Source organism: Mya arenaria, chromosome 17 (assembly GCF_026914265.1).
Source record: "Mya arenaria isolate MELC-2E11 chromosome 17, ASM2691426v1".
NCBI classification, from domain to species: Eukaryota; Metazoa; Mollusca; class Bivalvia; order Myida; family Myidae; genus Mya; species Mya arenaria.
In genome coordinates, this window is record NC_069138.1 from 11981171 (window position 1) to 12053259 (window position 72089).

At 34.3% G+C, this 72089-nt stretch overlaps 1 protein-coding gene across 12 annotated transcripts; it reads left to right on the forward strand.

Moving 5' to 3' along the window:
• Positions 1–10152: 10152 nt before the first annotated feature.
• On the forward strand, positions 10153–39576 carry LOC128224218 (argininosuccinate synthase-like). Of its 12 annotated transcripts, none has more exons than XM_052933996.1 (15): positions 10153–11036; positions 18252–18510; positions 22369–22437; positions 23840–23964; positions 24671–24791; positions 26408–26482; positions 27020–27090; positions 27996–28117; positions 28551–28635; positions 29870–29934; positions 30782–30855; positions 32664–32721; positions 33170–33326; positions 33754–33819; positions 35149–39576. In XM_052933996.1, exons 2-15 carry the CDS (start codon positions 18409–18411, stop codon positions 35201–35203), a joined length of 1245 nt encoding a protein of 414 aa, XP_052789956.1. In that variant the 5' UTR covers positions 10153–11036; positions 18252–18408; the 3' UTR covers positions 35204–39576. The 12 variants fall into 12 exon arrangements, with proteins under 12 accessions (XP_052789956.1, XP_052789954.1, XP_052789961.1 ...); XM_052933994.1 differs by having other exon boundaries at positions 18276–18510; XM_052934001.1 differs by having other exon boundaries at positions 18301–18510.
• Positions 39577–72089: the final 32513 nt, after the last annotated feature.

The window sequence follows — 72089 nt, forward strand, 5'->3', positions numbered from 1 at the left end:
TGAACTATTTTGGATCATCCGACACAAAGATATATAAAATATTAATCATCCCTGTCTTCAATGCCAAGTTGGTTGTGTCAAGTTACAGTGTATCTGTGCTTCACTGTTTACATATCTGATTCCTGTTTAGGGCTTATCAAAAAGATGAAGAGGCCTATTAATCATTCCTGTCTTTAATGCTTATGGATTTGTATGACATAAAATAGGTGAAAAAGGACAGGCACATCACCTCTCAACTAGAAAGTTTTTAATGATAAACAGGTTATACATTAACGCTCTGGGTTTTACATGAAAAAATAAGTTTTATGTTGTCCTTTTTTCAAACATGATTTAACTATTTAAACTTATGAAATCTTCTTCTTTTTGGTTAGAAAATCAGTATTAATTGTGTATACTTTATTTCCAGGTCTTTCGAATATGGTTTCGACTCAGTAACTAGAATTAACAGATAGTTATGACATTTTGTGTGAAGGTAGCTTATGTAAATACGAAGCTTTGTATGGCCTTAAGGTCAAAAGGGTCTAGGTCAATGTTATCTTAATTGAAACACTAAAGACAATTTATTAAAAATGATTAACCTTTGTGTTGGTAGATATTATGATGACAAAAATTGAGTTTTATTTGGGGTCGATCAGATCAAGGTCATGGACACTGATATTAAAAGTAGAAAAATAGTTTTGACTGAATTACTTTTGTCAGAATCAACGTAATAGAGCAGTAATGAAAATTGTTGTGAAGGAAGCTTATATTAAGAGGTAGCCTGGGAGTCTTCTCGGGCTAATGGCTTTATGGTCAAGATCGCTGTTACTAAATATCGATTCATAAAATTAGTAAGGAATGAATTTGGAACTTGAGTCGGCGTGTAAAGGCTGTTTTTGTGAATTATAGTTTGTGTTTGTGGTTGATTTGGTCAAGGTTATGTTGCTGTTACTAAATATAGAAATAATGTACTATTACATTTCTTTTTGGGTCAGTGAAGTCAAGATCATTGATTATAAAAAAAAAAACAATATTGAAATTACTCAATAACTGAGTTAAGAAAAGCATGTGATGATGGAACTTAGCAGTAAAAAGTGGTTAATGTGAACAGGTATCTAAGTTCTGGATATATGATCAATTTAACGGAAACTTGAAAAGCAATTTTAGCTCACATTTTAAGAACAATATGCGGTGATTGCACTTAGGATATTATAATCAAGATCTTGAAGGAATAAGGTGAGGTCACTGCTTGCATTTTATTGATGCACAGACATAAAGGGGCCATATTTCATGTTTGCACAAATTATTTCCTGGTTTTAGTATTTTAGTTTTGCGTTTTTTGTAGTCTCTTTAAATACTTATATGAACAACTGCTAAAAGCTCAGTAGCCGAAAGTTTAAACATACTGGCACAAGGTAAATGCCAAAGATATAGAACACAAAAACAAACAATAACTGAATGGCATTAAACCGACTGCTTTATTCAATGTTTTCGATAAAGGTTAAATATCATTCAGCTAATGTAAAAGGCCTTGTGGCCTAGTGGTAAAACTATTTCTTCTTGACTGTACCTCTATGGGTTTAATCCCCACTATAACCAGAATATGTTTTTAAAATGAATTGTTTTTTTTTTTTTTTCAATTTCTGTATCAAAGAGTAAAAATATAATAAAGAGTATGTTCGATGCATTTCCATGAAATCTAGGTTATGGTCCCAAAACACAGTTCAAGATTGGCGCTTCAGACAGGCAATTCATCGGATTTAAATTTTCCGTTTTCTAATCAGCTATGTTTTATCATTCAATTGAACATTTTGCTTGCAAAACCAATTTGATTGGTTACTAAGTATTAACTATTAGTATCAAAAAAATGAAACAGGCATAACAGGCAATACTAATGTTATACAAATGTAAAATCATTATGACACATCTATGTTCATTTCACAAATATATGTTGAGTACAGTTTTTCCAAAGGAAAGTATCTTAATAAAGCCTGAATATTCTAATCAGAAAAGAAGCAGTGTAAAACAATTTACCTTTTGAAATAAGGTTTCCCATTCACATACTAAAGAATAGTCAACTGAATAAATGTTAAAATAAACAGATTTGAAGAGGTCTTAATATTCAAATATGTAAATTTATTTCAGTTTGAAGTTCCATGAAGGTCTGTGCACCATTTATAAGTACTTGGACTTTATTTTATTGCCGAGTTGTGGGATCATGGTTCATTTTCACATTGATTTAATATTTACCTGATAATTGATAATAAAGATATGCCTAACGATACAGGTCAGTCTATGTGATAGCCCAATTTTTTTTATTTACTAAAAGGGTATAATCACGTATTGACAAGTTATGTAATCGTTTCAATATTTACATAGCCTAAATCGGACCCTTGATTAAGGTGTATCAAGAAGAAAAAAACCCATGACATTGTCACCGTGTGTCATTTTCCCTGTGATAATAAATAATTTGAGATATGCATGTATGACGAAGATAGGTGAATACGGGCAAACTTTGCCCTGATTGTGAAAAGATAATTACAATGAGGCTGGTTTAAGTTCACAAATGATAACCATGTCAAACATCGATTTGTCTCTAGGTTGTACTTAACAGTGAAACATTATTTCATGTATTACTGATTATGATTTCGACACATTTAAAAAAAATATGTTGATATTGCTTTGCACAATATAACATTATCCAAACATTTTTGAACAAATTTAATATGCTGCACAACTTTACTTTTTATTTTACTTTTTTATTGTACTTATTTTTGTAAGAACATCAGTTCTTTTTATTAGGTTTTTGAAGACAGGTGGTTTCCGCCTTATAACCTATATATGATTCAGGGATGAAACTTGAGGTGAAGGAAGCTTATGTTAGGACGTCGCTTAGGATGGCTTTGGGGCTAGTAGGGTTCAGATCAGACTTAATTATTTAATAAAATCCATATAAATTAAAAAAAATGAAACTTTGTAAAGGAGGGTCATGTGATGACATAGCTTTGGACTGCATTTGGGGTCAATGGAATCATTGTCAATGTCTCTGTAACTAAAAAGAAAAAAAATGATTCAGCTAACTCATGTTTGTAAGAATCGAAGATCTTGTAAAGGAAGCTTTTGTTGAAACGTAGTTTGTATTTTTCTCGGATTGACGGGGTCGCAGTCAATATCGCTGTTACTTAATACAGAAAAATGATTAAAATAAAGAGAGTAATGAATGTATTAAGTAGTTGCGATTATGTAAAGGTAGCTTATGTGAGGCATAGTTGTGATTGCCTTGGGGTTGGTGGATTCAATGTTAAAGTTTTTGTTTCTAGAAAAAGAAATAAAACAATGATCTATGGGATTGCATTTGGGGTCAGTTAGGATATTTTCATAACTTATAAAATCAGAAAAATGTTTAACTGAATAACTTAAATATCATGTGGTGATGAAAAGTATAAAGAAGGTTTAATGAAACTTTACACAGGATTGATTTAGGATTCATGTTGCAATAAATCGAAAACACTTTTAAATACACCTTTGTCATATGTCAGTTTCTCAATAATTATTTCGGCTTTCTTCCAAACAGGCCTTTGTTAGAAGTCAGTTTTCAATATTTTTGTCAGCTGCGTTCCATAAAGGCGTTTGTCAGAAGTCGGTTTCTCAATGTTTGAGTCCGCTACCTTCAACAAAGGCGATTATTGGAAATCAGATTATTAATTCTGTCCACTTCCGTTCTAAAATCATTGTCAGACGTCAGTCTCAATATTTATTTCAGCTACCTTCCAAATAAGCCTTTGTCCGAAGTCAGTTTCTCAATATTTCTGACCGCCTCCTTCCAATTAGGCCTAAAGGTTGTCAGGTTAGGTCAGTAATTATCGCACTCGCTTTTCATCTAGGCGACTCAAGTTCCGTTCCCGGCTTTGGCGCATGTGAGTTTGGTTTGTGGTCAGCAAACCGAACAAGTGGGTTTCCTCAGGGTACACCGGCTTTCAAAACAACACAAGACTTCACTCTCGCGTTACACTGCGCTAACAAGAGTGATTAATATAATGTTGTAATAACTTGTTTCACAATCGTTGTAAAATAGATAAGTTTAATCTAAGGCCTTTGTCAGAGGTCAGTTTTTTTTATATTTATGTCAGCTACCTTTCAATTAAGCGTTTGTCAGAAGTCAGATTCTCAATATTTGTGTCCGCTTCCTTCAAAATCGGCCTTTGACAGAAGTCAGTTTCTCACTGTTTTTGTCCGCTTCCTTCAATATCGGCCTTTGTCAGAAGCCAGTTTCTCAATATTTCTGTCATCTACCTTACAATTACGCCATTGCAATAATTAAGTTTTTACGCATTTCTGTATGTAACCATCCAAATAGTATTTGGTCTTAGCAAAAAGTCAGTTTCTCAATATCAATATTTCAACATTTGTGAATGTGTTATAAGTGAACCATTCCTCTGTTCACTCAACACCAGTTTTTCAGAAATAATACGTGGATGTACTAATGCAGGTACTTTGCAGGTATTGAAAACTTATTAAACATCAACCTTATAATTCCAGAATCTGAAGACTGTTTCTCTGGTCTTTATTGCGCCTTACAAACAGTCCAGGTGGATCAATGTATGCCTATTACAATAAATTAACTTCACTTTATACCTATTAGCATATTTGTTATTATTTTGCATGGACTTTATTCCACAGTTTTATGGTTTGGGCTTACTTCGCAAATTTGCAACACAAATTAAATGGTAATGTTTAATATTTTGTTTAGGTTTTTAGTTTTCGACCTAAAAATTCATGAAAATTAAGTCCTCGCGTAATGAAATCTATTAACGAATGTTAAGTCGGTGGTCACGAAGCCTGACATGTTAGTTGTCTGATGAATGTAATATTAGTACAGCACAAAATCCAGTTTGGTGACCACAAACAAAGCTCAAATGCGCGCAGGCTGTGAATCAAAAAATTGTTGTGTAAGAAGTTTGTGCCATGACCACTACCCCAACTAGAATGTTATAATTTGAGCTTGTCTGTTTTTTAAACAAAAAGGTCCAGGTATTGTCAAGCAATTCTCAAAAATTTAAACATTGGTCTTGTCTACAAAAAACATTCAAGATGTTCAAATGAACCTTGATGTACATGTTTCCGGAGATAATATTCACAAGTATACTAAAATTAATATTTAAAAAAAACCGTTCTAGATATTCAAATCACACTTGGTACACTCGTTGCCAGAGACATAACACTCATCTACAGAAAGACCCATTACCCTATCTTTAATGTTATGCCACATGTTTGACTGAATTAAAGAAAAGATTGACATTTACTCCGTGGGGTACTTGTTTTCCATACTGAACTATGTAGTCTTTGATTATAGATATTCCTTCCATTCCCATACAGGTTAGTATTTGCAGTTTGTGTAAAAGTGCCAGCCAGAGTATGGAATCACAGAGCCGGTTTCTTCAGATCCATAGCGACGTCTATGCAAATCTTGGGGTACCATTCAGGTGTTTTTTTTTCGATACTATATTGAAGTTGCAACTGGTTATAAAATATGGTTATCAGTACAGCGTTATGATTCAAACCGTTGTACTGGACTCGATCGGATTTTTGAAGAATCAAATTCTACGAGGCGAAATCTAAAGAAGTCCATAATATTACTATTCGTCTTTCCGGATCATAACGCATTACTACAATTTTTAATATTATACAGTACTGGTTAAAATACTGCTTAATCACAACCTGTGTATTCATAGCGCCTTAAAATGCAGCTGAAATATCCATACTGATGAAATGCAGCCAGAGTTTTCATACTGCTCGAAAGCAGCTGAAGTATTCATACTGCTTATTTGCCGCCGAAGTATTCATACTGCTTAAATGCAGTTGTATCATTCATACTGATTTTATTCGATCCGCATATTCATTATCCTTAATGTAGCAAAAATGTAACACTTTTTGGTTGCATGTTTACTTAATAAAGTGTGATTAACAGCTGCAATTAATTTAATTGACATCATCTAGATATATTAAACATTTCATGCAATATAGTTTTTGATTAAAGGGAAACAATTCAACCTAACCTATTGTTTATCATATTTTTAGTTGTATCATTACTACAACAATAAACAGTGTTTTCGTTTTTACTTTATTCGGGAGTGTTAGGATAAAAGTGAGGTTGTGCCCACAAACTGGTTTGAACCCCCAGTAAATTTACATTTTACTGACCGTTCCAAGCCGGTAACTAAATCCTTTTTTACAGAAAATATATACTGTGTTGTTTATGGAACTTTGTACTGTTGTTCCATGTTTCGTGGTTGCGATAGTGTTTTTTTTGTGTTCTATGTCTTTGGCGTTTACCCTGTGCCATTAAACGGGGTTAATGTTTAAACTTTTGGCTACTGAACTTGTTTCTGTAGTTTTTCATTTAAATATATATGTATTTTTGTTTCATTACAGGATAATTAATATGCCAGTGTCAAGCCTTAAGGTAAACGAACAAAACAGGCTGGAATTTCAGATGTGGGCTCCAACACTTCACAAATATTTAAAGGTTATTAATTCAATCTTAAGCTGGTCCGTTTTCTAAGAAGATAATTGTGGCTACAGCGCAGTTATTGTGGCCATCATTAAACTTGATAAAGGTGTTAAGACTAGGACTAAGCGTATTTTTTGACATTTCAAAACTGTTGAAGATTTCACATTAGACTAAGTACATACCTAAAGAAAAACAGTGTTCGAATCTCTTATGCTATGTTACGTCCTGTAGCCATTACTAAGAATCTTATTATAATGAGATTGCCTTGTATGTATGTATTTCTTTAGACCTTGCGGTCAAGGATAACCCGTGAAAGTGCAAGCACTTATTTCCAACGAGGTCCTATGTTTTGCTGAAGGGACAGCACCCTGAAGAAACAGTGGTGGGATACAAGGAAGTCCGGGTGCGATACCCTAGCTCTTTTTCGAAGAGACACCTTGGTTCTTTTACGTGCTCAGTGTAAAGCACCGATACACGGGGTACAACTTTCCTGGGTTAAACCAGTACTGAGTACACCACTTTTCCAAGCACTACCCTTTAAATGCCGAGCGCCAGGCAAGGGAGCAACTTGTACCAACCTTTAACGTCTTTTGGTATGACACGGCCAGGGATCGAACCCACGACCTCCCGCTCCGTAGGCGGACGCTTAACCACTGGGCCACGGAGACGGTCTTCATACAGAAATGTTTGTATTTATTCGAGAGAATGACAATGTTCAACATTTAATTATTCTGATTTTTTCACATGTTGGTTCCGTCTCTATTCATGGTGATTATTGTTCCAGTCGTCTCATAATCAGATGTTCACAGAAAGATCTGAAAGACTCGCAGCCAGTGCATATGGTACGTTTTGTGTTCGAAGACCCTGTTGAGCTTAATTCTTGCATATTCGTAAACGGCAATCTATTAGCCAGTTTTAAATTGCATGTCTTTGTACACATGGTAAATAAGCTTAACTGGAGATAATTTGTATATGATGATATGTAATGGGTTAACACAAAATTTCCTACCACCATTTTTGCATTGGCAGACACACTTACCCTCTCACCCGCCTCCGTAGCCAACATCCCGCGTCAATAGGCAGGCAAAATACCCACTATAAACATTTACAATAACACAGTGCATGAAAAATGATGTTTAATGTAATCCGACTATTTTCATCCTTAGACACCATGCCAAATTCAGAATCTGGTACATTTAGGAATAAATATGTTCGTCACTATGTAATTGTATGCCTGCCTACCACAGTCTTTAAGCTAAACACAGTTTTACCATTTTGACAACTTCTTTTAGTTTTTGTCTTGGAAAGAGCACATTTTTGCGTAAATATCTGCAAACCATATCAGTTTGCTGACAAAAATCAGATCGTAGATTTTCATATTTGCATTCAAAAATTAATGTTTTATGGCTTAAACCGTTACTAACGGTTGAAGAAAAATGCATAAAACATCAATTTTTGAACTTAAATATAAAAATCTGCGATCTAATGTTTTGTCAGCAGTCTTATATTTAAAAAATAAGTAAAATAAAGGGTTGTCAAAACGTTCAATCTGTGAGAGTGCAGCTTTAAACGTCGTAAGCGTGCTGTTTGTTTCACGACCTCTTTAAATAGACTCACACTATAATAAGCCTAAATCCGGTGTTTCATTTCTAAACATTTTTAACCATTTACTTTCAGGTTAGGGACATATCTTCGGGTCCTATAAACAGTCCCTGTAATTTTGCAATAACTGCCAAGACAAGTGACATCAAACATGTGTTGTCTTCTTCTTCCTCCAATTAAGTGCATCACCTAGTACTAGCCTAAGGTATCATCGCAATGATAACAGTCTTGGAGGCAAATTAAGCTGTGTATGCAAAATAATTCAAAATTCAAAATAAAAACGCGTTCCGTCGTAGCATTGTAAGAAGACTGGCGCCTGACATGTCAGTTCACATAATAGCATTCCGCCGCATTCTTATCAAACCATTATTTGGAACTATGGTCCAAATTCAATGTTTTCAAAACAGAATGATCTGCATTTCGTTTTGATATAACAACAAACCTGATATTTTTTGTCATGATAGTTGCATGAATTATTAGAGCATTTGGTCGTACGCTCCTTACGAATTCCATGGTGCCGGTAATATGCAACGTTTTTATAACAATACTATCTGCATTATGTTCGGATATAAGGAACGTTGTAGCGCTTGCTTTTATTTGCAAAATATGCTACACTAGCATGCAAACAATGAAAAAACAAAACAAAACACATCAATAAACATTAACAGACCATTGTTAGATGTCTGCTGCCTGGCATTACAGTTTAAATTCCAACATTCCAACGCTGCTTTTATTAAAATTGACTTGGAACAACGGAACAAAATGCAGATAGTTCTGTTTTGAACGCATTTTCTGGATGCATTAGCAATAAAATCCGGTATGAAAAAGATAGGGTTGGTGTGACCTTCCGCAGTGCTTCATGGTTGGAATCGGGGCTCATCGTCAATTATGTGCTTAAAGTTTTTACGGATTACCCACAATTCTTTAGAATAGAACTCTGGGTGCATTAGCAATGTTATCAGGAATAAAATTAAATGAGGGCCGGGTGACCTTCCGCCGTACATCAGGGTTAAAATCAGGTCTCATTGTTGATCAGGGTCAGTGATGCTCGAAAATACTCAGGGCAATAATATATAAATATCGGCATTGTTTCAGAATGCAACCATGGGTGCATTTGCAATGTAATCCGGAATAATTATTTTGGGGGTGGGGGTAGCTACACCACACGTGAAATATAATAATGGTGCTCACTCGGTGGAATATATTACGATCTTACACTTAAACAAACACTTATCCTCCATTTATTGATACTAAAAGTTTTTAATACTGATATTTCAATGCTTGTGTGATATCTCTAGATCTAAAGCAGGGTTAATATATCGAGGGGTGAAAGCGAAAAGGTTCTATCTTTTTCTTTATTTAATGTCACTTAAAACGTTTCGCATTCACCCCTCGCAGAGTATGTATTAAGAAGAGAGAAAGAGGGGGGAGGGGGGGAGAGAAAGGAGGGAGAAGATGTTGTGCTTTAAATAAAAATATAAAAATATGGGAAAAAATTGCCGGTGACCCAAACATATTTTCAACATTTACTGTAAGAAATATGCGTCGATGCGTATGGATGCACAACATTATTTCATATATGCTTAGACGCTTCAAACAGGAACAGTTTGTTCTTTATTTGACCCCAGTTTTCACTATTATGAAAGTTATAAAAGTACTTTTCGCGTTTTAAAAGAAGTGTGTGCTCTTTAACGGTAATAATATATGCGCTTTTGTAAGCAATAATAGCAATGACACCGCATATAATGGTGCAAGGGTGGTTCTAATTACTTTGAATGTGATTATATATATATAAAATACCGTTGATTAACCGTTGATTTATTTCTTTTACTGACATCAGATTGGTCGTGACACCGCATATGATGATGCAAGAGTTTCGCTGATTACAGTAAATGTGTGTATATCATTTATTATTGTTGTACTTAAGTACTCCTGCACCATTTACAATAATGAACGTGGCATCGCATACTATGATGTAATAGTTGAACTTATTACATCATTCACTCATGTACAAATTGCATCATCGTATTCGGTGTCAAGACTATTGCTGATTACAGTGATTGTGGGTTAAAGCTGATGACAGTGAATGTGAAAAAGGCTGATTACTGTGAATGTGAGTAAAACCTGATTACAGTGAATGTGAGTAAAACCTGATTACAGTAAATGTGAGTAAAACCTGATAACAGTGAATGTCAATAAAGGCTGATTACAGTAAATGTGAGTAAAACCTGATAACAGTGAATGTCAATAAAGGCTGATTACAGTAAATGTGAGTAAAACCTGATAACAGTGAATGTCAATAAAGGCTGATTACAGTAAATGTGAGTAAAAGCTGATTACAGTATAGTGAGTAAAAGCTGATAACAATAAATGTGACTAAAAGCTGATAACAGTAAATGTGACTAAAAGCTGATTATAGTAATTGTGAGTAAAAGCTGATAATAGTGATTGTGAGTAAAAGGTGATTATAGTTAGTGTGACTAAAAGCTGATTATAGTAATTGTGAGTAAAAGCTGATAATAGTGATTGTGACTAAAAGCTGATTATAGTAAGTGTGAGTAAAAGCTGATTATTATAATTGTGATTAAAAACTGATTATTGTAATTGTGGGTTAAAGCTGATGACAGTGAATGTGAAAAAAGCTGATAACAGTGATTGTGAGTAAAAACTGATTACACTGAATGTGAGTAAAAGCTGATTACACTGAATATAAGTAATAGCTGATTACACTGAATGCGAGTAAAAGCTGATTACACTGAATATGAGTAATAGCCGATTACACTGAATGTGAGTAAACGCTGATTACAGCGAATAAGAGTAAAGGCTGATTACACTGAATGTGAGTAAAAGCTGATTACAGCGAATGAGAGTAAAGGCTGATTACAGTAAATGTTAGTAAAAGCTGATAACAGTAAAAGTGAGTAAAAAGCTGATTACACTAAATGTGAGTATAAAATGTATTATCGGATGTGCGTGTGTGAGTTATTAGATGTGTATGGAAATACGTCACATATTAAAGTTGATTTGCACTCGTATTGCATGGAGCTCTATGTACCAGGACGCCACGTGTATACCTCTAGGGAAGTTGAATGCCTCAGAGGCGTAGTTATAATAGAATGAATGTATCAGAGGCGTAGTTATAATAGAATGAATGTATCAGAGGCGTAATTATAATAGAATGAATGTATCAGATGCGTAGTTATAATAGAATGAATGTATCAGATGCGTAGTTATAATGGAATGAATGTATCAGAGGCGTAGTTATAATAGTTTGAATGTATCAGAGGCGTAGTTATAATGGAATGAATGTATCAGATGCGTAGTTATAATAGAATGAATGTATCAGAGGCGTAGTTATAATAGAATGAATGTATCAGTTGCGTAGTAATAATAGAATGAAAGCCTCAGATGCGTAGTTATAATAGAATGAATGTATCAGAGGCGTAATTATAATAGAATGAATGTATCAAAGGCGTAGTTATAATAGAATGAATGTACCATAGGCGTAGTTATAATGGAATGAATGTATCAGAGGCGTAGTTATAATAGTTTGAACGTATCAGAGGCGTAATTATAATGGAATGAATGTATCAGAGGCGTAGTTATAATAGAATGAATGTATCAGAGGCGTAGTTATAATAGAATGAATGTATCAGAGGCGTAATTATAATAGAATGAATGTATCAGATGCGTAGTTATAATAGAATGAATGTATCAGAGGCGTATTTATAATGGAATGAATGTATCTGAGGCGTAGTTATAATAGTTTGAATGTATCAGAGGCGTAGTTATAATGGAATGAATGTATCAGAGGCGTAGTTATAATAGAATGAATGTATCAGAGGCGTAATTATAATAGAATGAATGTATCAGAGGCGTAGTTATAATAGAATGAATGTATCAGAGGCTTAATTATAATAGAGTGAATGTATCAGAGGCGTAGTTATAATAGAATGAATGTATCAGAGGCGTAGTTATAATAGAATGAATGTATCAGATGCGTAGTTATAATAGAATGAATGTATCAGATGCGTAGTTATAATAGAATGAATGTATCAGAGGCGTAGTTATAATAGAATGAATGTATCAGAGGCGTAGTTATAATGGAATGAATGTATCAGAGGCGTAGTTATAATGGAATGAATGTATCAGAGGCGTAGTTATAATAGTTTGAATGTATCAGAGGCGTAGTTATAATGGAATGAATGTATCAGATGCGTAGTTATAATGGAATGAATGTATCAGAGGCGTAGTTATAATAGAATGAATGTATCAGATGCGTAGTTATAATGGAATGAATGTATAAGAGGCGTAGTTATAATAGTTTGAATGTATCAGAGGCGTAGTTATAATGGAATGAATGTATCAGATGCGTAGTTATAATAGTTTGAATGTATCAGAGGCATAGTTATAATGGAATGAATGTATCAGAGGCGTAGTTATAATGGAATGAATGTATCAGAGGCGTAGTTATTATGGAATGAATGTATCAGAGGCGTAATTATAATGGAATGAATGTATCAGAGGCGTAATTATGATAGAATGAATGTATCAGAGGCGTAGTTATAATAGAATGAATGTAAGAGTGTTTTTATCATAACAGTATGTTTTTTGTTGTTATTATGCACCAGTCAATTATAACCACGCCCTCCTCCCCAGGTCCGCGCAATAGCGGGGACTTTGACTTTCGGTCCAGCCAACCCAGGGTAAAATCCCCGTCCTGCGGGGACGAACATATGGTAAAATCCCCACCAAATGCCTCCGCACCCCAGGGACCCTCGGTTAGGCCCAATCCCAGCTGTATTTTTGCGAAGACAAAACCACCGCATTCAACCGGCACTGCGAGGCCACCTGGAAGGTATTAACACGGCCCATTTACCCGGCTATCCCCGGTATACGCCCGGACCTTGAGGAGGGGGGCGTGGTTACAGTTGACTGGTGTATTAAAGGCAATGGAAATACCGTATTTCGAATAACAATAAAGGGACTAGGCACCAGATGGTCGACAAATCGGCAAATGCAGTATTTTCTCAAAACAAGCCTATAATTGTCAATGCGTGCTCAGTAAGCAATCACAATCTCTTATTCAAAATCAATACAAACACATGTATGATAAACATCAATTTTGAGTGATAAACCTTTAACTACTTACTAAATAATGCATTTATTGAAAATAACTGATAACAAGATTGTAACCGTGTATTCAATAGCAGAAGGCGCAAAACTATTAAATGATTGGAGAATGCTTAAAAGTTTAATGTGGTCTATTATAGTCTCATAAGGTAGAAATACCGTGTTTTATGCTCGTTTCTTTCAAATTAAACTCGGTATCCTTCATGAGAACCATTGTTTTCGACATTTATTTATGTTTTTTAGAATGTTAAATCAAAATTATTAATTGTGGTAAATCTTATCTGGGAGTAAGAGTGCATCTTTAAAATAATGAACTCTTTTCAGTCTGGTTAAACAATTAACGTTTTCTCCATCAGAATTCATTTTAAAGAGTCAGACTTTAGGCATTTTAAGAAGATTCGGATCTATAATGCAGATAAATGTTCTTAATGTAGCGCCTGTGACCGCATTTTTGTAACGTGATGTAAACGATAATAGAGTGGCATTGTCAGTAATTGCGAGGTCTTCTTTTTGTCATTCCAAACGCGTTTTCCTCATAAACTGTATGAAAAACAGTTTCTCTCATAAACTGTATGAAAAACAGTTTCTCTCATAAACTGTATGAAAAACAGTTTCTCTCATAAACTGTATGAAAAACAGTTTCATTCATAAACTGTCTGTATGGAAAACAGTTTCTCTCATAAACTGTATGAAAAACAGTTCCTCTAAATACACAAGCAGGTTTTCTCTTATTTTAAAATTGATTGCATCATGGTCTATGTAAAGGTGAGTGTACTAACGATAAATTAAAAATCAAACATTTATAGTCGTGAGCATTGTACCATACGGCGCACCTTACAAATGATCATAATAAAGCTTCTGACTGAGCAAGCAAGTGTGTTATGCATCAACGCTTGTAAATATCAAACACATGTCTTCACCTGCTATTTAAACCGCAAAATGATGCAATTCGCTTAGCTAGTGGGCACATTCGGTTTAATTTCCCGAGTAAAAATCGAGTTATATATAGAATCTCAAGAAAGTTAAATACATCCACGGATTAGGGCCAACTCAAGGAGAAACAAGTATCGATAAAGATATTTAACATTCAGGGGCGGCTCCAGGTATTAACGTTAAAGCGGGCGACTTCAGAACCGAAAGTATATGGCATGAACTGTTTGCATGGGGATTTGTGGTGACTCCCTCAAGATCTTTTTTAACCATTTGCAGTCGGAAATGGTGCATTATGAGCGTATGTTATGACATTTTTTTTTCTCCCATATTGATGAATACAGTAAACTTGGATGATTTAAGGGGGTACACGCGCCGGGTGCGCCCTCTCTAAATCCTAGTGGTATATACTCCTCATAAATCCAAATGCACTCGCAGAATACGGCAGTTCGTTTCCCACTCCAGTGAAATACGGCCGTATGCCACTCTGCTGACGTCATATCATAACAAAGTATCATTGCGCGTTTTTAAAATGACGTCATTTAACAAAATAGTGCCTCATTTGAGTGGCATGTATTTTGATAAAATATGTATTTTTCGTGTTTTTTTAAACCAGTATTAATGTACATAATAAAATGGTTGTTGGTCCAGCGCTTTGTCCCCGATGTCGTATTAGACTGTCATGGATTTTTGCAGACCTTGACTTCATCGCGTCTAGCGCCTTGTCAGTCGGAACTCCTCGGCCATTTTTATCAATAACAATCTCGTATACATGCAGGTACATCTGTTGAAGAAGTTCGTAAAATTTTGAATTTTATCCTAAATTAAAGGTAGTGATTAAGCTTGTTTTTGTTGATATAAGTTTAAAGTCATTGCCAGTGAAGTGTTTTATTGCAAATATAATTAAGATTCCCAAGAGTTAAGTCATAACGTCTATCTGCTAAATTATAATTACTACGCGATCTACTTGCAGCGGACTTAAACATACCGATTTCTGAGTATGTAAACCGTCCATATACATCCGGGGTTGTTTTCGATAAAAATGGCCGAGGAGCTCCGAATGGCGCCTTGTAAATACCGAATCAGAAAGAATCCTCTCGAGTCGAATACAACCTCATGACCTCATGGATCAAAACTCAATAGTGATAACCCTATTTAATTTGCACAGTAATACAACAAAATATATATAACCATCATCTTCCTCACACTTGCACCAAACCGCATTTGCCCCCCCCCCCAAAAAAAAAAACAACAAAAAAAACACCGACCCCTCCATTCCCCCCCCCCCCCCAAGAAAAAGATAAAATAAAATAAAAAAGTTTGAAAAAATATTCATATCTATAATATAATATAACATTTTGAAATATTGCTGTTTTAATAAAAAATAAATATATTAATTGTTCTAACATAATAAAAACAATAACAATTATTTGAATTTACTACTCTGGTGCTAATATGCACTTTTTGCAGAAATGTTGGTGCCCGACAAACCATGCGGTTGAAACACGGCTCGTTGTCTGCCCGAATAATACTCATACATCCAAGTAAACCCGGACTGAGCAATCGAACACACTGACATTTCACTCCCTCATATAGCAAAAGTACTATCGTTATTAAGACAAATGATCGCTGGCGACCGTATTGTCAGACTTTCTCTCAGCTAGCAAATTAGGAGCTGATTTAATTTGTTTTACTTTGGAGTTTAATTGATTTGTTTGGCCATCTGTTTTCGTCCGAAAAGAAACCTATATGGGTTTCTATAACTGTATTTATTTCACCAAAGCCAGACGTAAGAATCGGATTTATCTTGTATTTTTAAACATATTTATGGAATGAATGTACATTTACCTGAAATGCGACCGAGATAAATGAATGTAGATTTACCTGAAAGGCGACCGAGATAAATGAATGTAGATTTACCTGAAAGGCGACCGAGATAAATGAATGTAGATTTACCTGAAAGGCGACCGAGATATGGAATAGCAGAATGTTTGGTTTCAATTTCATTTAAATTTCAATTCATTTAAATGTTGTTTTTTATAACTTAGACTTTTATTCAAAACATTTAAAAAAAATCAGACATCCTTTTAACATCAGCTTATGCCGTTTGTGGTTTGAAGTTTGGTTTTAATTTCATTGATAATAATTCACCTAAAGGATTTAATATTAAGACTTTTATTAAAATATTAAACATATTTAAAGAAATTCTGACATTTGTGTTTAAGACGTAAACTAAGGGAGCTACTACGGTGAAAGAGATAAACTTTAATTTCAAAATAGGGAAAACAGTTTTGTTTAAAGGGACTAAACACCAGATGGATTAAAAAGGATTTGATATTAAGACTTTTATCAAAATATTAAACGTTTATAGAAATTCTGACAGCTGTGTTTAAGACGTAAACTATGGTAAAAGAGATAAACTTTAATTTCAAAATAGGGAAAACAGTTTTGCTTAAAGGGACTAAACACCAGATGGATTAAAAGGGATTTAATATTGAGAATTTTATCAAAATATTATACGTTTATAGAAATTCTGACAGCTGTGTTTAAGACGTTAACTAAGGGGGTAAATACGGTGAAAGAGATAAACTTTAATTTCAAAATAGGGAAAACAGTTCTGTTTAAAGGGACTAAACACCAGATGGATTAAAAAGGATTTGATATTAAGACTTTTATCAAAATATTAAACGTTTATAGAAATTCTGACAGCTGTGTTTAAGACGTAAACTAAGGGAGTTTCTACGGTGAAAGAGATAAACTTTAATTTCGAAACAGTGAAAACAGGTTTTTTTAAAGGGACTTAACACCGGATGATATACATGTAATTTGAAAAAAGGAAAATTGTCAAAATCTTACAAACAATTGATATCGTTGTGTACATCGCATTGAATCTTACTTATGTATCACATCGCTTCCGACATATGTTTCTTTAAAAGCAGTTTTTTCGTATTTATCCTATTCGAAATTTGCTGGGCCATTTTACTCGTGGTGGTGTTAGTAGTTTATACTCCGGGTCCCGGCGTGAGCACATTGAAGGGTCCCAGACTGACAGTTCAACCACCGCACACCTATCCTGGGCAGAACCAGTACTAGGTTCCTTCACCTCTGCAAGGAACTGACAACTTGGTCAATGATCGTATAAAGGATTTCATGACCAATCAAAACAGAAGTGTCCTCCCGGGAATCGAACCCGGGTTGCCTACCGATTGAGCTAACCGGGCGGACTAACCTTTTTTACTCGTAAATAACAATAAATTTAAAAAAAGGCGTCGGTATATCACGTGACTTTTACATGCTAAAATGCACTCTATAAACTTGAAAACCACTATACGCTATTATTGTAAACGGGTTATCTCAGCTAAGACAGCGACACAATATTATTTTAATCATATAAATTGATGTATTATCTCAAATATACTAGCTCCTATTACCAATGCTATGCTTGTTTTGAGGACATACGGTATTTGCCGATTTTAGGACCATCTTGTGTTTTGTCCCTTGAAGCCAAATATTACACAAATCTTTAAATAATTTAAGATTTATTTATAAGAGGATTTAAGTCTAAGGAAAGGTTTCAAAACAAAATCATTTAAAAGTCAAGAAACCACGTGCACTGCACGGATTAACATTTATTTATTTTGATAGACCTTCATGAGGATTTCATGGATTTCGATATAGTTCTGATCAGGCCAGAAAAAAATCTTTGTTTCCATTTACATCTCAAAAACGGAAAAATAAAAAAAATGGGCAGGTAGCTAGTCATAACTATTTCCTATGCCTTTTTTTCTTTTGAAAACCAAATTCTGTACCTAACTGACCTATGTAAGGATATATCCTTTTTTTAAATTTCGAATTTGAAATTATCAAATGTTAACATATTTAGTAAAATAATGCACATGGTTTTTGAAATTTAGGGAGCAAAAACGTGTAAGTTCGGGAGGAAAAAATGCTTTCGATTTACTAAAAAAATGCACAATTCTTTGGAATTTAAGAGAGAAAAAACGTGTTAGTTCGGGAGGTAAAAATGTTTTCCGTCGGGTAAGTGGAAACATTTTTTTTTTGCCTAATCTTTATCTTCCTTCACGTAAATAATTAGTCATGTAAATTCGACTGATAACAGAAGCCTGTTCTGACATAAATTAAAGGCTTCGATGAGGCTTCAACTGGAAAATATCTGATAAATACAGAATCTAGGATCCTACATTAACCGGACATTTTGGTTGCGAGAATTATCAAGGAGACACCGTTTTAACATGGCTGAAAAGAAAGTTGTTCTGGCCTACAGTGGTGGTTTGGATACGTCATGTATTCTTGTGTGGCTGCTTGAGAAAGGATATGACGTCATCGCATTCTTGGTGAGTCTTTTAATTTATTTTTCATTGTATTCAGTTGGAAAGTTTTAAACCCGAAATTACAATTTTTCAAATGAAAAATGTTGAAACCGTTGGATCATTTTCCTTGTGCACCAGTCAATTGTAACCACGGCCCTTTTGGTCCAGCCAAGCCCGGGTAAAATCCCCACTCTGCAGAGACGAACTGATGGTTAAATGCCCCCGCACCCCAGGGACCCTAGGTAATGCCCATGCCCCCGCTATATTTAGCGCGAAGACCATCGCATTTACCCGCTACTGCGGGGCCACCTGGAAAGTAAAAACACGGACCATTTCCCCGGACCTCGGGGGGGGGGGGGGGTGCGTGGCTACAATTGAATGGTGCATTAGCATTATTCGGTAGATATATGCTCGCTAATTAGTAATCTTAATTGTGATACATGATTTGGGTAGAACAAATGAATTAGTATTCGGTACACATGAGGGTCGGGGGTATGGGTGAGGGAGGGGGTAAATCCTCATTTATGTTGCACAGTGACCGTGATAAAGTGTCCATCACATCCCCAAGGATTTGATATACAATCGAACGTCGTTGGCTTGAACTCCCAGGGACCGGAAAATATCCACGAAAAATTCGAGCCAAGTGGGAATGCTCACTTTCAATTTAAAGAAACCGGTCCGTTACTTCCAGTTTGATCCAATGATAAGTTCGAGCCAAGCGAATTCGAGCCAACGGGTTCGACTGTATTATGTTATATTTTGAGTACAGTAATGATGAGCGTAGTCTATTGGTAAGGAAGTCCGTCTCTCACAATAAGTTGTCGTGACTTCGAGGTCCGTCTCGGGGTACGATGACACAGGCTCTTCAAAAAGGAATCCAGTACTGGTTTCTACCCAGAAAACGGTTTTCAGAGGGATTGGTAAAAATGCATCGAACGTTTTATGCACCCATCAAGGTTGAAAAGGTGAGAGTAATCTAGAGGCATTGATGTCTGCCTCTCATCAAAGAGGTCGTGGGTTCGAAAACCCCAAGGGGAGCGTTCACTATGCTGAATTCGACTTGTGTATTTATCAGAGTTGAAATAGGTGGGAGACCTCTGTCTTTCGCCAAATCGTATGTGGCTTCGAGCTCTCGCAGGGGAACGTTCTCATAGCCTTTCAAAATCGACACCGAAACTTGTTATTTCAAACTCGGATGCAGACGCTATAGGCATTATATACGCTCAGTTGTTTTCACAACCAAACTAGAATTAGTTGTCTGAGTTATATTTCGTCCAATGAGAAGGCAGTATTTTGCAAGTATCATGCATTTATGTTTAAGTACATCAGCAGTCAGCATTTTTTTAAATTTTAATCAGGTAGAGGGTTTGATATAAACAGTGGCTAGCCCAATTACTGGGTAACTAACACAATAAAATGTAGACCATTAAAAAGTGTGTATTGTGTACCAGGCCTAAAATAAAAAAAAATCTTGTTTGGAGTAACGCGACCGACCCATAAAAATCGTTGCCGACTCAAAAAATTTTTGGCATTTTGATCCGCGATTTTTTTTTCAACGCCTTTCCGCTACTATTTTCTGTTTCTGCTTTTTTCTTCTGTTTCGGTTCTTTTCGATTTGTAGACACACTCGTAGAGCTTCGGTTTTTATCGCTGATCGCAATGAGCGTTTCGAAAACATGGCTGACTGCAAGTTTGTCGAACGTGAACCGAACGAAATTACGTTTTGTGTGACAATAAATTACTTAAATAAAAAAATTAAAAACAACTTTGTAAGAAAATTCAATGTCGACTACACATGGTACGATGTATTTGATATTTTAATGGAGAATGATGAAACAATCCCGTAGAGCTACTACGACAACTTCGAAAAAATGTCAAAAATAACGGTCTCGTCAAAGCCCTCAGAGACTGCAACAGAAAAATTTAGTCCACATTCATATGACAGGATTTCAGTCTTAATTGACTTTGATAAAACTTTAAAATATGTAACAATTGCCAATTTGTTTCACATTTTCGTTTGCTTATCTTGAGTGTCATAAGTTTGTTTTGTTGAGTTCATCTCTGTGTCAGTCTTAAGTAGATTGAAATTCTTTGAAATTAAAAAAATAAAGGATCAGAAGTTAAGATGTTTGTTGTTCAAAAGTTTATTACAATGCCTTGAATAACTAGTGTTATGTAGTGAATGTACTGTACACAAGATCCAGTTGTCGTTGGAGAAAAAAAAACAAAACAAAAAAAACCTACCTACCTACCCACCTTAAAAAATCTGGATAGGGTTACTCCAAACAAGATTTTTTTTAAGGTTGGCCCCACGAACACCATCATAACAATTCTTGACGAACAGTTCTCCTTTTACATGGTAATGTTTACATCGACACCGGCTGGTATGAATAAATGCCGTTCCCAGTACCGGACCGGTACGCAAAATACAGCCTCCAGTTCAATTTATTTGAGTCAATAAAATTAAAGGGGCGGTGGACAGGGATGAAAATCTAGCTAGTAATTTATTGTCACCATGTATGGTAAACTATCGGCCAATTTTGACGCGACCGTAGCGTTTTTCTCCAGCTATAGTCTATAAGGAGCAAATACTTAATTAAGTTTTAGCAAGAATTAGACAAATAAATCTGTGTAGAATTCCAGAACTCTGAACGACTTTCATTCGGAGATCCTAGGGCATTTTTCTTGAAAATAACCTCGGTTGTATGCCGGTACATCAGTAGAAGTAGTTCGTATTTTTTTTTTAATTATATCATTAATTAAATGTAGTGTTTAAGCTTGTATTTATTGATTTAAGTTTAAAGTGAAGTGTATTATTGCAAACATAATAAAGATTTCCAAGAGTTTAGTCATTAAGTTAAACTGCTAAATTAAATTACTACGCGATCTACTTGCAGGAGACTTAATCACACCGATGTCTGAGTATGTAAATAGCCCATATATATATCCGAGGATGTTTTCTAGAAAATTAGCCGAGAAGTTCCAAATGAACTACTTTCAATGATTTATCAACAAACAAAGCCTTATGATACTGTTTGCAAATACCCGACCAGTTATACTGTCAAAGCAGCGTAGAATATGGCATTGTTAAATTGAATATGGATATTATCATAGCACTTGGCCAACAGTCGATAGTAAATAATAACTAGTGTGGACAAACGTGAAAATTTGTGGAGAAAATTATCGAGCATAATTATGTAATAATCGATCACATTTATGACGATAAAATAATGATGAATAGCATCAAGTCGACGCGATAAAATTAGAAGAAAAAACATGCACGAAGATAAAAAAAGTTGTTATTTATTTTAATGATAACATGTTAAGTACACATATTTTCGAAAGACAGTAATATTGATAATACTGTAACAATTTATATTTGTTTTGTGTACACACTTTACTTTAAAAAGTAAATTGAACGGGGCTAAAAAGACTATAAATTATGAGAGAATAATCAGGAATTTATTCTTTTGAATGTCATTTGCAAAAAAACAACAATTTATTGATGTAAATTTTCAAAACTCCCTTTTATGCTGCTGGCCAAGAGAGAATACTGCGTAGGCGATGGAGAAACATATGAAATTGCTATCGTTTCATGTAACCTTTTGGGGAAAAGTTGTTATTTAAAATCGATATTTTCAAAAAAATAAAATAAGGGCCGTTATAGTTTAAGTTTTCGTTATCATTTTAGTATAAGTGTTTAAAACGCATTGTTCTTCTTTTTTTATCAAAACAAAACAATGTTAGCCCCCCCCGCCCGCCGCCCAATGAACAGAATCGGATGAAAATCTAGCAATTATTTTAACCTGGCCTTGACGTTACGTTGCCGTTTAATGTTTAAGATTCCCTGTAATGTATAAACCATTTATTTATCTTTGAAAGGCGGACGTCGGCCAAAATGAAGATTTCGAAGCTGCCAGACAGAAAGCCGCCAAACTTGGAGCTCTCAAAGTAAGAAAACGGAATACTCTGCCTTTGATCAGATTATCAAAATGTTCCTGTAATTGCCAGATGAAGTAACCTTCATTAGTTAAGCTCATCCCTATATTGATTAGTTTGTATACTTTTGCATATGATTGTTCTTTGAAAATGAAATATGTTTAAACTAACCTTTATTAGTTTTTTGTTTAGCAACGCCTACAATGTGCATTTGATGAGCGGGTTATTAAGTATGTCAATAGACACAATCGTAATATGTTCACGATATTGAAAAATTTATTGAGCATTGAAAAAATGCCACGAGAAATTTATTTTGTAAATAAAGCATTTACTCAGATCTCGTTTACCGTATTTACTTGGTACTTGATATAGCCATATGCCGGAACGCCACTTGATGAAAAATAATTACAGTTAAACAAACACGTTGAGCTATATCTGTCCAATAAAACCACGTCAATGGACGTTGGTGCTTCCACATAATCAATGCCTGTTATCCGCGTGGTTTTATTGGAGCATAAATGCTTCGTCGGAAAGCAATATTTTGCTTTGAAAGAAGACTTTAAACAAGGATAACTTTACCATTTCTTCAGCATTTCAAATGAAACATTGCACAGTCTAAGCCGATTTAAGAGCTCCGCCTTCGGTCTTTTACTAGTTTGATTGATTGCATAAAACATTTCGACAAATCTTTTCACAAAGCCGCCGCCTGGTGGAGCACTGTCAAAACATTGTTTTGAAAAAAGGTTTGTCGAAGGGTTTGAGAAAACTAATCTACTTATCAAACAACTGTAATACAACGAAGGCGGGGCTCTTTAAACGACATACACTGCCCTTTGTTTCATTTAAAATGTTGAAGAAAAAGAAAAGATTTTTTTGTTTCAAGTATTCATTCTAAGAAAAATGCCGCCTTCCGACGTAGCATTTATGACGTCATTTATGACGTCATTTATGACGTTATAACTTATAATTATATACACTGCTAATTATGTTTGTTCATTCTGAAGGATGAAGCTTATTGTCATTTAGCGAAAAGTCAATTACCATTCGGAAAACCTCGGCCATTTTTAATCGAAAACAGCCTCGGATGGTATGCCGGTTCATCAGAAGAAGTACGTTTTACTTAGTTCAAATTGAATGCCAATTAAGTTAATAATTGCATGAATAATTAAGATTTCTAAGAGTAAAATACTCAGGTTTAACTTCTAAATTGAAATAACTACGAGATCTTCTTAGAGCGTAGTTAAATGTAAAGAATTCTGACATTGTCGTACATCCATTAACAAATGAGGTTATTTTCGATGGCAAAAAGGCTGAGGAGTTCCGAGAAGTCAATTAAATGCAATTCTACATGGTTGTTATCAATTCTGTACATACTTCCGGTGCATGTGGCTACATTTCATTCCACTTCCGGTAGATGATTATTCCTGATGTCCGGTCCGAATTTGTCCGGGAGTTTATCTGGCCGTCCATCCAGGCCAACGGGCTATATGAGGATAGGTATCCATTGGGAACAGCCCTTGCCAGGCCTTGTATAGGGAGGTAAGGTTTCATACAACCAATTTATCGGAATTTGTCTTAATTTAAAAAATATATATATATATTTTCATGAGCGACGTATTTATTTTTGTATATCCTTTAAAATCAAATACTGTAACGGAATGGTAAGTTTGAGCTCTTTGATATTAAATGCAACAATTGGAACATTTACTGAGTTCTTATAAGCTGATTTCTGGAACATAACACTGCGGCATCCCTTAAAAAAGAAATCGGCCCTAGCATTGTTCTAACAGTTTCAAATGTTATAAATGGATTTCATATCATAAACACATGGCAAAACTATAAATCCTAAGTTATATGCATTCAATTCTACATCGTCCTGTTTCATTAAATGTCTAAGTCGAACGTTATAACTATCTTAATGTCATGTGTTAGTTTTTTTGCTATTTACTTGTTTGAATTAAACGTACGCCAATGTTTGTGGTAAACGACCTATAAGTATGTGCATTTTGAATGTCTGGTGACGTCATCCAATTTAATTTCATTTAAAGGAACTGTACACCAGATTAGCACTAAAAAAGTGTTTTCTGTAACGAATCTCAGGACAATTATTAAATAAAATGTTTTACTCTTTGATATCATATACATTTTAATACAGATTTAAAATTATTGAAGCTACGACTAAAATATTTTTGAACCGGTTATGACGTCATATGTATTGCGTGTGATTTTAGTGCTTTATTTTTAGAGCAATGATTAAAGTAGCCAGAGACGAAGGAGCAAGGTACGTCGCTCACGGTGCGACCGGAAAGGGGAACGATCAGATTCGGTTCGAACTGTCCGCGTACGCGTTGCACAGTTCAATCGAGGTAAAAATAAACTTTGGATACAGTTTTTTACAGATATCTTAAAGCTGCACTCTAACAGATTGACCGTTTTGACATTTTTTTGTTGTCTTCGGATGAGCTTATTTTTGCGTTTATGTCTGAACCAGGGATATTAGACTGCTTACAAAAGATTAGGTCGCAATTTGCAGTATTTACGTATTTTTTATGTTCTGCCTTGGAAGGAACCAAGTTTTGCGTTAATGTTTGGAAACCAGGGATTAAAGACTGCTGACTAAAGATCAGATCATAATATGTAGTATTTACGTATGTTTTATGTTTTGGCTTCGAAGGAGCAAATTTTTGCGTTTATGTCTGGAAACTATATATTGCTGACAAAAGATCAGGTCGCAATTTGTAGTTTTTACGTTTTTTTATGTTTAGTCTTTGAAGGAGCAAATTTTGCGCTAATGTCTTGAAACAAGTATTGGACTGCTGACAAAAGACCAGGTCGCAGTTTGAAGTATTTACGTTCGAAAATTGATGAATTTTTCATGGATATGCGATAATTCGTGGTTGTCATGGATATGCGCGCAGCGATTCAGATGATGTTATTAGTCAAATCGGTCTTTAAATAGTTCTATGGAGAGTGAAGCATTATTTCTTGAAAGGTGCGTGATAACTGTTTTATGGTGACATTTGAAGCGAGAATATAAGTATCTTCCATGGCCGAGAGTGTAAGATAGGTTCATTCCGACCTGAGCGTAGGGTGTTTTGCGGAAACAAGGTTTACCGAGTTTCCGCAAAACACCCTCCGCGAGGGTCGGGATGAACCTATCTCACACGTGCGGCTATGGTAGATGCTTTTTCTCCCACCTCAGTTAAACAAAATTAAGTAAAAATGTACTTTTTGCTGGAACTCTTTTGTGCTTAATGAAAATAATTGCGTATGGATATGCGATAGCACGTGGTTGTCACGGATATGCGCGCGATGATCCAGTTTATGTTAATAGTCAAATCGGTCCTTTTAAATAGTTCTAAGGAGAATGAAGCATTATTTCTTTAATGGTGCATGAAAACTGTGGTATGGTGACATTTGAAGCGAGAAATAGTTAACTAGCATTTTTAATATTGCCACAAGACAAGGTTACCATGATGCTACAGACGACAGCCTTCAACAAGGGAGGTAATTACAATGTTATGACCATTAAAAAGTAGTTCCATACGGGCATTTTATCTTCGCCCGTGGGCAAGATAAGAATTTCTAGCATGCTTAAATTATTGGATCTACTTATCTGAGGTGGGAGAAATAATTAATAAGCGTTCTAAATATTACCACAAGAAAATGTTTCCATAATGTTACAGACGACAGTCTTTAACAAGGGAGATAATTACAATGTGGAGACAATTAAAAAGAAGTTCCCTTCGGGCATTTTATCTTCGCCCGTGGGCAAGATAAGAATTTCTAGCATAGCTAAATAATTGGATCTACTTATCTGAGGTGGGAGAAATTCACTTTTCGTATCCCTTTAAAAGGCAAAATTCTCGAAAGCGTATTGCTTATAACTGATCATAAAAAATTAATTATGCAGGTCATATCTACATCGTTATAGAGTTGTGTGAAGTATTCAACCTTAACATGTGTTCATTTGATGTTCAAGGTCATCGCTCCATGGCGCATGCCCGAGTTTTATCAACGATTTCCGGGACGAAATGAATTGTTTGAATACGCCAAGGTAATGAAATATGACATCATCATCATCATCATCATCATCATTATAATCATCATCATCATCATCATCATCATCATCATCATCATCATCATCATATCATCATCATCATCATTATCATCATCATCATCATCATCTACATCATAATCATCATTATCACCGTCGTCGTCGTCGTCGTCGTCGTCGTCATCGTCATCATCATCATCATCATCATCATCATCATCATCATCATCATCATCATCATCATCACCATCATCATCATCATCATCTTCTTCATCATTATCATCACCATCGGTGTCGTTGGCGTCCCTGTCCCAAACACCATCAACAACAATAACACAACCACCACCATCATCATCAGAGCAGTGTTTCTAGCCCAACCGCTTTTATTATTGTCTCTGCTTGCCCTGGACATTTTACTTCCCTAATCTCATACTTCAATATACCCTTACTTTAATCCATAATAAATACTGCATTAAAATGTTCGTATTGATTAATATGGCGTTCTGAACAATAAATATATGTGTGTTTGCGCATCTTCAGGAAAAGGGAATTCCACTTCCTGTGACCCCAAAAAGCCCCTGGAGCATGGATGCCAACTTAATGCATATAAGGTAAACCATCAAGCAGTCAAGAAGGATGGGGGTGGGGGTAATATAAAAATATTTTAAGTTCCGGTTTCGTCACCTACTCTTATGTTTTGTACCTGATCATATTTGTTTACTGCCAGCAGACAATGTTATACAGATCTATACTTGTGTTCTCCCGTTAGGTGACATTCTTACTCAAAATCAATACATACACATGTATAACAAACATAAATGTTGAGTGATACACCTTTAACAACTTACTAAATAATGCATTTATTTAAACAAATAATTAAAGATAACATGATTGTAACCGTGTATTTAATAGATGAAAACACAAAATATTAAATAATTCGTGAGGGCTAAAAGATTTACTGTGATCTACTATAATTCCGAACGGTAGAAATACTGTGTTTAATGCACTTTTCTTTCAAATTAGAACAGGTATCCTTCATTAGAACCATTGTTTTCGACATTCATCCATCCTTTTTGGAATAATAAAACAATAGTATTAATTGTGGTAAATCTTATTTGGGAGTAAGAGTGCATCTTTAAAAGCAACAGTAGAACCCCGATGGATCGAACTCCCAGGGTCCGGTGAAAATACCTCGAGACTCGGAAAATTCGAGCCAAGCGGGAATGTTTACCTTCAATATGAAGAAATCGGTCTCTACATCCAGTTCGACCAACGAGGAATTCGAGCCATACGAGTTCGAGCCAACGGGGTTCGACTGTATACATCAAAATTTATTACTTTGATCCACTGTAGATAAAAATTATGAAATTAAATATGATTTCAATTAATAGCTATATTTGAAAAAACAAACAAAAACTATTATAATCCGTTTAAATGTTATGCTTATAAATAATGCACTAACACATCTTTGCATCCTAATGATGGATGGCTTACCTCAAAATGATTTTTTTCGCAGTTACGAGAGCGGCATTCTTGAAGACCCTAATACGCATGCGCCAAGTGAACTGTACCAGATGACTTCTGACCCGCAGGTTGCACCTGACACACCTACCATCCTTGACATTGAATTTGAAAACGGTAAATTTGTGTTACATAGTTTAATTTGGATGCAGTAGAGTTTTTGCTTTGTATAACTATGTTGACATTGTATTTATAAGAAAGATATAACATAGCAATATTTTTGTCCACCTTGTGAAAATTTGAAAATGAGTTTTAGATATGTTGACATTTTAACGATACATTGATAACATCACGTGATATACAACATCACATCCGTTATCAATTTTGAATCGCGTTATTAATGCTTATGAAAATTGTGGTTCCAGCTTTTGGTATTTTTGTTATAACACTCCTTATGATTCACCACACTTAATTTCGTAATTAAAAATGAGTGCATTTTACAAACCATGAGCGAGTTACTTTAACAATACTTTATAATATTTAGGTTTGTTTATTGAATATTAAAAAAGTAACCAATGGCTTACAATTCTTTTAATTTCATTTGTTGAAGGACTTCCGGTTAAAATTGTAAACAAACAAGATGGCGTCGAGAAATGTGATGCTCTGAAGTTGTTCCTGTATTGCAATGAAATAGGGTAAGAAGTAGTTGTAACAGTGTGTTTGGCCATTCGAAGCTCCTCGGCTTTTTTTCTCTCGAAAACAACCTAGTATGTATGCCGGTACAGCAGTAGAAGTAGTTCGTATTTTTTAATTATATCATTAATTAAATGTGGTGTTTTAGCTTGTAGTTATCGATCTAACTTTAAATTGATTGCCAATGAGGTGTAATTTTGCAAACATAATTAAGGTTCCCAAGAGTTAAGTCATTTAGCTTAACTGCTAAATTAAATAACTACGCGATCTACTTGCAGTGGACTAAAACTTCTGAGTATGTAAAACGTCCAAATAAATCCGAGGGTGTTTTAGAGAAATATGGCCGAGGTGTTCCGAATGTGTGTAGGGCAAGCAGTCGGAAAACCTCGACTATTATCCAACAAATATGAGGTTACAGACTACTAAATAAATTTCTATAGACAAATGACCAATTTTCACGCGAAATGACATGGATTTCACAAACACATTCTCGTACACCAGAGTGATGGTGCTATGCGTACGTTAGATTTATCGTTATCAAACCTCTGACTTATAGAAATGCACGAACAATGCGGTGAAAATGTAAACAAAGAATAGTAGATCAAGTAGATCCAGCATGTTCAGCCTGTTTTTGAAATCACAAACCAAACAGCTTCAAAACCTTTAAATATGAAGCCAATGGTCTATGAATAAAGTTTTTAAACAAAGATAACTTCACTATTTCTTCACCATTTTAAATGCAACATTCTACGCCGCTTACGGAGCCCCGCCTTCGGTCTTTTACCAGAGTTTGATTGAGAGTTTAGTTTCTTTAAACACTTCGACAAACTTTTCACAATACGGCCGTCTGACGGAGCTCTGTCAAAACATTTTTTAGGAAACAGGTTTGTCGAAGTGTTTGAGGAAGCTATTCACCTCATCAAACTCCGGCATTAACACGAAGGCTGGGCTCTTTAAGCGACAGAGACTGCCCCTTGTTTCGTTTAAAATGGTGTAGTAAAAGAAAAGTTATCTTTGTTTTAAGTCTTCATTTTTAAGCAAAATGTTGCCTTCCGACGTAGCATTTATGATGTAATTTATCACGTGGTATACACACACTGAGTTAGAGGCACTCGGTAACTTAACGATCAAGATAGCGGATGAATATTTTAAAAGTCAGACCTTACAGTGGGCATTGTGGACTAAAGTTGACGTCACAAACATGAGGTCATAACAAAAGACAAACTTTCATTACAGAGGCAAGCATGGCGTTGGGCGGATTGATATTGTTGAAAATAGATTCATTGGAATGAAGTCGAGAGGTAAGGTATTTAAAAGTTTTAGAATTACTTTTTTTCAATAGCCACGCCTCATTTGCTTATAATAATTATTTTTTAGTTTTTGTCTCAGAATAAGATAATGTTTGGAGCAATGCCTTCAAATCAATTAAATAAGATAACTCACAAAAGAACGGTTTTCAGTTGTTTGGGAGACTATCGAAAATTCCATTATTTCTTAAAGCGTTTGTAACACTTATAGTCATAATACAGCAATTTTCGAACTTAAATATGAAAAGCTGCGATCTGATCTTTTGCCACAGCAGTCTTGTATCATTGGTTCACAGACATTTACACAAAAGTTGGCTCATTCGAAGACAAACAAAAAAAAAATAAAAAAAAAATGTGTAAACAGTCTATCTGTGAGATTGCAGCTTTAGTTTAAACAGTATTTATTTCAAATTTACATATATAATGTATTTTAACAACAATACAAATAATAAGGATTGGAAAACAAGTAACTAAAAACTTATGTAAATTTCTTTCCTAGTTATTTAGTTAAATAAACATATATTATATTCAAATCCGATCAAGATGCTTAAAATAAGATGTGTGATATATTTGCTTATATACTATTTTCATTTCTAACACATGTAGCTACATAGTAGGTTTATCCTCTCATGTATGGCACACTGCCTCCGACACCGAACACTATTCGACAGACCCGATCAAGCATCGAATCTCCTAGAACTTGATATAAAATTGCAGATTTAAGAGGAGTTACTATTTATTCACTATTACAATAGGGATTTACGAGACGCCAGGTGGCGTTATATTGCTGGCCGCCCACGTGGATTTAGAGGTGTTACTATTTTATTCACTATTACTATAGGGATTTACGAGACGCCAGGTGGCGCCATATTGCTGGCCGCCCACGTGGATTTGGAGGTGTTCACACTCGACAGAGTAAGATTTTAGATTTCATTTGAATGTATGTAGAGGGCAGGGGTCGAATTCATAAAACTTCTTAAGTCCTTTAAGTACTAAGTCGAATTCCTAAAATTCAATTTCATATTCAATAAAAATGTTTTATTTTTAATGTGTTTTTATCATATAAGTATGTATATTCAATACAATTTAAGTATTTCAGGTATTATTTTAATTATTTTATCATACGACCAGTGAGATTCATGACTTAGGAATATGACTTATGAAATGACTTTTTGAGATGTTTTATGAATAAGAGGCAATGGCTGGTATATATAGAACAATTAAAGTCATTTCCGAACTTAAAGGCTTAGTTTAAGGAATGTTTGGCATGACAATCCCCTGCTGTGCATCTCCTGCTAATTGCATTGATGTCACAGTTGGGGCCAATTTCCTGTGTATTTTTTATTGGCTCACGGCCATTTAGGGTCCATTTTAAACAATTAAACCACCAAAACTGCACAGCAGGATATTCAGATCTGAGATCTGATCAGACAACTAGGCAATTAGATTAAGATACACAGAGGTTCTTTACTATACACGGTTGTTTTTTGTTTTGTTTTATGTTGCTGTTTTTTTTTGTTTTTTTTTTGGGGGGGGGTCACTTATAGAAGGATTAAACTAGGCCTTTAAGCCAATTTTCTTAGCTTTTCATCGTGAAATTGAACGATTTTTTTGGTAAAGTTATTGAATTTTATTGAGTATTATTAAAATAATGAATTTTTGACATTATTAAGTTTATCGAATGATCAATGATATACTTAGGAAAAGGATGACCGTATTCATAAAGAATCTTAAGTCAAATCCTAACTCAAGCTGATTTCTTAAAATTCTCATAGTCAAATTAGAAGAAATGTGTAAGTGTTTTAGACATTAAAGTATGTTTTTTCACTAAGGTCAATGAAAATGATGTTTTTTTGGAAATTCTTAAGTTATTATTTCGTATGATTAAAGAGATAGTAAAATAAGGAAAGTGACTTAAGTTAGCCAATGACCTAAGACTTTTAATGAATACCGATCTAGGGGATATTTTTATTATTTGCTATCAAAACACTTGGATTCATATTTTAAGTGATATTTAAAGGGACTATACACCAGATTGGCACCAAAAACAGTTTATCTGTAACCAATGTCAGGACAATTATTTAATAAAACGTTTTACTCTTTGATATCATAATTGTAAAAAAAATATGAAAATGTAAAAAAGAATCGAGTCGGAGACCGGGTTCGAACCAGTGTCGCCAAAATTGCAAACCAGTGTTGTTCCCACTGTGCTACGAAGGTTTACCCAAACATTTGGAATGTTTAAGCTATATACCTTACTTGCTAATATCACGTGATAACATCGACTAGCCAATCACGCATAAGAATGGATTCTACTAGGTATACATACTTAGTAATCTTTTTAAATAGAAAAATACGAAAAGACTGCGGAAAATAGATTAATTGTAAACTATGTGGTACTTCAGTTAATCAGTTTCAATGCATTGTACACATCGATACCAAGTTTATGTTTTCGACAATTTTCTCTTTTTTCACTATTTCATCATACGGTGTATAGCCCCTTTAAGGTGTTTATTGAAAACAGTCCCAGGTCACGTGTATAATTCTTTATTTGGCTATTGATTTCAAATAGACAATAAGATTTCGAGTAAGATCTAACACAGTTATAAAGTATTTCGGGTAAGGTTTCATGTATTCAAGCGCGCGGTTTCAATAGATACCAAGTGTGGTATGTAAGTGTACAACAGAACATCGATGATATCATAGTATTGTTTTCTTTTCAGGAAGTTCGAAAGATCAAAAGGGGCCTTGATGAGAAATTCGCAGAACAAGTGTACAGAGGTTGGTATTCTCACATAGGCCACACATCGATCAAGTAATCAATCAGACATGGTGTCTTTTCGTTTGTCCGCCCGACCGCCTGTCTGCCTGTCTTCATAAATGTCGGTCGATCGGATTACGTCGGTCCGGAGTCAGTCGGTCGGTCAACTAGTCATTCAGTTGATCATTTAATATATATATACCTTACTGGTCAACTTATAAGAAACTTATACTCATAATTTATGTATATATTGTGTGAGTTTGAGCTCGCTCAGACCCCCCCCCCGGGCTCAGACCCCCCCCCCCAAGTTCTAACATAGTTTTCCTTGAACATTTAAGCCATCATTTATTTATTTCTTCCGTTGTCCTATATGTCTTGTATCGTAGCTAAAAATTGCTTTGTCCCTGTAGTTATCATTGTTATTTGTCTGGTTATGCTTTAAATATAAAATTATTTTTTGATTTTCAGGATTTTGGTTCAGTCCAGAATGCGAGTTCACGCGCAAGTGTATTGCGCAGAGTCAAGAATACGTCACCGGAAGTGTAACAGTCAAAATTTACAAAGGCGGGGTTTACATTCTGGGCCGCAAAGCGCCAACTTCATTATACAATGAGGAATTGGTCAGGTGGGGTTTAATAAAAGAATAAAGCAATAATCATTGATTTTAACGGTTTTAAAAGTTAGATGGATACTCTTTTTGCTGTATACTCGAAGCTAAATGTCCCGTTTGATACATTGAATGAGGGCCGCCTAATGGATAAGCTGTATAACACTTTCAAAACAGTAAATCTTACATTTTTGTTTAAGACGTCACGAAACGTTGTATCGATTAAACATATAGATGAATACCATTACTCAAATTTACCTCCTTATTTAAAACAAACGTAATATCTTTATTGCATACGACAACCAGGAATTTTCAGAACAGCATAGCTATGAATTTAAAAAAGGCCGTTTCAAAATTTGTTGTCATAATGAACAGTTTGATAATGTTGTAACATTCCATATCATTATTATTTGAATCACTTCAGGGATATTTTTTTCTATTACAGTATGAACGTACAGGGCGATTATGAACCACAAGATGCTGGAGGTTTCATAAAGATCAACGCTCTCAGGTGAGTATTTTTTGTTATCTCCCCCTAATCTCATTTATTTAGGAGATGGTTTCTTGTCCGAGTCATATCTTGGGAAATAGTCACGGGATCGAAATGAGACTTAAAATATAGTTAGACATCAATGAGAGGACGTGGAGTACACAATAACCATACTCCTGTCCTGCATATTTAAGTTATCTCCCCTTGTCCGGGCCATATCTTAGAACGTGCATTTAAATGTTGTTGTTGTTTTTGTACAGTAAAATTTATTGCCTCTTTTGTTTATTTTGATTAACCATTAATTCGGAATAAGACTGCAAATGTTTTGTACCAGCCAGTGCGTATGCGCAAGCTTTCAATAACCAATTTAATGAAACCGAGGATAGACTTAATATAAATGAGGCCCTTGTACTCCTCGGAGGCTTTCTTGTTGATTAAACGTTAACCCTATTGGTAACCATACTGCAGTGTGTGTATACCACGTGATAATATACGTCATATATGCTACGTCGGAAATCAACGTTTTGCTTCAAAGGTAGACTTAAAACAAAGATAACTTCACGATTTCTTCACCGTTTTAAATGAAACATATTACAGTCTATGCCGCTTACGGAGCCACGCCTTCTGTCTTTTACCAGCGTTTGATTGAGAGTTTAGTTTTTTTAAACACTTCGACAGACCTTTTTACAAAACGGCAGTCTGACGGAGCACTGTCAAAACATTATTTCGGAAACAGGTTTGTCGAAGATTTTGATGAATTTCAGAAACTAATCACTTTATCAATCTCCGGTAATAAAACGAAGGCGGGGCTCTTTAAGCGGCCTAGACAGCCCTTTGTTTCATTTAAAATGGTCAAGTAAAAGAAAAGTTATCTTTGTTTTAAGTCTTCATTTTAAGAAATATATTGCCTTCTGACGTAGCATATATGACGGTTTTTGTCATGTGTGTGCACACACTGTATTGGCGAAGGCATGATAAATAGTTAGATGGCATGAAGTAATTGCGTAATGATTAAGAATGTGCGTAGTGAGTGTTGCGAACCAGCCCTTCTTAATCATTAGGATTATAACTTTGGGTCATCTAACTGACTTAGAATACAACCTCATTGGCTAATACATTGCCAACTCAAAATCTGACACAGGGTGTGCGTATCGAACGAGTGGCAGTAGGCGGACTTTGCTTTTAACACCCGTGAACATTTAAATCATCTTTAGTTAATGATTAAGTCAAGAACTTAATGATTAGCTATCTGCAATGTCATGGGCTGAAAATGTAGGTTGTATTTAACGATCGTTTAACGAATGGAGTCAAGGAAGATTTGTAATTATAACTTATACTATCTTGTTTAAGGCTTCGAGAGTACCAGAGACTTAGAAAGTCCAGCTTCGACAAAGTCCAGCTTTAAGAATGTCCAGCTATGGAAAGTCCAGCTTTAAGAAATTGCTGCTTTTGGAAATGCCCAGCTTTAAAAATTGAATATACTATTTTGAAGTACTATAATCGCTGTTGTATTTCTTTGATTTATATCATTCAGTTTAAAAACGAGATTTGTATCATTAACTTGACGTGTTCTTCGCTTATTAAAGCCATTTAATTGATTAACCATCAATCGTTACGACTCGGCCATTTCCGGCATGCTTCGGGATAGACCTCGTAAATAAGCTTCAAGATATACATTTTTGTATAATTAACTTAATAACCACGTGATCTTAGTTTATTGACGCCATTTAATTGATTAACCATCAATCGTAACGACTCGGCCATTTCCGGCAAGCTTCGGGATATACCTCGTAAATAAGCTTCAAGATATACATTTTTGTGTAATTCACCACGTGATCTTAGTTTTATAAAGCAATTTAATTGATTAACCATCAATCGTCACGACTCGGCCATTTCCGACTAGCTTCGGGATATACCTCGTAAATAAGCGTCAAGATATACGAACATGTCATTAGGATAGACTAGCTATTAATAAGTAAGCGATTAATTATATTTTCATCTATTCTCGCTATAAAATAATTGCTAACACTTAATAATATTATACAATAAGGGTGTTTCTTGATTTTTTTACTCTTTTAACTCACTATATAAGTAAATGCTAACTAGTAAAGATATTTTGCGATTCGGTCTATCAGTTTTCTTCTAAATTCTCGCCATAAAATAAACGCCGAGACAACACTATCCATAACGTCGAGAACTTTAAGTCGGTTTGATAGGAATCTGTAAAAACGTCTCTAAACGGACTAGACACCAGATGATGACGTCGAGAACTTTAAGTCGGTTTGTTAGGAATCTGTAAAAACGTCTCTAAACGGACTAGACACCAGATGATACAATTGTATAAAACTGGTTAAGATTTTGGTTTGGTCAAAGTTATCCAAAATGTTGTTGATTGGTCAATATTTATCCATTAATAACTACCAACCAATCAAATAGCTTATATGGGTCAACTAGCCAAGAAATAACCGGTGGACAACTTTTTGAAGCTTTATACAAATGGCTGCTGCAATTGCAAGAAAAAAAAGAGAATTGTTTAAAACTTACATAAAATTCATATCGTTGTGTACAATGCATTGAATCTTACTTACTGATGTATCACATCACTTTCGACACATGTATCTTTCGCAGTTTTTGAGAATTATTTAAATTCGACATTTACTAGGGTTGTCTACCACATAAATCCCAGTTCATTTCAAAATAGCATTGGTATATGTTATCTGTACTAATCCCGTGACTATTACGCAAAAAAAATCTTATAATAATGTACAATGATGTATTGTCGGCATCATACTAGCTCGTATTGGCAGTTATATGCTTAACTTGTGGGAATAATGTATTTGCCGATTTTTGGACCATCTGGTGTCTAGTCCCTTTAATGCTTTGACAAAACGTTCTGATACGCTTGAATCTGTTGCTTTGTGTGTTGATACAATGTTATATGTTCTTTGTTGAAACTGCACTCTCACCGATTGAACGTTTTGACATTTTTTTATAATTTTTATGCCCCCCTTCGAAGAAGAGGGGTATATTGCTTTGCACAGGCATGTCGATATGTCGGTCGGTCGGTCGGTCGGTCCGTCGGTAGACCAAAGCTTGTCCGAGTGATAACTCAACAATTCCTGGACGTATGATCATCAAACTTCACATGAAGGTTGGGCCTGACCAGTAGATGACCCCTATTGATTTTGGGGGTCATCGGGTCAAAGGTCAAGGTCACAGTGACCTTTAATGGTAATATAATTTTAAAGCTTGTCCGAGTGATAACTCAACAATGCCTGCACCCATGGCCCTCAAACTTGACATGGGGGTTGGGCCTGACCAGTAGATGACCCCTATTGTTTTTTGGGCTCAATGGGTCAAAGGTCAAGGTCACAGTGACCTTGAATGGTAAAAGGTTGTTCGAGTGATAACTCAACAATGCCTGCACCCATGGCCCTCAAACTTGACTTGGAGGTTGGGCCTGACCAGTAGATGACCCCTATCGTTTTTGGGGCTCATCGCGCCAAAGGTCAATGTCACAGTGACCTGGAATGGTAAAAGATTGTCCGAGAGATAACTCGACAATGCCTGCACCCATGGCCCTCAAACTTGACATGGAGGTTGAGCCTGGCCAGAAGATTGTTCCTAAAATTTTTAGGGGTCATTGGGCCAAAGGTCAAGGTCACAGTGACCTTGAATGATAAAAGGTTGTCCAAGTGATAACTCAACAATGCCTACACCCATGGCCCTCAAACTTGACATGGAGGTTGGGCCTGAACAGTAGATGACCCCTATTGATTTTAGGGGTCAAGGTCACAGTGACCTTGAAAGCAAACTCGACAATTCTTGGACCTATGGTCATCAAACTTGACATGAAGGTTGGGCCTGCCAAGTAGATGACCCCTATCGACTTTGGGGGTCATCAGGCCAAGGTCAATGTCACAGTAACCTTTAATGCAAAAAAGTTAACAAATCTTCCCCCAATGATATCTCGACAATGCCTGAACCTATGATCATTAAACTTGACATGGATGTTAAGCCTGACCAGTAGATCACCCTTATTGATTTTAGGATTCATAGAGCCAAAGGTCAAGGTCACAGTGATCTTGAATGGTAAAAGGTTGTCCGAGTGATAACTCAACAGTGCCTGAACCCATGGCCTTCAAACTTGACTTGGAGTTGCATCTGACTTGTAGATGACCCCTTATGATTTAAGGGGTCAAAGGTCAAGGTCACAGTGACCTTGAACGAAAAAAAACTTGTCTTTTGATAACTTGACAATGCCTGCACCCATGGCCCTCAAACTTGACATTTAGGTTTCTGGTGACCAGCTAATGACTCTGGATTTTGAGTTCATAGAGTCAAAGGTCATGACGGTCATAACACACTTTATCCTCACACTTTAATGGTCATAATCTTAAAACAGCAACAAATCAGCTGTCATTTCGGTCCATGCATATTTCATTCAATTGTCCATATAATCCTGACATGGCGCTCAGGGGGGGGGGGGGGGCATAATGTTTGACAAACATCTCTTGGTTTGTCTTGGAACGAGCCAATTTTTGCGAAAAAATCCATGGAAACCAGTTAAATAAGACTGCTGACAAAAAATAAGATCGCAGATTTTTATATTTAAGTTTAAAAATTGATGTTTTATGCATTTTTTTTAAACGGTTTAGGCCATGAAATATTAATTTTCGAACGGAAATATGAAAATCTACGATCTGATTTTTTGTCAGCAACCTTTTATCATTAATTTACAAATATTTACGCAAAATTTTGCTCTTTCCAAGACAAAAAATAAAAAAAAGTTGTAAAAATGGTATATCTGTGAGAGTGCAGCTTTAATGCATTGGAAAATGATACGCTTGATGTTGTCGCAACGAGAGGTGATGGCTTTATCTATTTGATCTATTTTATGATCTTTGTTTAGCTTTCTTTAACATTTGATATGGTCATCTTTATATGCTATCTTTATATATATTTCGATGTTTGTGTTATGCCAAATACAGGCTGATTTTGCTTACAAACTTAAACTGAAACTTAAAACCTGTACCTGTACTCTCGCAGATTGTCCGTTTTGACAGCTTTCTTTATTTTTTCGTCTTGGAATGAACCAATTTTGTGTAAACGTGTGGAAACTAGAGATACAAGATTGCTGACAAAAGGTCAGATAATAATTGTTCATATTTACGTTCGAAATTGATGTTTTATGTCTAAAAGCGTTACTAACGCTTTACGATTTAATGGAATTTTCGGCAGTTTCCCAACCGATTGAAATCTGTTCTAATGTAAGTTCGAATGTGTGTTCTAATGTGAGTTCTAATGTGAGTTATGTAAAATGACTGAATTGAAGGCATATATACCAAAATCAGCCAATTATGAGACAAAAACAAAACAAAATGACAAAACTGTCAATCTGTGAGAGTGCAGCTTTAAAATAGAGGACAAACAAGATATTGATGATATGGGTGATTTTATTATGCCCATGAAACATTGCCATCACAGTTGCCATGCGAGTGAAATCACAATCCTGGAATCGTAAATAATAATCCGGAAATGACGTAGGTTGTGACGTGTATCCGGCCATCAATGATGAAGGTCACCGCTTACTTGCCACCAGTTCTGAAAATAAAACGATTGATATTTTAAGATAAATGTAAGTAAATAAACTTTTGGAAACGTACGTGTGTTTAATTGTTGATGCGTTTCTGTCAAGGCTTTGTTAAAGATGCACTCTTACTCCCAAATAAGATATTCCACAATTAATATGTTTAATATACCAAAATGAATGAATAAATGTCGAAAAAAAATGGGTCTTATGAATGATACCGAGTTTAATTTGGAAGAAAGGTGCAGAAAACACGGTGTTTCTACCTAATGAGACAAAAGTTGGTCACTTGATCTTTTAGCACTCACCAATCATTTAATAGTTTTGCGTTTCCAGCTTTTAAATACACGGTTGCAATATTCTCCTATTTAAGTGTTTCGCGTATTTACTCTCAATTTCGGGTTAGAACAATGAGCTGAAGAGTGAAATATAATGGTAAATATAGGTAAACTTACGGTCCAGAGAAGTTTCCGTAGATTAGGGTGGTGCTGCCAGAGCTGCCGCTGTTGCCGTTGAAGAGGAACATTACTAACACCAACAGTCCAATCAGAGCGAGGACTGAAAAAATGGGCGGGGCGTATGAGATTTGATTGACAGGTGACTAATTACATTTTCTTTTTAAAAGTTAAAGGGTTAACGCCTTAGGTATTAGATAAAATAACGGAAATTGTTAAAGAAATAAAATATTGATCTACATGATGTAATTAAGCATTTGAGCTACAGAAATGCTTAACATACATACAAAATAGAGAGTGGTGAAATGCATAAACAGTGAGTAAATCACAGAATTGAGAATTAACCATAATTGGTTTAACTAAGTCTCTCTTCTGAAAGATTGCCTAGCATTGCACGCCAAAACAGTTATAGAAATGTGTAATTATCGCTATTTAAAACTTAACGGAATTATTCCAGTATACTTAAGGATAAAGCTAATGGAAAAATTAAAAATTAAAAGTTATCAAGAAAAGTAAAAAAACAAAGCATTTACATCCGCCATTTCCGATCCCAGCGCTGCTCTGTTGGGGATAGCCGTAACCGTACTGGGCAGCAGCCAGACCAACCATACAGGCAACGGCGAGGGCAAGGACGGCGATGGATTTCATGGTGCTGGTTTTGTGCTATGAATAGAAACAGTGTGATATAAATAGATTTGTAAGGCATACACAAAGTCATGCAAGTCTTACATATGGCGTTGGTTTTGTGCAATAAGATATTAATACTTTTGTAAGGTAAAGAAGGTCATGCAAGTTTTACATACGATGATAGTTATGTGCTATTTGTTAAAGCAATGAGATATAGATAGACTAAAAATTATTGTTTTAAATGCCCTGGTATTGAATTGAAAATAATCAAAAGAGAAAAATGTGCGAATTTGCTATGTAATGCACTGAATGTAATTGTGTATTTTTTATTAATAAATACATTAATATGCAATTTTCTAGTTCACACGGGATGCAATTTTAGCGCGAACAAATATTTAAAGTTTTTAATTTTCGCCAAAAAGTGTTCAAACCCTACATTTCGAAATAGCATACTTCGTTAATTTTGAACTGTATTAGCTATCTATTTAAAACACTCAAATTATTGAAAATTGAATCTAAATGTTTCTTATTTATACAATAATATAAAGCCTTCAAACTATATCACATGCATGTTCAATTATATAAACTATTCAAATGAGCCCGCTTAAATACTGATAAAATCATATTCTTGTTAAAACTGCTAAATTTTGTAAAATAATGTGAGCGAAAATAATATAAAATAATTTTAAATTATTTAGATACTGTTAACTAAATGAAACCATTGTAAGTCTACTTACTTTGTGACTATCCGATTCAGAAGTGATTAGAACTTAAATTTGCTCGATTATATACCCCCAAACTTCAATTATTACATCGAAGTTATTGACGTTTCCGGGTACGATACGGGTGCACTGTCTGACAGTGGTTTACAACGCAACGAAAACGTCCGACAGTTTTTGGATGTGTATTCCGTGTATTGGAAAATAAACTAATTATATTACGTAATGAAAAATCGACGAATTGAAAATAATTTTAAAATTGAATCTAGATAAAAGGAGAAAAAATACCCTTTTTAAAAAAAATGAAAAGAAAATAGAACACACACTTTTTGTTAGTATCTTTTCATATCAAAACGCTTAAGAAGAGTGAATTGTGCAATTAACAAATTTGTACGAAAATGATTTTCAAATTACAAATGGTTGAAATGAGCAGTTTGCTTTACTTAAAGATTTATATTTTCTCTTTTAAAGTAGACAGGTATATTTTTATTTCTCCATAAATAATATTTATTTTATATGTTTAATGATTTTATTTTAGGCAACGTTATTAAAAGGTAATATTTATAATGATTGGATAAATATCGTTTATTTAAAAAGTACTTAAATATCTCCGATATTTTCTAATACATTTGAAGAGGGTTGATAAAATCACTGTATATAATACAAGGTCGTTTTTGAGTCTTTCTTAATGACTAGTTTGTATGAGACTTAATTCATTAACTTGGATATCCTAATATACTTAATTTCAAAAGTTAATTAATCTATTTAAGTGTTAAAGCTGCACTCTCACAGATTGAAAGTTTTGACAACTTTTTTATTTTTTTGTCTTGGAACGAGCCAATTTTTGCGAAAATCCATGGAAACCAGTTATATAAGACCGCTGACAATGACTTAGATCGCAGATTATTATATTCAAGTTCAAAAATGATGTTTTATGCATTTTTCTTAAACCGCGGTTTAAGCCAAAAACATTAGTTTTCGAACGGAAATATGAAAATCTACGATCTGAGTTATTGTCAGCAATCTTATATCATTGGTTTGCATTTACCCCAAAATTTGGTCTCTTCAAGAAAAACAAAAGTTGTAAAAAGGTATATCCGTGGGAGTGCAGCTTAAAACGTAGACAATGCAGTGCACTGCACACAATTTCACCAATATTGGTGTTACGTACATATTGCATATGCTAATCTTGACCCATTTTCTCGAAACTTCTTAAGTCCCTTATAACAGGATTAAGCTAATCTCATTATTTTTGGTTTTCTGTGAATTGCGTAATATTAACTTCTTTAAGAGTTTTTATACTTTAGATAGAAATTATCTTTATGATAATCACAATAAACCATTTTTCAGTTCTCAAAGTTCAACTTCAGTATGTATTTTGGCTTATTGAAAAAAGCTACTTAAGCGTGTTAAGCTTAAGAAGTTTCAAGAAATTGGGGCCTGTATAAACATTTTACTTTTACTTAAATATTAAAAAAAAAATCTTATATAAGCAAAAACTAGCCCTTTTTTAATAATACAACACCTTTACGGTGTTTTTTTTTCAGTTTTTTTACTCTATTCTCAATATATAATAAACAGTATTTTTACACCGCATCTGTTAGGGGGTGGCGTCAGGTTTAAAAAAGACGCGGCTCGATCATTGTAAGATTTTTATTTGATATTGTAAAATTACAACTTTTTCGTGCTGTTTTACAATGTCTTAATAAATTGTCTTTTACAAATGTACGGTCAATATTTTTCTGATATTTTTCTCTCAAATAAATATAGGTGTCCGTAATATGATGACATGAGTGATGTTAAATAAACTTGGAAACTTGGTAATATCAAAAAGTCAGTTTCCTCTGATAAAATCCTATAAAAACAGATCTTATGTTCAGTATTTCCTTTTTTTAAATGAATGCTAAATATTATAATTTCTTAAAATATAAAACAGGCGCGTAAAAGTTTTTTTTATTATTTTATTTATCATTTTCAAAAAGTTCCAAAGAGTTTTGGCTTTTTGAAAGAAAACAAGAAATGCGGTTTGTCTCAATGAAGACCTAAACAAGAATGCCATCTCCAAGCGGTTCCCATGAATTTTACCATAAAGGCTAGCATTGGGTCTGATCCTTTCCGTGGCCGTTTTCATAAAGTATCTGAGTGCAACGTTTCAACGTGAAAAAATGTAGTTTATCTCTACGTTGAATTGAAAGAAAACTTTTAAGCTATGTTTTTATAACGAAAACATGAACAAGGGCAAGAAAAGGGTTAAAAATAATCAAAGTATGAGAATATATTTAATGAAAAATAGAGAGAATTTAGATTATTTATTGTTAAAAATAGAAAATGTTTTACTAAGATGAAAATTTCACTTAAAAGCTTTATCAATACAGCCCCTTGCCAAAGTCAAAACGGCTAAGTCACGGCCGGGTTTCGATAGTCATTGGCCGACGGCCAAACCGGAAGCTGTTAAAATGGATCTGTGCAATAATTTGAACGTAAGAAATATACGCTAACACAAGAGTAAAACACGAAAAACAAGTACGTTTCTTTAGTAATTATGCCGCATTTAAAATGGGGATTTTTTTATTTCTCATTATAAATAAAATGTTAACTGTGGGTAAATGAAAATTTGATTAGTGACATGAGCTTATACAAGCAATACAAATTCGTGGCAACCCTGTCAGATTCAATTCTGATGTCATTCCAAACGAAAGAGGTTAATCATATGTATGTAAAATATACAGGAATTATGCATAAGGTTTGCTTTTTTAATGAAGTCAATAGTAGGATGTCTGAATAAGGACCAAAGGCATGCAAGAAATGTCGTAGCCCGTCACATTTGTAAGTTGCGTACACTGTTTAAACACATTCATTCATATTTCCTATGCCCAGATGCGGTTCGCACCAGTGCCTCGCCCGAGGCTGGCTTACTAACAAATTTCATGAACTCGTTTAATAAAATCTTGTATTAAATGACAACTCGTGTCAGACATTTTTATCACATGTTTAGAACGGGTTTTTTATAACCAATTTAGTTCCATTTCCTGAACCAATTGTTTGACAGCCAAAGCACTCAGAGTGGAATGTCAACGATACGCCAAATAATTAGTTCCAAAAGAAAATGACAAAAAAGCTAGCAGTTACCAAGTTTTAATTCTGATAAACCGCTTTATAACAAGTCGCAAATATAAAAATGTCTATTAAAATATCCAACAACATAAATAACGAACAATTTTAGCCAAAAACTCACCAATAAGTACACAATTTGATGACGTCACACTGAGAGTACTTGCATTTACGCGGTTAATGTGACCTACATCGGTCTGTCAAGTTTTACTGTGTGCACGGATTTAAAAGTTATTCGCTGTGGCTTTCTACGATGATTTTGCATCGTTTTCTTAGTGTACATGGAGTTTCACAATATGCAGATGAATACGGCGAAGCTTTACTCTGTACTGCATGGATGTTGATGTTGAAAAAGTTCCTACAAGAATGTTTCCAGAGAACATGATGTTCTAGCCGTCATGGGATGTGTAAGGAGAAGCCTGTGCTGCGGAATTCGGATTTGTTTGTTTGGTAACCGACAGCTGATTAATCTGGCAAGCAAATGACATTGGTTGCATATTGCCTGTGTTTGTCAAGATGGAAATGTTTGAAATGTTCTTGTGTTGTTTGTCAATAATGTGGCTGTATTTGTTGACAAACTGGATATTTCTGTGACTAGTGATTTGCATTATCTGGTTGGCGGAACATTGTTATCAGATTTTTTTAACAAGATGCTTTCTGGTACTATGATTCGTTAGCCATTTGTCCCCCGAAAGTCCTACAGCTTAATTATTGAGGTAAGTATGTGTTGGAGTTTAAACCAATTTGTTTACAAACAATGCGGAGGGATATCTAGGTCGCTTGTGATTAGTCTAGCCAATAGAAATGTCTGATATGGTACTTACACATGTGTAAGATAAAAAAATATATTCGTAATGGAAAACAAGGGTAAGCATGTGATAAAGTGATGTTTCGATGATCGATTATAATAGAAAAATGATTGGTTGGGTCTGACAGTCGATTGTATTTGGTCATAAACGATCATCGATTATATCGGTGAGTTGTTTTTCTTCCTTCCTCTTGTTATTTGCGTTCGGGCAATGTCTGCCAATCTAATCTTACATTCGGAAATGTTCAGTTGTTATTGTTAACAATATTACCGAAAGCAACAAGAACAATAAATAACTTCGAACATCATAACATACACATACCATAAGCATGGTTAAGGACTACAGGTTATTGCACAATAATAAAACTAAATTAAGGTCTTGTCAAAAACCGATTGTGCTATTGGTAATCGGTTACTTTAGTGGAACCGATTTTAGATAGTCAAACCGGAACCGATTCCCAACACTATTATACCGTTGCGATGATATTTCAGTTATGTCCTCTATGTCCGCTTACCAATAAATTTTAGTATTATAATGCCATTCTATGAGTTTTTCCTCTAATTTCATTCAAGTGAGCACCAATATTTATATTTGACGAGTGGCGCAGTCCGTGGTAAATTATTCACGTTTGGTGTTCACGAGGTGAAATATATTGCAATATATCTCAATCTAAAACAAACAATTGTTTTTTTTATTACATGCATAAAAGAATGTGAAAGGACATTTAATTGTAAATTTTCAGAAAAGCGCTCCAAATTGTATGCAAAAGTAACGTCATTTCGAAAATGACGAAGTTCAAATTGTGTCCCAGCCCTGTACGCGCTGATATTTGATTTCGACGTGAAAACAGGCTATCATTTGCAAACAGTGAAATATATCAATTTGATATCATCAATGTTTGAAACAAACAAATCAATTTTTGTTGTCTGATTAATGTCTTTAAATCAGTGGAAATCATCTGATAAAATGCCATAGCGGTGTTCCATGAGTTTTTTCTCCTCTATTCCCGCTTAAAAGTAAATTCCATCATTAACTCATACTAAGGCGCTTCAATTGTATTTTTTAGTTTTTCTTCCCTTATAAATAATAGCTGAGTTTTAATAATAAACTATTATTACGGAGAGCAAATCGGTTTCTGTGGGCTCTCCGTGCATTCCCGGTCACTTTCGTGACGAGTTCGTTGATAGTTGATTACACGGCGCATATTCAGGGATGGTTTTATAAAATTTCCTATGGAGGAGCACGTGACTGGTGGTTTACAGCTTCTTTAAGTATATCCTTTGGCCGAGATTGATTTGATTTACAATGTTGGCAGTGGAAGTTGCGGGTAGCCCTCCCTCCGCCTATCGAGAAACACCTTTTTATCCTAAATTAAAATAAAATGTAAACTAGGGGGTTAGGGCGCCGGGTGCGCCATTTAATCTTGCCAGAGCGCTAACACTTTTTTTTCGTGATTTACAACTAGTGCGGATAGGTCATCACTGGTCGTCCACGCTCCGGTAAGAGTTTTAATAAAAGTGTTATTATCGCTAAAATCATTCTTTGATTTCTATCATTTATTTCTATCCGTGCTTTTAATGATAAGTGGTCACACCCTATTGTTTGTCGAAGTTATATGAAGCCAGTTGATTGTTTAACCATATACTTGTGGTTGATCATGTACAATGCATTCAAGTGATCATCTTCCCAAATCATTCCATAACGATATAGTACATCTATAGTATGGCACGTTAGTATGCCCGAACATTCAGGTTACCGATATAAGAAAACAAGATATTGATGATATGGATGATTTATTTTATGCCCATGAAACATTGCCATCACAGTTGCTAAGCGAGTAAAATCACAATCCTGGAATCGTAAATGATAATCCGGAAATGACGTAGGTTGTGAAGAGGTATCCGGCCATAAAGGGTGAAGGTCACCGCTTACTTGCCACCAGTTCTGAAAATAAAATGAAACATATTGTAAAATTGATGTAAGTAGAAAATACGTATGTTTGATATGTTATGAATGTTTGATATTCATGTCGGAAAATAGATCATCGAGCTATTATTTACTTTTATTTTATCAACTTAAAATAAAGATTATTGTACCTTATGTATTAAATTGTTGATGCATTTTCTGTCAATACTCTGTTAATTTATGTGTATTCTATGTATGAAAAGAGCGCCAGGCACCATGCTCTCGAACTTATTAAAGTCCCGTTAGAACAATTCGATAAGCTTATGTGTGATTTGTAATAGTTGACATCAGTATACTTACGGTCCAGAGAAGTTTCCGTAGATTAGAGTGGTGCTTCCAGAGCTGCTGCTGTTGCCGTTGAAGAGGAACATCACTAACACCAACAGTCCAATCAGAGCGAGGACTGAAATAATGGGCGGGGCGTATGAGATTTGATTGACAGGTAGCCTATTAGTATTACGCGTTAAAAGGTTAAAATGGACGGGGCGAAAGCGATTCGAGAAGAGTTAAAGTTTTTCAGAATAGGATATTGAAAACAGAAAACCACGTTACTAACGGAATGAAGTATTGCTTTGCAAAGCATGTCAAAACAGTTATATAAATCGCTTTAAGTGTAATACAGTTTGAAGCTATTGAAAAGGTAAGGAAATCAAAGTGAGAATAAGTTTCAAAACAAAACAAAAGCACTTACATCCGCCATTTCCGATACCAGAGCTGCTCTGTTGAGGATAGCCGTAGCCGTACTGGGCAGCAGCCAGACCAACCATACAGGCAACGGCGAGGGCAAGGACGGCGATGGATTTCATGGTGCTGGTTTTGTGCTATAAATAGAAACAATGAGATATAAATAGATTTAAGGTAATGTAAAATGTAACAAAGTCACGTACGTTATGCATTTGTTAATAGCTTTGTGCTATTTATTAAAGCGATGATATATTTGAAAGATGTTGATTTAAATAGCTAGTAAATAATACCGTCCTAAAAGATCTGCAGTGAATTCATGTCATATTCAGCGCGTGCAAACATTTAAAAAATTGCGTTGTTGCTTTTCGCCAGATAGTGTGCGAACCATGCTTCTCAAGATGACATAAATTGTATTGCCTTTGTATAAAAATTATCAATTTATCAAAAATAAAAATATAAAAATAATTATCTAAACTAGGTAATAATAATAATAATAATAATAATAATAATAATAATAATAATAATAATAATAAAAGTAATTATAATATAATTATTATTATTATTATTATTATTATTATTATTATTTTATTATTATTATTATTATTATTATTATTATTATTATTATTATTATTATTATTATTATTATCATTATTATCATTATTATTATTATTATTATTATTATTATTATTTGGATCACTACAGCTAATGTTAGTAAATAAATATGTTGAATGAAATCATATAAAAATCATTTAAATTACTTTAATAAAATGTATTTTAATATAGCAACCATTGCATACAAATTTTTGAAAATACTGTTTATTTACTGAAAACATTGCAAGTCTACTTACTTTGTGACTATCCGATTCAGAAGTGATTTGATTTTAATTTTGCTCGATTATATACCCCCAAACTTCAATTATTACATCGAACTTTTTGATGTTTCCGGGTAATATACGGGTGCACTGTCTGACGTTGGTTTGCAACAAAAACGTCAGAAGCGCACCGAACATATTGCTTCAGGCTACACTTTTAATAAAGGAAACTGTCAATCGTTTTGGAAGTGTATTCCGTGTATTGAAAAATAAACTAATTAGATTATGCAATGCCAAATCGTCTAATTGAAAATCATTTTAAAATTGATTTTGAATAAAAGAGCAGAAATAATTAAATCTTGAAAAAAATAAAGAAATATCACAAACTTTTATTTCTTTTATTTGAATAGTTCTTCAATCATATTAAAATGCTGAAGCTAAATCAAATTTGCATTTAACATACTTTAACGTAATTATTATGACGTTATATTGCAAATTGTTTGTATTGCTTTAAAGATATTGCTTTTTCATTTTTTTAGCTAGTTGAATATATTTCATTCCTCTATAAATTTATAACCTAACAAGATCACAACTTTATAATTTATTTTAGATGTTCAGTATTTAATGTGAAGAAATAAACAAAAATAAAAATGTGTATGGTGATCTATGTTAGCATTTAATACCGTTAAATACAAACAACAACAACAACAACAACAACAACAACAACAACAACAACAACAACACTTTAAATAGCTCAGGCATTTGATGATACAGATTTGATACAATCACTGTATATAAAATAAAATATGTTGTAGTTCTTTTAAAATGCATTTGATAAGTCTTTCGAAATGTCTAGTTGTTATGCGAAAAAATCACACCTTTCTTTTACTTTGATATCTCAGTATACAATAGTTTATTATTCATTTACTTATCGAACTCATCATGCACACACTAAATTGCAATGCTCGAAGTTAGACAATATTATATATCGATATTAAATACATATGGTACATGTCAAGCTATAAAAATAGCACTTTTTTCAATACAAACAAGAACATTAAAAAGGATAGTATTTCCTGACGGTGTTTCCTTGAGCTTTCTCCTCATGTTTAGCTCCTCTGCAATCGCTTTGAAATAAATTTTAGATATAAGTATCTCATTCTTTGATTTTCTTTGAGTTTTCTTCGCTTTTCTCGCTATGAAATAAACGTTAACTTTTAATAAGATAATCCCATTCCGATTTTTGGACGGTGCCCCTCAGGGCCCGTCCTAAGTAGGCACATCAGCCGTCCAAAATACAGACCAAATTACTCATATAGCTAATATCAGCGGCGATGGAAATAGTTCGGTATTTATTGTTTTCAATACGAATATGGATTTTGTTGTTGCTGCCGATTTTCAAATAATATGTAAACAAAAGTACAAAAGGTATCAAACTCAGCACTATGTTGACCATATGCAGCTTGCAACGCAAAAACATAGTGATATATCAATGCGCAAATACCGACCTCTGTCTTCCACTAATTCACTAATATACTTTCATCGCTAATACCATCCAAATCACCTTACATGAAATATATCCATGCGAGGGACGCAGTAGTTCTAACTAAAAATATTATGTACTGAATGCTGAAGTGCGTTGTTGCTAAACAGAATGATTTCAATACTTTGAACTAACGAAATAATTTTAAACAATCTTATATCATAAACTCTTCAAGTTAGAAACATTAAAATACGATGTGTTAAAGACCTGACCCAAAATGAACCGGTTTATTCAAGATGGCGGACGAATCAACAAATGTCCGTGGAATTTCCGAAGTCAAGTTGGATTTACGGCATCAAGCTAAAGTATAATCATGGATGGTTAGTGCTTAGAATGTGAATTAAGAATAAATAATGAATGACATCATCACCTTTGGTCATATTGGCTGAATTTAACGCAATATCATTAATGGCTGAAATACATCTGGTGAAAGGTCATGGCCACCCACTATTAAAAGTGAAATGACAGTAAAACACGGAAATCCAAACATTAATAACGTCGCTTTGCTTCGTGCCCTTAAACTACAAGTTTGAGATCAGTACATGTTAATAATGGATGTAAATATAGATGTAAAAAATAATGATAATGACTCAAAATGGCTCGCACTGTGAGTCACAGTTGTCATTTTTTTGCAAAAAACAAATCATTCAAGATTTGAACATGCCAAGTTTTAGCCAAAATGAATGTGCGTTTAGGGTACTCTTTTAGCGTTTTAGTATTTATTTTGTTCCCTTAATTCCATGTTGACTGATTCATACCACCGTAAAATATTTTCTTCAACTGTAACTAACACTTCAATATTGAACACTGCATTGTTAAATAAAAACACAAAAGTTACACATAAATTATCTTTAGCCAATACTATTGTTTAATTACACAAGTGTTTCATTAAACCCTTATTAAGTTATTCCAATCCGCTTCTGTCAACAAAGCATTGGAATTATCTAGCAGGTGCGTGACATCTTGAAGCTCAATATACTTAAGACTTAAGTTAAGTGCTGGGAAATATCAGTCTTGACTAGGAAAACAAGTGGGATATGGACATGGAGAGTCGCCAAAACAAAAATCGTCAAATACTCTGGAGCGGCTGTTTATTTGGACTAGTCAAGTATTAAATGCCCAACAAGATAAAGTTACTATAATGATCCTGGCATGATGGACACGGGGCTAGCCCGGCTGTATTATGGGACGGTGTTAAGCCCCAGCCTTAAATGCCTAGATTTGAAATCTACTACTAATTATTCTCTATCATTGACTAGACAAAGATAGGTGTAATTCGCAAGATTTACTTGTATGTTAAAATTAACAATTAAAAAAGATGATGCATAACCTAATTGTGCATGCTGGGGATATCAATACTGTATACACGTATATAACTTAAATTACAGTGTTTGAGAAGCCCCCAAAAAATTATTCACGGAAAAAATATTCAAAATACTATAATGTAGACTGGATTTTTACAATTTTGGCAAATATTTTAAGTACAATTAATTGAATTGTTCTGTTGCAATTTTGGGCAATTTTTTCATATTGGGATTCCAATTAAGCATTACTTGTCTATAAAAGATCAATAAAACAAGCCATATTACTGTAACGGCGAGGCCAACAAGGCCAACAGATCCCTTCAGAGAAAAGCATGCTCAACCCTGAATGGGTCTACTTGTCTTATATATACATATCTAGCACACCGGATAGTGCTGGAAAACTCCGTCTGGCATCCCCCCATGCCAGATGAGTCACGTGCTGTGATGTAATAATTTCATTTTCTTTTATTAAACACTAAATGTAACCATAGTTATGAGATTTCAATAGATGAGTTCGATTTACATTAACTTTACAAAAATATTCCTTAAAAATAAAACAAAATAACCCTTGATATCGAAGGAACTTACTGACGTATGCGGTGAATACAAATTACTGCGCGTCATGACGTCAGTAAACATCATCGCACGCGCTTTTTGGTGAAATGTACAAAAACGCGCTTTCTTATGTATTTTCTTCACAAAAAATGTAATTAAAGGTATGCTAGAAAAAATATCTATCCTGTGTGTCCGTTCCGGATAGAAAAATCCGACCCTCGGGCACGCTGCGTAGCCGGTAACTCAGCAAGCCTCGTTACCTGGCAACGCAGGTGCCCTCGGGTCGGATTTATCTATCCGGAACGGGAACACATGACAGATATTATTAATATTATCCATCCACATGGATACCTGGTTATGCCCGAAAGAGGGTTAGTACTTTATAGTGGTGAGGCGGGAGATCGTACCTGCGAACCAAAAATGAGATGATTATCAAGTGTCTTACCGATAGACCCCCGGCCCGTCATTTATAACTGTTTATGAATATGGCTTTTTAACATACACATCGTATTAGCGATTTTATTTCGCTCGCTCGCTTCATTTGTATTTCTCGGCCCAAATCCGAAGAACAAATTATTAATTTATGCGGCCATAGGTGTATTACCTATTCGTCATAATGTAATAAGCTTTGGCCCGTTCAATAAATATCTTTAATCTGTATAAACGCCACAAATAGCAACACATTGATTTCTTTTTATTTCCTCAACCTCTTTTTTATTTTAATATTGGCAAAAGTTCAATTCCCTGAAATTTGTAGCACATTAATGAAACTATGACACTAAGATACAAGCTGTTTAACCATTTAAATTTGATAATAATTAAGATACCACTCAAGCAAATCTAATCGATTAGCGCCACGGCTTAAGCAAACAAATCAAGGTGTGAAATTCTTACCCGAGCCCGCGAAAATGACATCGAGGCAACCAATCAAAACAAAGTATGAAACTCTTACTAGGGACCGCGAAAATGACATCGAGTGTGGACAAATTTCGACCCTCAAGATATCGATCGAATTTGATATATACATAAAGTAAAAAAATCGATCCTTTTAATCCAGTTCGAGCCAGCGAGGATATCGAGCCATGCGATATCGAGCCAACGAGTTTCGACTGTAATTTCCACAACTAAAATCAACTAAGATCTACCGAAACGGCCCTTTGTTCTTAGTTTTTGGTGTAAAGTAATTAAAAGTAAACAAGATAAAATGTACGATGGAATAGAGGTGACATACGTGTTATTTTTTATCTCGTTAAAACGATTTACTAACTCGTTAAAACGCCTTTAAGTAACTCGTTAAAACGACGAACATGTCTCATTAAAACGACTTAGTTACTCTTTAAACTGACTTTGTAACTCGTTAAAACAGCTGAGTTAATCGTTAAAACAACTTAGTAACTCGTTAAATCGACAAACTTATCTTGTTAAAACGCCTTTAAGTAACTCGTTAAATCGACGAACGTATCTTGTTAAAATGACTAAGTAACGCGTTCAAAACGACTTAGTAACTCGTTAAAACAGCTTAGTAACTCGTTAAAGCAACTTAGTAACTCGTTAAATCGACAAACGTATCTTGTTAAAACGACTTAGTAACTCGTTTAAACGACTTAGTATCTCGTTAAAACGACTAAGTTACTCGTTTAAACAACTTAGTCACTTGATAAAATAACTGAGTAATTCGTTATAACGATTTTGTTACTCGTTAAAATAACTTAGTAACTCGTTAAAACGACTTAGTATCTCGTTAAAACAACTAAGTAACCCGTTAAGACGACTAAGTAACTCGTTAAAACGCCTTTGAGTAACTCTTTAAAACAACTTAGTAACTCGTTAAAACAACTTAGTTACTGTTTAAAACGACTTATTTACTCGTTAAAACGACACAGTTACTCGTTAAGAAGACCTAGTATCTCGTTAAAACGCATTTAAGTAACTCGTTGAAACGACTTAGTATCACTTACGTTTCTTGTTAAAATGACTAAGTAACTCGTTAAAACAATTTACGTATCTTGTTAAAACAACTTACGTTTCTTGTTGAAATGACTTAGTAACTCGTTAAAACGACTCACGTTTCTCATTAAAACTACTCACGTTTCTTGTTGAAACGACTTAGTAACTCGTTATAACGACTCAGTATCTCGTTAAAACAACTTACGTATCTTGTTGAAACGACGTAGTATATTGTTTAAACGACTTAGTAACTCGTTAAAACGACCCACGTTTCTCATTAAAACTACTCACGTTTCTTGTTTAACGACTTAGTAACTCGTTAAAATGACTTAGTATCTCGTTAAAACGACTTAGTTACTCGTTAAAACAACTTACGTATCTTGTTGAAACGACGTAGTATCTTGTTAAAACGACTTAGTTACTCGTTAAAACGACTAACGTATCTCATTAAAACGACTTAGTATCTCGTGAAAACAACTTAAGGATTTCGTTAAAACGACATAATTGGCCAATCAGAATCGCCCAATAAGCGCATAAACATGGATGAAAAAAGAATGATCTTGCTTTAGCCATATTAATTATGTCGCGAACTCGGGTTATATTATGACGCGATTCTGATTGGCAAATTATGTCGTTTAAACGAGATACTTAGTCGATTACTGTAGAAGCAGTGAAATATTAACATATATGCACGTCTCTCCACATTGTCACTAACAATACTAAATTCGTGATATCGTTATGGACAAGTTATTGGTATTTTAAAACACAGCTTAGAAATAAGAATTCAAATGACCTGTCAATAACTCTTGTTGAAAAACTTAATACACCTTTGCCTTTGATAAATTTAGATGTATAGTTCTAAAATGTATGCCATGTATTATATAGTAAAAGATTGTTATGTATTATACAGGAAAAGCCAGTCATGTATTATGTAGGAAAAGTCTGCCATTATTTTTAAATAGGAAAAGTCTACCTTGCATTAAAAAGGAAAAGTCTGCTATGCATTACATAGACAAAGTTTGCTATGTATTAAACAGGAAAATTTTGCCATGTATTATATAAGAAAAATCTGCCATGTATTATATAGGAAAAAAGTATGCCATGTATTATATAGGAAAAGTCTAACATGTATTATATAGGAAAAGTCTGCCATGTATTATATAGGAAAAGTCTGCCATGTATTATATAAGAAAAGTCTAACATGTATTATATAGGAAAAGTCTGCCATGTATTATATAGGAAAAATCTGCCATGTTTTTAAATAGGAATAGTATGCCATGTATTATACAGGAAAAAAGTATTTCATGAATTATACAGGAAAAGTATACCATATATTATATAGGAAAAAAATCTGTCATGAATTATACAGGAAATGTCTGCTATGTATTACATGGGAAAAGTCTGCCATGCATTATATAGGAAAAATCTGCCATGTATTATATAGGAAAAGTCTGCCATGTAGTATATAGGAAAAGTCGAACATGTAGTATATAGGAAAAGTCTGCCATGCATTATATAGGAAAAATCTGCCATGTAGTATACAGTAAAAGTCGAGCATGTAGTATATAAGAAAAGTCTAACATGTAGTATACAGTAAAAGTCGAACATGTAGTATATAAGAAAAGTCTAACATGTAGTATATAGGAAAAGTCTGCCATGTAGTATACAGTAAAAGTCGAGCATGTAGTATATAAGAAAAGTCTAACATGTAGTATATAGGAAAAGTCTGCCATGTAGTATACAGTAAAAGTCGAACATGTAGTAGATAGGAAAAGTCTAACATGTAGTATACAGTAAAAGTCTAACATGTAGTATATAAGAAAAGTCTAACATGTAGTATACAGTAAAAGTCTAACATGTAGTATATAAGAAAAGTCTAACATGTAGTATATAAGAAAAGTCTAACATGTAGTATACAGTAAAAGTCTAACATGTAGTATATAAGAAAAGTCTAACATGTAGTATACAGTAAAAGACTAACATGTAGTATATAAGAAAAGTCTAACATGTAGTATACAGTAAAAGTCTAACATGTAGTATATAAGAAAAGTCTAACATGTAGTATACAGTAAAAGTCTAACATGTAGTATATAAGAAAAGTCTAACATGTAGTATACAGTAAAAGTCTAACATGTAGTATATAGGAAAAGTCTGCCATGTAGTATATAGGAAAAGTCGAACATGTAGTATATAGGAAAAGTCAAACATGTAGTATATAGGAAAAGTCTGCCATGTAGTATACAGTAAAAGTCGAACATGTAGTATATAAGAAAAGTCTAACATGTAGTATATAGGAAAAGTCTGCCATGTAGTATACAGTAAAAGTCTAACATGTAGTATATAAGAAAAGTCTAACATGTAGTATATAAGAAAAGTCTAACATGTAGTATACAGTAAAAGTCTAACATGTAGTATATAGGAAAAGTCTAACATGTTGTATATAGGAAAAGACTAACATGTTGTATATAGGAAAAGGCTAACATGTATTATATAGGAAAAGTCTGCCATGTAGTATATAGGAAAAGTCTTATATGTAGTATATAGGAAAAGTCTAACATGTTGTATATAGGAAAAGTCTGCCATGTAGTATATAGGAAAAGTCTAACATGTAGTATATAGGAAAAGTCTAACATGTTGTATATAGGAAAAGTCTAACATGTTGTATATAGGAAAAGTCTAACATGTTGTATATAGGAAAAGTCTAACATGTTGTATATAGGAAAAGTCTAACATGTAGTATATAGGAAAAGTTTAACATGTTGTATATAGGAAAAGTCTAACATGTAGTATATAGGAAAAGTCTAACATGTAGTATATAGGAAAAGACTAACATGTTGTATATAGGAAAAGTCTGCCATGTATTATATAGGAAAAGACTAACATGTTGTATATAGGAAAAGACTAACATGTTGTATATAGGAAAAGACTAACATGTTGTATATAGAAAAAGTCTGCCATGTAGTATATAGGAAAAGTCTAACATGTTGTATATAGAAAAAGTCTAACATGTTGTATATAGGAAAAGTCTAACATGTTGTATATAGGAAAAGTCTAACATGTTGTATATAGGAAAAGTCTAACATGTAGTATATAGGAAAAGTTTAACATGTTGTATATAGGAAAAGTTTAACATGTAGTATATAGGAAAAGTCTGCCATGTAGTATATAGGAAAAGACTAACATGTAGTATATAGGAAAAGTTCAACATGTAGTATATAGGAAAAGTCTAACATGTAGTATACAGTAAAAGTCTAACATGTAGTATATAAGAAAAGTCTAACATGTAGTATACAGTAAAAGTCTAACATGTAGTATATAAGAAAAGTCTAACATGTAGTATATAAGAAAAGTCTAACATGTAGTATACAGTAAAAGTCTAACATGTAGTATATAAGAAAAGTCTAACATGTAGTATACAGTAAAAGACTAACATGTAGTATATAAGAAAAGTCTAACATGTAGTATACAGTAAAAGTCTAACATGTAGTATATAAGAAAAGTCTAACATGTAGTATACAGTAAAAGTCTAACATGTAGTATATAAGAAAAGTCTAACATGTAGTATATAAGAAAAGTCTAACATGTAGTATACAGTAAAAGTCTAACATGTAGTATATAAGAAAAGTCTAACATGTAGTATACAGTAAAAGACTAACATGTAGTATATAAGAAAAGTCTAACATGTAGTATACAGTAAAAGTCTAACATGTAGTATATAAGAAAAGTCTAACATGTAGTATACAGTAAAAGTCTAACATGTAGTATATAAGAAAAGTCTAACATGTAGTATACAGTAAAAGTCTAACATGTAGTATATAGGAAAAGTCTGCCATGTAGTATATAGGAAAAGTCGAACATGTAGTATATAGGAAAAGTCAAACATGTAGTATATAGGAAAAGTCTGCCATGTAGTATACAGTAAAAGTCGAACATGTAGTATATAAGAAAAGTCTAACATGTAGTATATAGGAAAAGTCTGCCATGTAGTATACAGTAAAAGTCTAACATGTAGTATATAAGAAAAGTCTAACATGTAGTATATAAGAAAAGTCTAACATGTAGTATACAGTAAAAGTCTAACATGTAGTATATAGGAAAAGTCTAACATGTTGTATATAGGAAAAGACTAACATGTTGTATATAGGAAAAGGCTAACATGTTGTATATAGGAAAAGTCTGCCATGTAGTATATAGGAAAAGTCTTATATGTAGTATATAGGAAAAGTCTAACATGTTGTATATAGGAAAAGTCTGCCATGTAGTATATAGGAAAAGTCTAACATGTAGTATATAGGAAAAGTCTAACATGTTGTATATAGGAAAAGACTATAACATGTTGTATATAGAAAAAGTCTAACATGTTGTATATAGGAAAAGTCTAACATGTTGTATATAGGAAAAGTCTAACATGTAGTATATAGGAAAAGTTTAACATGTTGTATATAGGAAAAGTCTAACATGTAGTATATAGGAAAAGTCTAACATGTAGTATATAGGAAAAGACTAACATGTTGTATATAGGAAAAGTCTGCCATGTATTATATAGGAAAAGACTAACATGTTGTATATAGGAAAAGACTAACATGTTGTATATAGGAAAAGACTAACATGTTGTATATAGAAAAAGTCTGCCATGTAGTATATAGGAAAAGTCTAACATGTTGTATATAGAAAAAGTCTAACATGTTGTATATAGGAAAAGTCTAACATGTTGTATATAGGAAAAGTCTAACATGTTGTATATAGGAAAAGTCTAACATGTAGTATATAGGAAAAGTTTAACATGTTGTATATAGGAAAAGTCTTACATGTTGTATATAGGAAAAGTCTAACATGTAGTATATAGGAAAAGTCTGCCATGTGGTATATAGGAAAAGTCTTACATGTTGTATATAGGGAAAGTCTAACATGTTGTATATAGGAAAAGTCTGCCATGTAGTATATAGGAAAAGTCTAACATGTAGTATATAGGAAAAGTCGGCCATGTAGTATATAGGAAAAGTCGGCCATGTAGTATATAGGAAAAGTCGGCCATTTAGTATATAGGAAAAGTCTAACATGTAGTATATAGGAAAAGTCTGCCATGTGGTATATAGGAAAAGTCTTACATGTTGTATATAGGAAAAGTCTAACATGTAGCATATAGGAAAAGTCTGCCATGTAGTATATAGGAAAAGTCTAACATGTAGTATATAGGAAAAGTCGGCCATGTAGTATATAGGAAAAGTCGGCCATGTAGTATATAGGAAAAGTCGGCCATTTAGTATATAGGAAAAGTCTAACATGTAGTATATAGGAAAAGTCTAACATGTAGTACATGTATATAGGAAAAGTCTAACATGTAGTATACAGGAAAAGTCGGCCATGTAGTATATAGGAAAAGTCGGCCATGTAGTATATAGGAAAAGTCGGCCATTTAGTATATAGGAAAAGTCTAACATGTAGTATATAGGAAAAGTCTAACATGTAGTATATAGGAAAAGTCGGCCATGTAGTATATAGGAAAAGTCTAACATGTAGTATATAGGAAAAGTCTAACATGTAGTATATAGGAAATGTCTCACATGTAGTATATAGGAAAAGTCTGCCATGTAGTATATAGGAAAAGTCGGCCATGTAGTATATAGGAAAAGTCGGCCATTTAGTATATAGGAAAAGTCTAACATGTAGTATATAGGAAAAGTCTAACATGTAGTATATAGGAAAAGTCTGACATGTAGTATATAGGAAAAGTCTAACATGTAGTATATAGGAAAAGTCTAACATGTAGTATATAGGAAAAGTCTGCCATGTAGTATATAGGAAAAGTCTAACATGTAGTATATAGGAAAAGTCTGCCATGTAGTATATAGGAAAAGTCTAACATGTAGTATATAGGAAAAGTCTGCCATGTGGTATATAGGAAAAGTCTTACATGTTGTATATAGGAAAAGTCTAACATGTAGTATATAGGAAAAGTCTGCCATGTAGTATATAGGAAAAGTCTAACATGTAGTATATAGGAAAAGTCTAACATGTAGTATATAGGAAAAGTCGGCCATGTAGTATATAGGAAAAGTCGGCCATTTAGTATATAGGAAAAGTCTAACATGTAGTATATAGGAAAAGTCTAACATGTAGTACATGTATATAGGAAAAGTCTAACATGTAGTATATAGGAAAAGTCGGCCATGTAGTATATAGGAAAAGTCTAACATGTAGTATATAGGAAAAGTCGGCCATGTAGTATATAGGAAAAGTCGGCCATGTAGTATATAGGAAAAGTCGGCCATTTAGTATATAGGAAAAGTCTAACATGTAGTATATAGGAAAAGTCTAACATGTAGTATATAGGAAAAGTCTGACATGTAGTATATAGGAAAAGTCTAACATGTAGTATATAGGAAAAGTCTAACATGTAGTATATAGGAAACGTCTGCCATGTAGTATATAGGAAAAGTCGGCCATTTAGTATATAGGAAAAGTCTAACATGTAGTATATAGGAAAAGTCTAACATGTAGTACATGTATATAGGAAAAGTCTAACATGTAGTATATAGGAAAAGTCTAACATGTAGTATATAGGTACAAAATGTGTCATGAATATGTATCTTATAGGAAATATCTGTGTTTTATTTATATACATTTTTTTTTGACCAGTATCTGTTGAGTTTGTTTTTGTAAAAGAAATATCTAAAAATATCTTTACGTGTTTGTGTGAATGTTTATATTATTTTAAAAAAACGTAGTAATTAGTACCGTATCTCTCTATCAAACAATAAGCATACTTCTGTTTCTCATTGTTAAATATTACAATGCCATATTTGTCAAGGTCACTCGGCTCAAATTATCAACGAGCATACGACAAAATGTCGTACGATCACGAACAACTAAATACAAAGCGAGTGTGAAAAAATGAAATTAAAAATTGAACTTTTAAGAAATGGTTTAGATTGTTAGTATGTTCTTACACAAAAAATGGTTTAATGAATCGCAGTCGCATAACCATTTATTTTGTGTTAGAGCATAAAAAGAATATTTAAGTTTTCTGATGGTCTACATTATATTGTGCAGACTACCCATTAACTGGGCCAGCCACTTCCGCTTCATTTGATTGAAATAACGACTGACTGCTGATTTACTGAAATAAATGTTGTGGAAAACTTGAGAAATACTGCATTCTCAATGGAAAAAAAACATAAAATGATGACCACTAAATCTAAACAAGCCTAGACGGACGTTTTGTTCAAAATATATCGTTTATAAGGTGGAGCCACTGTCCGTTGCAGTAACAGAACAAATATACAACAAAGGATATTTCTATTTCAGGTATGAAAAGTGTGTTTTAGCCTTTGATGAACCAAATCGTTACATGTCAATATTTATAAGCGTAGATTTCGCTTCGATGCATTGTTTTACTCTGTATTTATATTGGAATACTTTTTAGAAAAAATACTGTCGGGTTCCGGTTCAAGCTGCCCATAATGTATTGCAAGTGTGTCGATCGCTTCACCAAACTTCCATTTGGAGATAAAACAAACATGTCTAGAGTCTGTTTATATAGCCCGCTTCCATTTTCGTAGAAAACAAATTCTTACAAATATATTTACGAAAGGATAACCCATTTCCTGTAATGAGAGCGCGAGTTTAAACAGTGATAAAATACAGCTATCCGTTTTAGAACATTGCAAATACGTCTTTACGTTAAAAGCGTTGCTTTGCAGAATGCATTTGCTTCCGGTTTCCGGTTGAAAGTTTACTGTCTCACGATGGAATGGTGACGGAATAGAAGATTGTTTATACAAAATAAATACACTTCAGCGACAAACCAGGTATTTAACTGTATGAAAAGCAATCTTTAACGTTCGTACCTGGTATGCATTTGAATAAACTGTTCACTGACTGTTAGCTAAGCTTTTAATATCTTTTTTACGAACTATGGTTTAGTAAACACTAAGAATATTATAAAATCCCCATTATTATCCGGTTATATCATTCAACGGGCGCATTTCATTTAAGCTTGACATATCGTGCGATACGTACGTTACGGACAAAGAAACATCTGGAAAACAAGATGAAGGGACGGGTTCTTTGTAACGGAAGTTTGACCATCATTCTTCTTTATTTAGTTCCGGTCAATGGTGACCTTTTTGTCAATCAGCCGACCTCGGAAATTGAAAATGTAGTTCTAATCCAGTCTGTGGAAAATGAAATTCAGTGTTCGCGACTCTGTCGAAAGACACAAGGATGCGACACATTTGCAGTTGATAACGGTGAATGCCGTCTCGGAAACGGAGTGAAACAGAATGGGTCGTCGGCACTTGGAGCCAGCGTGTACCATCAAACGGTTTGGTTTTAATTTATTTGCCCTTTAAAATTTTAAGTGTAGAAATTATTTCTTATAAAGGTGCACTCTTACTACCAATTAAGATTTACCACATATAATACAATTGTTTTATTTACCGAAAAGGATGAATTAATATCGAAAAGTGTTATTGTGAAGGATAGTGTGTTAAATTTGAAAGAAAGGTGCCGGAAAAGGATACTTGTACCTTATAAGATGATAGTTGTTCACTGTTAATCTTTAAGCACTCACCAATCATTTGATATTTGTGCGTTTTCAGTCTTTTATTATTTCATTTAAAGATGTACTCTTACTACCAATTAAGATTTACCACATATAATACAATTGTTTTAAGTTACCGAAAAGGATGAATACATATCGAAAAGTGTTATTGTGAAGTATTTGATATTTGTGCATTTTCAGCCATTAAATACACGGTTAAAATATTGTTATCAGAAAATAATATTTTCCATAAATGTATGTTAAAGGCTTATCACTCAAACATTATATTTGTTATACATGTGCATTTATCCCTTTTAAATAAGAGTAAAATTAGAGACTAGATACCAGATGGTCCCGCGTCACTTTAATTGATTAAAATAGCATTTTCTCGGTGTCTCACCTGAGTGTACCCGTTTAAAAATAGCGCACTATGTTTTTTTATTAGTTTATAAAAAATGAGACGGATACACGTGTCTTAAGCGATGTGATACATCAGTCAGTAAGATTCAATGCATTGTACACATCGAAATCAATTAATGTTATTTTTTGACAATTTTCTTTTTTCTTGCAATTGTGTCATCCAGTGTCCCTTTAACAAATAATGTGTATTTGGTATTCCATCCCACCGATGAGTATGGGTAAACAGTTTGTTTAAATGTCAGTAAAACTACGAACTAAGAAGTATGCTATTTACAGAGATGAATAACTAGAGCGAGTAGTGGCAGAGAGTGCAACATAAGCCACGGGCAATCGGAGCACCTCGAGCATTTTTCCATCAAAAACAACATCAGTATTATACCGGTGCATTGGTAAAAGTAGTTCGTGAAATGAATAATAATAACAATTGTTTGTTTTGTTTTAACGTGTAATTTTTATAACTTAGTTTATTGATAAATTAATTCCAAGTCCAGTGTAATATTGCATTTATAATTTTCACTAAGAGTGAAGTCCTAAGGCTTAGTTGCTAAATTGAATTTTCTCCGAGGTCTTCTTGCAGCGTAGCTAAATGTAAATAGTTCTGACATTGTAAACTTTCCATAAACATCCGAGGTTTCATTTCAATGGATGATGGCCGGGTTAATCTAAAAATAGAATCGGAATAAAGACAATAACTCTAAAAATATTCGATAGAGGACAAGTTTTTTTTATCCCGATTCAAAGATCAACTCGTCTCACACAATTACATAACATTTGATTTAATTCATTTTCAAAGTTAATGATCTGTGCCAATTCATTTAAACGGACTGTTAACCAGATTGGCACCAACAAAAGATTTTTTCTGTAACGAATCTTAGGACAATTATCTAATAGAATGTGTTACGCTTTGATATCATAATTGTAAAAAAAGGTACCAAAATGTAAAAAAAAAATTGTGTCGGAGACCCACGTCGCCAAATTCGAAGTCCAGCGTCTTACTCACTGAGCTACAAAGGCTTATTCTAATCGGGTGACATAATTAAGCTATACACCTACCTCGGTAATATCACGTGATAACACCGACTAGCCAATCACGCATAAGGAATGAATTCTACCTCGTAGACATACCCAGTATTTTTTTTAATGGAAAAATACGAAATAACTGCTAAACTTTAATAAATTGTTAACTAGGTGGTACTTCAGTTAGTAAGTTTCAATGCATTGTACACATCGGTGCCAAGTTTATGTCAGTTTTCGACAATTTTCTTTTTTTTCCGCTATTTTATCATACGGAGTACAGCCCCTTTAAACATTTGAATTAATTGTGGTAAATCTGACTTGGGAGTAAGTGTGCATCTTTGATAAATTCAATCTTTACGTGTGTCAGCCTAAGTCCCATTTCTTTGGTCTGAATGTTTTATTTCTAAGGATAGTTTTTCTAAAAAAAAAATCATTAACCCACGAATAAAAAATATACGGGGGTCATGTGTGAGTGTGGTTGTAATGGCGGAGGAGTCTTTATCATCGTGTAGTAGAGTGGCCGGTAAGCCGGTCGTTATTTAAAGGGGGGGGGGCGTTATATTTGGTTACACAGGCATGATTATCTGATAATAGTGAAAGCACACCACTTTACCAAATTCAAAAGGTAACCTTTTTTCTACAAATGTGCCATTTCAGTCTCCCATGTAACTTAAACACAAACAATAGTAATGCTCAAGTAAATAAATTTCAACATTTACATCTGACGTGGCAACTGATTATAAAAAGGATACAACAAAACACGTAAAATACACACTGTAGAAGCCAGAACTTATTATTTTGTATTAGTAGGAAATAAAGTAGGACATTATATTGAAAATCCTGACCTTAACATAAATTTTGGCAAATTTGAAAACTTAACCCTCCGACAACATACGAGTAATCGAGATACAAAACAAAGTTTTTACTTTTATTTTCAGAAGATTATCCGGACCTACAACATACGAACCACTTGGGACGGGCAACCAGTTAACCACGACCCCATCAAGATCACCGTGGGGCCAGTTGAATCCACCGGTCACGTGATGTTGTCAGCTTCAGGTCCTTTCTTCAACGAGTCCGTGAGGCCCCCAAATTCTAAAGTCGGTGAACCATATTATGGGCTTTGGAGTTATGAAGGTAGAAATCTTGTTTATTTCATAGATAACTTTTCTCATCGGACATCTTTTCTTTTGTTTAAACTTATTGCCTCTACAAATTGTGTAACAAATTAAAACAGTATTACAGTCGAAACTCGTTGGCTCGATATCTCATGGCTCGATATCCTTGTTGGCTCGAACCAAATTAAAAGGACCGATTTTTATTTACTTTTTGTTCATATAAATTTCGATCGGATGGCTCGATATCTTGAGGGTCGATATTTCTCCACACTCGAAGTCGTTTTCGCGGTCCCAAACAAGAATTTCACACTTTGATTTGTTTGCTTGGGTCGAAGTCCTTTTCGCGGGTTCAGTTAAGAATCTCACACCTTGATTTGTTTGATTGGCTTCATTTAGCACAAGGCGCTAATCGATTAAAATTGTTTGACTGATATTATAATTATTATCGAATTTAAATGGTTTAACATTTGAATAAACATGCCATCACTTTAAGTCTGTCTCTAATTGTTATCCATCCCTAAATTACTATGCATTTTGAAATAACTTTTAAGCTATGTTTGTGTTATCCACTGTTTACAATTGCTTGTTTTCGCATAAATGTATTTTTATCATAAATAAAAAAAAAAAGATTTTTTTTTAATAATCGAATAAGTCATATTACGAAATTTAGGGTGCCTAACTATGCCCAATAAATACTCTTCCTTCTCTTGCGGAGATAGCGTAGCCAATAACAAACGAGGTAAATAAGACTTTATGTAACAAATGAAAAAATAACATTCTGTAAGCAATCCCGCTTGGCTCGATATTTTCGAGGCTCGAAGTACTTTGGCCGGTCCCTAGAATATCGAGCCATCGAGTTTCGACTGTATATCAATCACTCCGGTTGGCTAAATCTTCGCGAGATTGTGGTTTTGTTTATCGGGGAAACTGGTGTCATTGGAGGAAACACATATGTCTGGCTTGGTGTCCACAAACACTATTTACACGTGCACAGGCCGGGAATCGAAACTTGACCTTGGTGAGAAGGGAGTACTCTAACCGGACAATCTTCTTTTTTAATTTTCGTTGATGAACGAACAAACTTATGCTTCCGTTTCTTTTCACTCGACACTGGATCGGGAAAGATGCTTCATGGTTGTCCATTTGTATCTTCATATTTGATTTTAATGCCCCCGAAGGTGGGCATATTAAAATCTCACCGTCCGTCCGTGTGTCCGGCCCAATAACGCTTGTCCGTGCTGTGACTTTCTCTTGTATGGACATATTTTAAAATAACTTGCCACCTGTGTTCGACATACCAAAACGACGTGTCGCGAGCAAGACCCATGTCCCTACCTCTAAGATGAAATATGCACTTAGTGTTTATTCACAATGAAATGCTGAATATAAGGACATAAGAGTGTAGGTTGTCAAGTATGGGTGTCTTTTTTTATGTTCAGAGTTAAAATAACTTGCCATATGTATTTGACACGTTAAGGCAATGTCACATTTGCAAGACCAACTCTGTATTGTTGTCAAGCATACAGGATTTTTAATCCCATGGTAAAGTTTTTTGGCACATTAAGGCGACATCTGGTGCACTAAGAACCACCTCTATGGTTTTACTTAGTACATCTAGTTTCATGTTGTGACACCAGAAAATACGAATGTGCACCTGGAAACTGTCTTGCTAGATCAAATAAACCAGATACAGATCAAATAAAGTCAACCGTCAATTGTTATAATTGAGATAACCCGTCCAATGCCTCGAATATGCCAGACGCTCGTAGGAAAAAGGATTTCGCCAATATGCTCACACACCGACCCATGTATTAGGTTCTTGTCTTGACCATATCTATATTTCTGGGTTAGTTGGACAAAGACCAACAACAACACCGACATATTACAGCGACCATGCATGGGTCTCATGTGGTGTTTGAAAACATCAATGACAGGTAATTAGTGTTTTTATAATTATCCCACTTGTTCATAAACATTCCTTGCTTTATATGTTTATGAAATGCTCCATATATATGTAAATACGCATATATATGTCATAACCGGGCTGTAATTTTGTCATGTATATGCCAGATTTACAACAAAAACTTGGCACATGTGTTTGGCATATAAAGATTGTGTGTCGTATGCAAGATTTACATGCATACATAAAAGGTCAGTGTTTGACCTTTAACTTTGCATGTACTGATCTTGTTCATAAGTCTATGTCACATTCGGGGGCATTCATCACATACTGTGTCAGCTCTTGTTTTTAATTGTTTTTAGTTTTATGTTTGTTTATTTCCAAAACTTGTGAAGAATCCCTTAAGAATATAATTTTAATTTGTATTTCATACTGCATCTGTGATATTGAAATTTTGTTTAATATCTGTGTTTTTTTTTACAGTGGTGGAGGTGTACTTTCTGAATGACGAAAACCACTATTTTCAAGCGATACTCTCACCGTGAGTCTTAGAGTCTCAAGTCATCAAATGTTTTTTTTTTATTTCATATATATACAGCTTGAGGTTATCCATTCATCATACATAAAAACATGCTACTATTAAATTTTCATTTTAAAGCAACAAAATATTTGGTTTGAGTATCTTTTTAAATTAAACCCACCGGTATTTGTTTTTAGACATTTTGAAAGGAAAAACAAGAATAAAATTGCAATATAATCATAGTAAAATAAGTTTTTTTATTATATCTCTTTCATTTATCATATTGTCATGATGGTGTTATCTCGGAATTGATAGCATTTCTGCATTTATGCTAGCTGTATGAACGCAGTTGGCACGCAAGCAAATTCCATGAAGCGCGCTATCTCTTTTGACAGTCTGTAGTTGAAAGCATGTCCTTAATATTTCGACGAACAAATTATCTATGAAATACTCTGGTATTTTATAGCACCCTTTAATTTTAAACTGTAATTAGATTTCGAAATTGGCAATTATCCATACCTTGAATTGCATATTTATTTAGCATCTGACACTGTTTTTAAATTACCTACTTTTATGTCCCCATATATATAAAACATATACTTTGTGCCACATGTGAAAGTCATTATACTGTCATCGGACTCAAAACGAATAAATATGACGTCGATGACAGGAGTGACGTGATTGAGACCGCCACCCCGTTCAAACAGCTAGGATAATTATGATGTCCTCTGCCTTTCACTAGACGCGCATTGACCAAATGCTTCTATACACAAACTTAAACATATTAGTTCACCCACAATTAAATAAAGGCCATTAAAAGCGTATCTTTTATGACGTTAACGGCGATGTTAAATTTAGTGACGCTACATGTTTCTGTCTGTTTTTGGGTATGCATTAATTGATCCACGACTATCTTGATATTCCAATCAGTCCAAAGGATTGAAAGTAAACAAAACCAAATGAGTATCATGGAATTACATTTCCTAAAGTTTTACAATTATGTTATTAACTTGTTTTTGGTCGTTTTTATCCATACTTTAGCCTAGCTATCGATGGTCAGGTGTTATCAATAATTTAGCCTAGCTATTAATAGTCAGGTGGTATCAATAATTTAGCCTAGCTGTTCTTGGCCAGTTGAATATACGCATTCCTAGATATAGTTGGCCAGTTTTATTTAACACTAAAGCCTAGCCATTGTTGGCCAGTTGTTATCCGTACTAAATTCTAGCTGTTGTTGGTCAGTTGTTATACATACTATATTCTAGCTATTGTAGATCAGTTGTTATCCATACTATATTCTAGCTGTTGTTGGTCAGTTGTTATCCATACTATATTCTAGCTGTTGTTTGTCAGTTGTTATCTATACTATATCCATGCTGTTGTTGGTCAGTTGTTATCCATACTATATTCTAGCTGTTGTTGACCAGTTGTTATCCATACTCTATTCTAGCTGTTGTTGGTCAGTTGTTATCCATACTCTATTCTAGCTGTTGTTGGTCAGTTGTTATCCATACTCTATTCTAGCTATTGTAGGTCATTTGTTATCCATACTATATTCTAGCTGTTGTTGGTCAGTTGTTATCCATACTATATTCTAGCTGTTGTTGGTCAGTTGTTATCCATACTCTATTCTAGCTGTTGTTGGGCAGCTGTTATCCATACTATATTCCAGCTGTTGTAGGTCAGTTGTCATCCATACTATATTCTAGCTACTGTAGGTCAGTTGGTATCCATACTATATTCTAGCTGTTGTTGGTCAGTTGTTATCCATACTATATTCTAGCTGTTGTTGGGCAGTTGTTATCCATACTCTATTCTAGCTATTGTAGGTCATTTGTTATCCATACTCTATTCTAGCTATTGTAGGTAATTTGTTATCCATATTATATTCTAGCTGTTGTTGGTCAGTTGTTATCCATACTCTATTCTAGATGTTGTTTCTAGCTGTTGTTGGTCAGTTGTTATCCATACTATATTCTAGCTGTTGTTGGTCAGTTGTTATCCATACTATAATCCTAGCTGTTGTTGGTCAGTTGTTATCCATACTATATTCTAGCTACTGTAGGTCAGTTGGTATCCATACTTTATTCTAGCTGTTGTAGGTCAGTTGTTATCCTTACTTTATTCTAGCTGTTGTAGGTCAGTTGGTATCCATACTATATTCTAGCTGTTGTTGGTCAGTTGTTATCCATACTATATTCTAGCTACTGTAGGTCAGTTGGTATCCATACTTTATTCTAGCTGTTGTTGGTCAGTTGTTATCCATACTTTATTCTAGCTGTTGTAGGTCAGTTGGTATCCATACTATATTCTAGCTGTTGTTGGTCAGTTGTTATCCATACTATATTCTAGCTACTGTAGGTCAGTTGGTATCCATACTTTATTCTAGCTGTTGTAGGTCAGTTGTTATCCATACTTTATTCTAGCTGTTGTTGGTCAGTTGGTATCCATACTTTATTCTAGCTGTTGTTGGTCAGTTGTTATCCATACTATTTTCTAGCTACTGTAGGTCAGTTGGTATCCATACTTTATTCTAGCTGTTGTTGGTCAGTTGGTATCCATACTATATTCTAGCTGTTGTTGGTCAGTTGGTATCCATACTATATTCTAGCTGTTGTTGGTCAGTTGTTATCCATACTATATCCTAGCTATTGTAGGTCTGTTGGTATCCAAACTTTATTCTAGCTGTTGTTGGTCAGTTGTTATCCATACCATATTCTGGCTACTGTAGGTTAGTTGGTATCCATACTATATTCTAGCTGTTGTTGGTCAGTTGTTATCCGTACCATATTCAAGCTACTGTATGTCAGTTGGTATCCATACTTTATTCTAGCTGTTGCAGGTCAGTTCTTATCCATACTATATTCTAGCTACTGTAGGTCAGTTGTTATCCATACTATATTCTAGCTGTTGTTGGTCAGTTGTTATCCATACTATATTCTAGCTACAGTAGGTCAGTTGGTATCCATACTTTATTCTAGCTGTTGTTGGTCAGTTGGTATCCATACTATATTCTAGCTGTTGTTGGTCAGTTGGTATCCATACTTTATTCTAGCTGTTGTTGGTCAGTTGGTATCCATACTATATTCTAGCTGTTGTTGGTCAATTGGTATCCATACTATATTCTAGCTGTTGTTGGTCAGTTGGTATCCATACTCTATTCTAGCTGTTGTTGGTCAGTTGTTATCCATACTCTATTATATCTATTGTAGGTCACTTGTTATCCATACTATATATTCTAGCTGTTGTTGATCAGTTGTTATCCATACTATATATTCTAGCTGTTGTTGGTCAGTTGTTATCCATACTCTATTCTAGCTATTGAAGGTCAGTTGCTATCCTTACTATATTCTAGCTGTTGTTGGTCAGATGTTATCCATGCTCTATTCTAGCTGTTGTTGGTCAGTTGTTATCCTTACTCAAGTTTAGCTATTGAAGGTCAGTTGTTATCCATACTATATTCTAGCTGTTGTTGGTCAGTTGTTATCCATACTATATCCTAGCTGTTGTTGGTCAGTTGTTATCCATACTCTATTCTAGCTATTGTAGGTCAGTTGTTATCCATACTATATCCTGGCTGTTGTAGATCAGTTGTTATCCATACTATATTCTAGCTACTGTAGGTCAGTTGGTATCCATACTATATTCTAGCTGTTGTTGGTCAGTTGTTATCCATACTCTATTCTAGCTATTGTAGGTCAGTTGTTATCCATACTCTATTCTAGCTGTTGTTGGTCAGTTGTTATCCATACTATATTCTAGCTGTTGTTGGTCAGTTGTTATACATACTTTATTCTAGCTGTTGTTGGTCAGTTGATATTCATACTATATTCTAGCTACTGTAGGTCAGTTGGTATCCATACTCTAAACTAGCTGTTGTTGGCCAGTTGTTATCCATACTATGTTCTAGCTACTGTAGGTCAGTTGTTATCCATACTCTATTCTAGCTATTGTAGGTCAGTTGTTATCCATACTATATCCTGGCTGTTGTAGATCAGTTGTTATCCATACTATATTCTAGCTACTGTAGGTCAGTTGGTATCCATACTATATTCTAGCTGTTGTTGGTCAGTTGTTATCCATACTATATCCTAGCTGTTGTTGGTCAGTTGTTATCCATACTCTATTCTAGCTATTGTTGGTCAGTTGTTATCCATACTCTATTCTAGCTACTGTAGGTCAGTTGGTATTGTTACGACCTAGCCCCGTGGTCCGTCGACGCTATCAACTGTCCCTTTTAGGGTGACCAAGTATTTGAAGCAATAAATGTTACGACATAGCCCCGTGGTCCGTCAACGCTATCAACTGTCCCTTTTAGGGTGACCAAGTATTTTGAAGCAATAATTGTTACGACCTAGCCAAAATGACGACGCAATGAACGTTTTACGTTTTATTTTTGGAGCAAATAAATATATGCATCAAGACATCAAACATCAGATATAATACACGGTAGTAATCAGCGGCACCGTACACAGCAAAACGCGTTGGCTTATATGAACGTTGGCACAGCACGTCGTAGTAAGACAGTAAAATATTATTATCAGTATAAAGTTGTTTACAAACTCAATATAAAATCAATGCCTGTTATTTTATTACTTGTAAGTAGTTTATATTTACTTATTTATTGTCTATTTAAATATTCAGGTTGAT

Bases quoted from the DNA above. Each gene is read 5' to 3' on its own strand.
- LOC128224218 (XM_052933996.1), top strand. From the start codon at position 18,409: ATGGCTGAAAAGAAAGTTGTTCTGGCCTACAGTGGTGGTTTGGATACG. The intron at 18,511-22,368 runs GTGAGTCTTTTA...TATCTTTGAAAG, and splicing joins ATGACGTCATCGCATTCTTG to GCGGACGTCGGCCAAAATGA. The intron at 30,856-32,663 runs GTAAGATTTTAG...TTTTCTTTTCAG, and splicing joins AGGTGTTCACACTCGACAGA to GAAGTTCGAAAGATCAAAAG.